At 52.1% G+C, this 67,465-nt stretch overlaps 3 protein-coding genes across 3 annotated transcripts; all 3 read right to left on the bottom strand.

Annotated features, from left to right (window-relative positions):
• Positions 1-11,448: 11,448 nt before the first annotated feature.
• On the bottom strand, positions 11,449-16,992 carry LOC129517398 (keratin, type II cytoskeletal 1). The gene is made up of 9 exons (XM_055337198.1): positions 16,325-16,992; positions 15,094-15,308; positions 14,705-14,765; positions 14,191-14,286; positions 13,857-14,021; positions 13,601-13,726; positions 12,852-13,072; positions 12,360-12,394; positions 11,449-12,268 (listed from the first exon to the last, which is right to left on the bottom strand). Exons 1-9 carry the CDS (start codon positions 16,916-16,918, stop codon positions 11,925-11,927), a joined length of 1,857 nt encoding a protein of 618 aa, XP_055193173.1. The 5' UTR covers positions 16,919-16,992; the 3' UTR covers positions 11,449-11,924.
• Positions 16,993-25,198: 8,206 nt separating this feature from the next.
• On the bottom strand, positions 25,199-40,448 carry LOC129517318 (keratin, type II cytoskeletal 1b-like). The gene is made up of 9 exons (XM_055337063.1): positions 39,789-40,448; positions 34,441-34,655; positions 32,877-32,937; positions 32,279-32,374; positions 31,137-31,301; positions 30,113-30,238; positions 29,807-30,027; positions 29,426-29,460; positions 25,199-26,725 (listed from the first exon to the last, which is right to left on the bottom strand). The coding sequence occupies exons 1-9, from the start codon at positions 40,347-40,349 to the stop codon at positions 26,427-26,429; spliced, it is 1,779 nt and encodes a 592-aa protein (XP_055193038.1). The 5' UTR covers positions 40,350-40,448; the 3' UTR covers positions 25,199-26,426.
• An 8,182-nt stretch (positions 40,449-48,630) lies between these two features.
• LOC129517255 (keratin, type II cytoskeletal 3-like) lies at positions 48,631-56,880 on the bottom strand. The gene is made up of 9 exons (XM_055336928.1): positions 56,155-56,880; positions 54,174-54,394; positions 53,075-53,135; positions 52,348-52,443; positions 51,953-52,117; positions 50,752-50,877; positions 49,891-50,111; positions 49,193-49,227; positions 48,631-48,878 (listed from the first exon to the last, which is right to left on the bottom strand). The coding sequence occupies exons 1-9, from the start codon at positions 56,878-56,880 to the stop codon at positions 48,631-48,633; spliced, it is 1,899 nt and encodes a 632-aa protein (XP_055192903.1).
• Between the last annotated feature and the right edge of the window lie 10,585 nt (positions 56,881-67,465).

Here is a 67,465-nt window from a genome sequence, read left to right on the forward strand (position 1 = left end):
AGCCTGTCCTGCTACTAATCTCAATGCTGTTGAAAGAAGTGCCAGGCTGTCTACACAGTATTTTAATAGCTCCCACACCCTTGGGGTTTGATCTCTTACTCACCAGCCGCCCTCCTCCCATATTTTCCACTTCCCTCTTTCCCTAGAAAAGCAGCTGGGACTTTGGGCTTAGCTTGACCCTCAGGACTACCCTGAACCTTCCTAACCCTTGCTCCTGTTTAAAGTTCCTACATACAGCCCCACTCCCCCCCCCCCCACACACACACCCCAGTGTGGGACTGGTGTCCTGGCTTCCCTAGAAGCAAACTGCTTCCCAGAAGCAACCTGGAGAACATCGTAGTCCAGCTCTCAGCTTGCTCAGATAGTCCTGAAAAGTAGGCTTTCCCTGTGCTCTAAAACCGAGACCACCACCTGCCAGGGGGAGCATCTCCACCAGCCTCTCCTGAGAGCTGGGAGGAGTAACGCCACGCAGGGCAGGGCAGGGGAGGGGTTTAGGTCCTGCTGCCCATGAGGCAGGAGACGTCCTCACTGGGGTTTTAGCAACAGCACTGGGCTCTCTGCCTGGCGTTGGGGAAAGCAGCCTCCCCTCAACCTGGGCAGACCAGGGGCCCTTCGGAGGACTGGGAGGGGGACACCTGGATGACTCGGTCGGGTAAGCATCTGCCTCGGGCTCAAGTCATGATCCCAACGTCCTGGAATTGAACCTGCTTCTCCCTCTCCCTCTGTAGCTCCCCCTGCACACCCACTCTCTCTCTTTCTCTCTCTCTCTCTGATAATAAATAAAATCTTAAAAAAAAAAAAAAAGGACTAGGAAGGCAAGCTCCTTATCAGCCTTTGTGGGGCTCTCGGCGGGGAAACGGCTTGAGAGGGAGCTGAGACTCAGTCAAGGCCAAGCTGCCCTGCTCTCCCTGGGTGGTAGAAACAGGCTTCCAGACCTGGGGGCTCTTCTTGTCCCTTCGGTCTTCTCCTCACCCTCTGTCTCCAGGGAAAAAAATGATCACAGTCTCCCAACAGAAAAGATTCTGAAGGCTTCTGGGTTCAGGGGGGACAAAGCTATGATGACAAATGACCCTCACAAAGCGCCTTGTAATACACAAAGGCCGTGTCGCATGCTGGTTACGGACAGGAAGGTGTGTCACACGCCTGCAGTGACTCCCAGCCCCACTACTTACCAGCTCCATGACTTTAAAAGGGTGACCTGCGCTTTTGAGGCCTCGATTTCCTCATCTGTAAAGTGGGCATGATGCTGCTCTTCACTTCAGAGCGTTGATAGGAAAATAAATGAAACAAGGCATGTGGCACTTAGCGCAGTGTCCAGCAGGAAGCACGTGTGTCTGCTTTCCCATTGTCCACAGCAGTTGCAGACAATGTCTAGAAATGTCAACGTTGCGATAAAATAAAACAAATAAAATAAAAATAACACCACCTCCTTGGCTGCATGTTGCCACCCACCCTACCTTGCACCTCTGCCAGAGGCTCTCAAGCCCACCCCAGTCCCCTGCTCCCTGCAGCTCCCGTCCCTTTCCCAGGCGGGTCCCTGCTGGCTGTCGGGTATGAACCAGCCACTATGAACGATAATGGTTCTAGGATATGAACTGCCTCCATGGACAAATATTTATTTTATTTTTTTTAAGATTTTTATGTATTCATTCACGAGAGACAGAGAGAGAGAGGCAGAGACACAGGCAAAGGGAGAAGCAGGCTCCATGCGGGGATCCTGATGTGGGACTCGATCCCAGGACCCCGGGATCACGCCCTGAGCCAAAGGCAGATGCTCAACCGCTGAGCTACTCAGGTGTCCCAAATATTTATTTTAAAAGGAAGACTCCTGAATGTTCCAAAACCCACAAGAATGAAGCCATGAGGAAGAATGAGGAAAAGGACTGCATCTTGATCCCCAAGGAAGCAGCCTTTTTCCAGGGGCCCTAGCTATGTGGCTGCCCACTGTCCCCACCCCACACTCAAGGGCTTTCTCTAGGAAGAAGGACAGTGGCTGTGACGTGCCCTCCCTGTAACAGTTCTGCCCTCACAGATGTCGCTTCCCTTTCACAATCTCCTTCTGAAGTAAGTAGGGCAGGTGCTATTATGCCCACTTCACACACGAGCAAACTGAGCCTCTAAGGTAGTAAGAGATTTGGCTGAGGTCTCCAGGTGAGTAACGTGGCAGGCTTAGGACTTGTACCAACGTCTTCGGGCTCCGCATCCCCCACCCCATGAGCTCCACGTCTGCTCATCCCCCTTTTGCCTAATGCCTGCTCCCCACGCAGAGATCTGGGGAGAGTGCCCTGACCCTCTGAAAGGCTCCCCGCTCGTTCTAGCATCTGGATTAACAGTTCCGAAACACGTTAGAGACCCCTCCAACTGATGCCTTCATCTGCAAGACGAAAGTGAGTTCGGTGACTTGTCAAGTTTGCGTGACAGAAGAGCCCAGCCCAGCAGCCCTGCCACTGAACCACCTACCCCTGACAGCAAGGAACTTCCAACGAGTAAACCAGCTGTGAGGGCTTGATAGATACCACAATCAACGCTCAATTACCCACAAGGATGGAAAATAGGAAGTAAACAGGAGTTGTGCCCTTTCCAAGCTGTTAAATCTTTCATTGCGACACTTGCCCCAAGGCTGTGAAGGCATCCAACCATGTGCGCCTTCCTATCCACACCTCTGTGGATGGTCCAGGAAGAGGCTAATAGGTTGGATCCAGGGCCAAGATCGTCCAGTCCTCGCTCCATCAGACCTTCAATAACCACAGGCTGGTGATTGTCTGGCCATGGGATGGATTGCATTTCTTGTCCTGGTCCTGCCAGGTGCAGTCCCTCCTGTGGTGGCACATGGCAGGTGACAAGTGCCAGTGAGGTGACATGAGGCTCCTACCACGCTGCCTTGCCTCAAATGCCGATGTCATCACCATGGAAACCTTGTTTATGCATTATCAGGCCAAGGGAGAGGATTACTGAGGAGACAGCAGCCAAAACTGGGCGCTTCCCCTGGAGCCTGGAGGAGTTTCTCCAGCCCTGAGCACACCCTAGCAGCGAGCACACTGTGAGTGAAGGCTCTCAGATGTTAGCCTGCGAATGTTGATCGGGAATGGTTTCAACTGCAGGTGCATCTCAAGCTTTCTTCAGGGACACCGAGGTAGCACACTCTGTTTTCCGCTTGCCCGGAATGTTCTAGTTCTATCAGGTGTAGCACAAAAGGGAATCAACTGTGCTGACAACAGGAGAAATTGAAGACTGGTAATAAAAGGGACCAATCAACTCCCCTGTTGGGTGCAGATAGGAATGAGGAGAATAGAAATGTATAGACTGTTGGTTCCAGAAAGCTAAGCCAGAAACCTGCCCCTCCCCACACCCCTTCTCATCTTCCAAATAGCTGAGGTTAATTAAGGACACTCACATGTAGCTAGAGGAGGAGCAAGATGGCCTCACCTCAGTCCTTGCCTCATGCACATCTGGCCATGAACAACCCATGCTCAAGGATTGACTTCCGGCATTTTCTCAACTGAACAAGCAAAAATGGTCTCCAAATTACCTATCCAATCAGTGTAAACCAAGATCACACTTTTCTACTTTCTTAAATAATGAGATGAAATATTCTGGAAGTTGAGTCTGAGACTTGGGGGAGAAGAATATGGAAGATTGGGGAAGATTATGGGGGAAGGAAGAAGGAAGTCTTAAGGTTGGAAGTGGTTCCATTGACAGTTGAGTCTCTCCTAAAGACCCCGGCCTTGGGAAAGACCAATCTACTCATGTATCTCTGGTGGAGATTAATTTACCACCATCAGACAGCTGGACAGGGGTGAGAGGTCTTCTTCAGAGGGACTCTTGTCACTGCCAAGCAAGAACAAGCCTCACCCTCTTCCTTACAACACTGGTGTGGTCCATCCTCAGTGAAAGTGACCATCGTGCCCACACTTGGTCATCTTTGGTCTCCTTTCAAGTCCTTCCTTTGCCCCAGTTCTTGCCCCTGAGTTCACACTAACTTTCCAAGGGGTCACTCAAACACTCCGAATGCTCAGGATTGAGCTCCATACCCGAAGGGAGATCTTTTCCCCACTCCCAGAGACTCTCTGTATCAAGAAGGATTTAGCTGATTCCTTATGTCTTGATGAATAGCAGAACAGAACCGAGAAAAAAAGTCTTTTTATTACTCCCAAGACTTTCTGAAATACTTAAATTACATGATATTCACCTTCACTACCCCTGGGAATGCTTGACTTCCTTGTGGGGACCAATACAGGTCCCATCACTGTGTAAAGAAGCCTTTGTACCAGCAGAGGACACTCTGTACTGCTTAGACAGAGCTAATAGAGCCTATTGACAGATTGGAAACTGGGCGTGGGCATGAGGGAGGGGTGGGAATAACCCAAAGTGATCTGGGAAGGTCATAAGTTGACTAAGACTGCTCCATTTTTCTGATAATGGATGGCAGGGAGTGTCACATTCCCTCCAGCAGATATGGGAGGGGCAACACAGTGACACAGAGCATCCCAGGGCAGCTTGAGTATCCATTCTTCCAACAATCACCAAAAATTGCTGGCGCCACCCAAATGTCTTGTGGGCATCTTTACCCTCCCTTTCATCTGGCACAAGGCACCAGCAAACTGCAGCTCCGGCAATTTTGTAGACCACTTCTCTGGCCTCCCACTGTAGCTAGCCTATTAGCCACGTCCTCTTCACAAGGGAAGGGGCTGGTGGTGCCCACTTCATCCCTTCCACCTGCCTGAATCCTGACTATATCTCAGGCTCTTCTCAATGTGTAGCTCCTCCAAGAACCTTCCGCTCACGCTTGACTTCTCTTCCTGGCTATTTCTTGGACTGTGCTCCTTCCCTCTTGGTTGCCAGGACATCATATTCCCTCATTTCTCCCATCCTCCATGACTGCTCCTGTACGCTCTACTGATTTCTCTTTCTTTTCCGTCCTGAGGAAGAATGGTCTCAGGAGTCTGTTCTTGATTCTCCTCTATGTTTCCTTTTTTTTTTTAATGGAGTAAGTTTCTTTAATTGCAAATGAAAGAGAAACTAATGGGAACAGTCACACAAATCAGGGGTCCATGTTTGAGATGGAGATACAGCTTTTCCACAACTTCTCCCCCTCCAGGAGCATGCACACATGCACGTGTGCATACGTGCGCCCGCGCGCGCGCACACACACACACAGGGTACAGTTGGAATTATGTACCTATATTCTCCCCTGGATGCTCTAAAATGGCCCAGCCACAAAGTGTCCTAAAGCAACAGTACTGACAGCAGCTCTTTCTTCCCACAGGTCCTGTCCCCCGTGCTTTAATAAAACCACCATTTTACACCAAAAAGAAAGAAAAAAAGAAGAAAGAAAGAAAGAAAGAAAGAAAGAAGAAAGAAAGAAAGAAAGAAAGAAAGAAAGAAAGAAAGAAAGAAAGAGAAAGAAGAAAGAAAGAAAGAAAGAAAGAAAGAAAGAAAGAAAGAAAGAAAGAAAAAGAAAGAAGAGAAAAAGAGAAAGGAAAAAAAAAGCAACAGTATTGCCCAGAAATCTTTTGGCAATCTATGGAGTTGTTTTTTTAGCTTGTCACTGTGATTTGGGGGGCTGCTAGTGACCCTCAGTGAGATTATACTAGACCTCCTGAACAATTTTTGCATTCCCCACTGTTTATAATGACTCAGCCCAGAACTGGACTCCATATCCCATACACACACTAAGTGGTTTTACTCAGCTTTCTGGTCTCAACAACTGGGTTTTTGAGGAATGCAACAGCTGTGTAGATCAAGAGAAGACTGTATTTTCTTTTCATTAGAAAGCTTACAGGAATTTTCACCTTTTCGGAAAATTGTGTTGGTCAATGGCAACGCTGCTCATAGTATTTATCTAGATTGCCAGTGTGGCAGACCTGCATAGGCCTGTATTTGTAGCTGGATGGACACATGGCGATTCCAACTGTCAGCACAAACATCTAATGCTTCGTTATGTTTTCTAATAGAGTCCTGTCTGAGAATTTAAAGTGAAATATAGACGATACGATCACTAGTTTTTTTTTTTCCTTTTTCTGTCTCATTTTTTTTAAAATTTTTTTATTTTTTTATTTATTTATTTATGATAGTCACACACACACAGAGAGAGAGGCAGAGACATAGGCAGAGGGAGAAGCAGGCTCCATGCACCGGGAGCCCGACGTGGGATTCGATCCCGGGTCTCCAGGATCGCGCCCTGGGTCAAAGGCAGGCGCCAAACCGCTGCGCCACCCAGGGATCCCTTCTGTCTCCTTTATATTGCAGTGAGGGCACTGTGCTGATTTCTTTTAATTATATGTAATAGCAAAGTTTACCATCTATGCTTCTCTTTTCCTGACAGTAAAGGGGTGCTATTTTAATTTTTGTTATAAAACTGAAAGCAGTGAGAATGATATCTTTAGAATAAGTGAGCTAAAGAAAGAATATTCCTTTTCAAAGTATACTTTTATCAATGCCCATAAAGCCTGTGTTAAAAATTTCTGTGCATGTTTTTGATAGAACAGAGTAGTTGAATGAGATTTTCTCATAGCCCCTCCAAGGCACCAACAGAAGGTCCCCATTCTGATAAAGACTGTCCGGGGAGGTTATGGTTCCTAAAATTCCATATAAAGCCATAAGCTCTGGATGAAGATCATATTTTGAATTTTCTCTCCCAAGGGTTAGTGAACAGCCCCTGAGACTAGTGAAGACCCTCCCTCAAGGGAGAGAATGGAGATAGAATTGAGCTAAACTGAACTAGGACCTGAGAGGTTGCAGGCAGAGTTCCTGGATTCTGCTGTTTTCCCACGGGCACTAGATGGTTGTCTGAGGCCTGGAATCATAGGGGAAGAGGCACTTGGTGTGTGGGGAGGGGAGAAGGTAGAGGGGCCATTCTTCTTCAGAGTTAGATGAGTCTCAGAACTCTTTTGGGGATGTGGCTGTGTTCAAGCCACACAGTTATGGGAAAAAACTTTGGCCAGTTTAGAACTTTGGAAGACTGGTCACTGAACTGATGGCTGTGACACTGTGACCATTCAAAGTAGAAGAGTGGCCCAAAGGGAGCTCCAGGGGCCAGGGGAAGGATCCTGCCCCTCTGGCTGAAACATTAGGAGTGAGACACATGGATGGAGAGCCAGGGAGAGGAGCTGTATGCAGGCAGGGTACGGGCAAAAGGCTGAACTTGGCTCATAAGCTGTGTCACAGGCAGAAACCACAGCCAGATTCCAAAATGCTTATCTGCTGAAGAACATGCAGTTCGAATCCCAAAGGAGACAGTCAAGTCTGGTGGGGAGTCGGGGGGAAGCCAGGGTGGCAGGATCTCTGAGATAAGAGAATAAATATATAGGTATATTTTTGTTTGCATATGCATATGCACACACCTTTGGAAGGATGCTCAAGAAACTAAGGTGGCCACAGAGAAAGGACTCAGTGGTGGGGATTAGGGGAATTTTTATCATTGGGTTTTACTTATAGATTTCCATCCTTCTGAATATTATTACTTGTATAAGCACCAAGCAATAAATCCACACTGGATGTACCCAAGGATGAAATATGGGAGTGTAAGATTTTGAGAGGTCATCACTAGATCTGGGGCACCCCACTGTCTTGGCTGGAGAGCCCCTGAAGAATTATGTCTGGTCTCATGGCCTTTAAATTTTCTCCTTTTGAGCAAACGCCTCCCATATCTGTTTTACTTTCCTACTCCATGTTCTCAGCAAGTTTCCCTCCACCCTTTCTTCCTGAATTATCTCGTAGTTCAACTTTCAGATTTCATTGAAGTTCAGTTTACGCCTCTAGCTCCAGTGATTACATGGATAGAGTGGAGGCACCTCAAAAGAACTAACTCATCATTTTCCTGCACTAGACCTCTTGCTACATTATCTGTCATTACCCAAGCCAGAAATGTGGAGCCATCCTCAACTCTTCCCTTTGCGCCACCCATCCCCAATCCATCACCAAGTCCTAATGATCTGAATCCTAACTACCGGTGGAATGCAAATCCTCACCCTGATTTCTGGCCACCCACCCACCTCTAAGGACCTGAACTTAAGGTATAAAACTTTATCATCTTTTGTCCTCAGCCTTGCAATTATTCCGTCAAGTCTTCCTACTCCAGTATGGTCCCCTCCAACCTGGCCTGAGTGATTCCTTTAAAATATCCACCTGACCATACAAGGCTCCTATTAAATCCCTTCACTGGCTCCTTCTCACCTATAATAACTATTTCAGACCCTAAGTCCCTGAAAAAAATGGCATTTCCATGAGCAGATCTCCCACAAGCTGACCAGATTTCTCACAGAATACTTAAGTACAAGACAAACTATGGTCCGTGCCCAACTCTTATTCCACCAGCAGTAAAACAACCCCTTCGTCTCCCTCTCTCCCATCTTCCCAGTATATAGTAGGTTGCAATAAGTCCATAGGTCCAAAACCCCATCTGAGAACCTCTGACCCACAGACTAGAGTCCGGACTCCTTTGATGCCTACAAGGAAGGTCCTTTCTGAGTGGATCCAACGAAGCCTTCACCCTTACCTCTTGTCACTAACTTCATGCTCTTCCAGGTGATCACACACTCCATGTAATTTCAGTCTTCCATGTCTTTACCCATATTATTTCTTCTGTCTGGAGTATCCTTCTCTGCCGTCATGTCTTTGCCTGCCTGGTCTGCCCAACAAACTTGTTTATCCTCTAAAACCCTGCCATGCACCCTTCATATGTACCATTTCTACACCTTATATGTGTTTTTATCATCACATGGGTTGGGTGCATTGTATCTGCACATTCGCATACACCCCATTACCCAAGCCTCTGAGCTCTTTGATAGCAAGAGCCATGTGTCATTCATCATAGTATCCCCAAGTGTGTGTCCCTGACACACAGTATGTGTGCGGGAACTGTTTGCTGAACTGAATGGAATCCCAGATCTTTCCTCTGCTATCTCTCTAGTACTAATGCACTTTGGCACTTCATATTATTCAATTTAATTTTTCATTATGTACTGACCTACACGTGGTTTTCATTTAGTCCTGTGACCTGACAGGTTTTGATAAGTTTCACTGTAAATTGTAGGGTCTCTGTTTCATATCTGACCTTACCAAGAAAACCCAAGTCCAAACAAGATGAACAAGAGTATCTTCAATGTAAAACGTAACTAAAGAAAGTTATAATGTAAGAAAGGAGTTAGAAAATGTGTGCCAGAGTACTAGAACATTCTCATGCGTCCATTCACTCAGTAGTATCCCAGGTGTTATATCTGGTGGTCCCAGAAGTCTTCTCTCCCATGGAGGAAAACAAACCATCTCCTTCAAGGCCACTCAACTCCCGTTGTTCTAAAGCGACAAGAACCACGCCACCTGTTCTGACTAACTCAGTTTCCTTGATATCTTAATAACAGGATGGGTAACTCTGGTATTTCAGACACTAAATATGTCACAAACTAATACATGGGCACTATGGTTTACACATCCATCACTTGTGTGTTTGCTTCACAAATATTAGTCCCCAGGAGAAGATTCAAATTGGGTGCATTAACAAAATCAATTCTATGTCACTACAGAGCTGTCCCTGGGCCGCAGTGACCATGCAAAGGCACTTCCCTCCTTGGTGGCCTTGACAGCCAGCTGTCTACTTCTACTTCTTCGTCATTGCCTTTTAATTTCATTTAACTACTTCTGTATAACACATTCACAGTTCACAAAACATTTCACATTGTGTATTTTACCCTTTTGATGTCCAGAAGCAAACAGTCTCACCCCCATTTCACCTACAAGACAAGTGAAACTCAGAATGGCCAAGTGATTTGTCCAAGGATCCACACATCCAGTGGGCTATGGATTATTTTCCTTAGCCTGCCCCTTAAATATTGTGGTGGCTTAAACCCAGTTTCTCTGAATTGAAGTTTGTTCTTTTTACCCACCATAAGGCTTCTCTGACTTTCACATCAGTCCAGACAGGATTTGAGAGGAGAGATACAGTTGACCAAATTGTCAACTTTACATAATACTCTTGTTGATCTACACTTTCTTTATTCTTCTCAGTTTGGGTTGACACTGGAGCTAGGAAGACTTTTCCCAATCGGAAGTTAAGAAAATGGATCTTTAGGAAAGTTGACTTTTTCATGGTCACAGAACACCCTGGAAGCTGATGTTCATTGGTCTTTAGATCAAGTAGCTACTGATCTAGAGGCCAACAAGCAATGTTACCATAGCCAGATCAGCAGCAACAGCCGCATTATTATCAAAGATGGCACTTACCAGGTGCTTACCATGTGCTAAGTCATTCATCATCTCATTCAGTGCTTACAATATTTCCCACAAGGAAGGCATCATCGTCCCCATCTTAGAGATAATAAAACTGAGCTACAGAGGGGTCTGTAACTTGCACATTACCACAGAGCTAGTAAATGGTGGTGGTAAGATACAAACCCAAGCATATCTAAGTCCAGTTGCCCATGCTTTTGATCACTTTATTTTCCTGTTATACTACTTCACAAGTATGAGCTATAGTCGCATGACTGAGCTTTTTAGATTAAACAGATCTCTGGGTAGGGGCCTGAAAGAGGGAAAATGGATATCTAGCTGTTCACTGGGGGTTCTTGAGCTCCCCAGCCAAAGTCTGCATTCTGGCCGTAGCAGCTGCTGACTCTGTGTTACCCAGACCCCTCTCATCACTGATTGTTGCACACAATTACTTTTCCAGGGCCTACTTCCCTCTCTTCTCAATGCCAAACTCCTCCTTCCCAAACTGCTTGCCCTCTGCCCTTTCCAAGAAAGACTTCTCAGATGAATAAAAGCTTCTCAGATGAATATTCAAGTCTCTCCATTTCTTCATGATGTCTGTACCCTTTGGGAAAAAGCGTGTTGTATTTAACTGTCAAATGCTTAATTTTTTTAATAATAAATTTATTTTTTATTGGTGTTCAATTTGCCAACATACAGAATGACACCCAATGCTCATTCTGTCAAGTGCTCACCTCAGTGCCCGCCACCCAGTCACCCCCACCCCCTGCCCTCCTCCCCTTCCACCACCCCTAGTTCGTTTCCCAGAGTTAGGAGTCTTCATGTTCTGTCTCCCTTTCTGATATTTCCTACCCATTTCTTCTCCCTTCCCTTCTATTCCCTTTCACCATTATTTATATTCCCCAAATGAATGGGACCATATAATGTTTGTCCTTCTCCGATTGACTTATTTCACTCAGCATCATACCCTCCAGTTCCATCCACGCTGAAGCAAATGGTGGGTATTTGTCGTTTCTAATGGCTGAGGAATATTCCATTGTATACATAAACCACATCTTCTTTATCCATTCATTCATCAAATGCTTAAAGTCGAATGATGCCTAACCAGCCTCCCCATCTTGCCCATCATTTTCATGTGTACCAACTCCTCCATACGCCATGTGGCTCTGAGGTCTTCTTTCCCTCCCACAAAGCACCCATGCAGGACAGACAGGGCTATGAACAAAGGAGATTGAGACTTAGAGATAATTTCAAATGCAGTTTATTGCAGCAATACAAGGAAGCAGAAGTTTAAGATCTCTCCACAAAAGACAATCAACTTGCTCACACCTTCTGTACAAAACCAAAGCAACACAGAGCTTGCTCCAAGAAACCGGATATGAAGGAGTGTCCAGAGCATGTGCTCCATGCACACAGCAAAGAAACTGTGGTTCTAAACAGCCCTCATCGAACTGACTTAAGGAGGCGCTTTGAAATGTAGTGTGTGTAGCCATGATTGGTGAACTGTTTCTCAGGCAAAGCACAAAGCAGGGTGGTAGCCAGAGAGACTGAGATTGCCACTGATCTAAAAACTTCTTGGGGAAGCAGAGAAGAAAGGAAAGAGCTGGGGAACTCGGGTGATAGCTCTTTTCTCCAGTGAGGCTGGGGCAACTGACCTTGGTCTTGCCAAGCATATTTGGAAGTGATGGAGAGGGAGAGCTAACAGGATAGGGGACACCTCTTTATCTGACTGCTCTGGAATAGCTGGTGGAAACAAACTTCACGCTGGAACTGCCACTAGAGGTCTTGATGCCCCCAGAGCTGGATCCCCGGCCCCCGGAGCTCCCGCCGGACCGGCTGCCCCCTCCAGAGCCGCCTCTGTGGCCCCCGCTGCTGCTACTGGAGCCGTAGCCGCCGCCGCTGCCACCTCCGGAGCCGTAGCTGCCACCACCGCCACCTCCGGAGCCGTAGCTGCCACCTCCAGAGCCATAACTGCCACCGCCGTAGCCGCCGCCACCTCCAGAGCCGAAACCGCCGCCTCCTCGGCCACCGCCTCCACTGATGGTGGTGTGGCTGGTGTTCACAGCTGCAAGGGGACAGTCAGTTATTGTCAACCCAACCCCCTTTCCAACCCAGCAAAACCTGCACGCGGCCCTGAGAAAGCGGTTTGTACTTACACACGCTCACGTTCGGGGCACACTCTCCAGACATCCTGTAGGAGGAAGAAAAGCAAATCCCTCCTGACTCTCCAGCAGCACAAAGCCCCTCAGCCACCTCAGATTTGGGGATCCTCCTACCCACTTGATCCAGTCCACTGGGCCTCCCAAACCTCTGCCATCTTCTCAGAGGGGACACAAACAGGGAGAAATCTCCATAGAAAGCAGACAAGAGTCTTGCAGGGGTGCAGGTTAACTCAACAGGGCCATTGACTTCTAGGCTAGGTGACATCTGAGCCAGCCCAAATGGAGAACAAATTACTGCTTCTCAAAGCACTTGGTAAAGACGCTGTAGCCCTCCAAACTAAGTAGGGTCCCAAAGTGAAACGGAGTCTTTCCTCCTGCTCTATGTACTTTCCCCACACCCAGGACAAGTGGCTGTCCCTCAGTTACATGCTGGACAGTTGGAAGCACCGAGAGAAGTGGCCAAACCGCCCAGGGTTCTGTCCTCACCTGCTTTCCTCTCCTTCCAGAAGGGTTCTGTAGGTGGCAATCTCCATATCCAGGGCCAGTTTGGTGTTCATCAGCTCCTGGTAGTCACGCAGCAGGCGGGCCATGTCCTCCTTGGCCTTCTGCAGGGCATCTTCCAGCTCGGCCAGCTTGCTCTGGGCGTCTTTGAGGGCATTCTCACCACGCTGCTCAGCATCACTGATGGACTGCTGTAGCGCGGAGATCTGAGAGAGAAGAAGCTCACACATTACACACTCTCCTATCACCTAATCCCACCCTGGCCTTCTTATCTCAGAGTCTTCTGTCTACCCCAGTGAGTCCAATAGAATCACCAGCTCATGCCTCTGGATAGCACATCATTGCATTGACTTTCTTTAAAAGTCTTAAATGGAATGCAGCAGCCTCTCCCGGCCCTGACTTGAGGGTTCTCCACCCTTTACAGACCTACATTCTTCTAAATGCCTACCCTGAAACCTCCTGGCTGCCTTTCCTCTCCCTTACCACGTCTTTGCATCATGGCCTTTGCATCTTTGATCACTCATGATCATCACATCCATTTCTCAGCTAGGTCATTTTCACAAGTTTCCCTGAAGAGAACCCAGCATGGCAGCTGAAATGTGGAAACCAGAATAATCACCCAAGACTTGGAGGGGTTTGCCAGATTCAACATTAGGAAGGTGTCCTCCAGTTACCTGAGCCTCCCTCTCCAATGCCATGTAGCTAGCTGAGCAATAGAAGGGGAGAACAAGTACCTGCTTCTTGACACTATCAATTTCAGATCGAAGTCTCTGGGCCACCCGATTCAGCTCTGAAATCTCCATCTTTGTACTTTTCAGATTGTCCCCATGTTTACCAGCGGTTATCTGGAGCTCTTCATACTAAAGATGGGGGATCAAGTCAATTACATATGGCAGCACACCATGGCTCACACATACAAATAGAAGAGAAAACACTGGACAGCAAGACCAGACATTTCAGGAAAACTGGCTAGACATTCAACTCCTTCACCTTGGTCTGGTACAGCGCCTCGGCCTCAGCCTTGCTCTTCTGGGCGATCTCCTCATACTGGGCTTTGACCTCAGAGATGATGCTGTCCAGGTCCAGGCTGCGGTTGTTGTCCATGGACAGGATGACATTGGTTTCGCTGATGTGAGTCTGCATCTGGGACAGTTCCTGCAACACACAATAGGTCAGCAACTCTTACGGTGTTAAAACAAAACACAACTTAGACAGCAGGAGGAGTCAGGAGATGGAAGATGTATCTTTGTTTTTCTGGATAGGGATGGGCGCAGGCTCAAAGGCTGTCCTTTTGGGCAAATGCGGTTGCAAGCAGAAGACTTACTGCCTGGTAGAGTGTTGTGAGGAAGTCAATTTCCTGCTGCAAGTTGTCAACCTTGGCCTGAAGGTCCACCTTGTTCATAAAAGCAGCATCCACATCCTAGAGGAACAATGGACATCATAAAGTCATGTTCTTCCCAGGGCAAGTTCCTCTCCCCAGCTATAAGGGGTTTCTCCAAGTAGAACAAGGTGTTTGGAGTCTCCTCCACACCTTCCTACCCCAAGTGGATCACAAGCTCTAGACTGCCCCATCCCTTAGAATCGCTATCACAGGACAGCTCGCCTGAGTTGCTGAGAACTTGTCTCCTCACCTCCTCCACGAAGGGCTGAGAGAACTGGAGAAGCAGAGGGCCTGGGTAAACCCAGGTCTATGATAATGTAGGGGGAAAACTCTGTTCGGGCTGTTCATCAGGCCCCCCAGCGGATTCTCCACATCATGACTTCCTTCTCCTTAGTAATTGGAGACCTTCTTCCATTCTTTATTTCAGATGTGAAGTCCCCCCTACAGATTTGCTCACCTTCTTGATGGTCACAAATTCATTTTCCGCATTTGTCCGCTTGTTTATCTCATCCTCATACCTGCAAGGAAATCGGAAGGATTTGGGTATTAAGAGAAGGTGAGACCTGAAGTTCAGCGTCCCAGACTGAGATTGGCATCACCTGTCATTGCCTCCTGTTACTAGTCTGAGACAGCTTGGCCACCCCTTCCTTCCAAGCAATAAAACTGCTAAGCTATTTCTAGTTTTTGAGAAGAGGGAGAATTCTGAAAATGCCAAATTGACCTTAGCCTAAGAAAAGATAGTACTAGCTACATACTGTCTCAGCTCAAGGCTTACAGTCTTAGCCTGCCAGTTTCTGGAAATATTTTAGAACAAAAGTCAAGGATTGCCTGGCCAGTCCTCCTTACTTGTTCCGGTAATCTTCCACCAGGTCTTGCATGTTCTTCAATTCCGAATCCATCCGAGACTGGTCACTCTTCAGTTGGTCCACTCTCCTTCTAAGATTGCTGATGTAGTTTTCAAAGTAGGGCTCTAAACTGTGGGTCCGAGTGGAGGTGTCTACCTGCTGCAGCAGCTCCCATTTTGTTTGCAGCACCTGGTTCTGCTGCTCCAGGAACCGCACCTGAGAACACAAGCCCCCATTAACTACTGGCGCAGAGACGGAGAACGCTGGCCACTGAGTGCCATAGACTACCACCCGGTAAGACCCATGCTCACTGGGAAAAGAACTTGTTCTTTCAAGTCCTGTTTTCCTGGCCGTGTTAGAGAAATAGGAAGAAGACAAGTTAGCATCACTTTTCAATAACAAAATCTAACTCACTGTTAATTCACAGAAGCTTTCATTTCCCTGAGAAGAGTAATCATAGTACTGTAGCAGCTGGAAATTTCAAAGGGAGTAACTAAACAAATACCAAACAGCAAAGCCCTATACAAAATTACTGCAATTACACTTGGAATAGATACATGATACTTAAGAGATTTGCCTTTCAAATTTTTTTTAGGTAGATTACCATAAACAGTCGTATGCATTCCCTGAGCATGCACACACTCAGGAGTATGTTGAGGAAATCCAAAATTGAATTTAAAAATCTATTGTGGATAACTTTGAGATGACATTATTGAGGATTAAGCAAAAACTAAGAAATGGTTTGCATGTCTTTCCAGAGCAGATACTCAGAATATAAGTATAAAAAACCTGGTACTGCTGTAAAATTTTCAGAGAGCAGAGCTCCTCTCCTGAAAGCAAAAGATGTTTGGTGCTGACTCACTACATCCTTTCTGCTATAACATCACAGTGCATTCTGCTCACCCTCAGCTCCCTTTTTATGGTTAGGAAGACCTTTCCAGAGCTCTCGTTCGCACCCTAGAAAGCTAGGTTAGCCCCATTTCTATTGCCTTGGTTCGCCACATGTAAGTCCCAAGAGCTGAATGCAAAAACACTTCAAGAGGATAACGCATTGACCCACGCTTACGTAGACCACAGACAGACCTCTTTGTTCAAGAGAGTTTAGTCAATAAAATCATTCACAAGAATACTTCTAACACAACTCCCAAAAGACAACTCCACAAAATACCCAAGTAGAAACTTGAGGCTGAAACCTAAGGAATCTCAAATGGACACTGAGCAGATAAACTCACCTTGTCAATGAAGGAGGCGAATTGGTTGTTGAGTGACTTGATTTGCTCCCTTTCTCGAGTCTTCACTTTTTGGATCTCAGGGTCAATCTCCACATTGAGGGGTTGGAGAAGGCTCTGGTTGATGGTGACTTCCTGTATGCCACCAGGGGGGCAGACAGGCCCAAAACTACCTCCGCCAAAACCACCTCCACCAAAACCACCTCCACCAAAGCCGCCTCCACCAAAACCACCTCCACCAAAACCACCTCCAAGGCCAAAACCTCCAGAGCCACCACCAAAACCACCACCCCCAAAGCCACCGCCACCATAGCCACCACCAAAACCACCACGTCCACCTCCTCCTCCGGCCACACTTATGGAGATGCTTTTACTGCCACCAAGGTTGACAAGACTTCGACTTCCAAACCCACCGCCACCAGCACCCCCTCCGCCACCGCCTCCGCATCTTCCTCCTGAAAATCTCCCGCCACCTCCTCCACCGTGGCGCACAGAGCTGCTAGTGGTCCTGCGCTGGAAGCTGACCACCCCGGCAGAGCCAGAGCTGAAGCCCCCTCCGCTCCGGAACCCAGACCTGGAACTAAAGTGTCGACTCATGCTGCCTTGGAGAGAGTTGGAGCAAAGTCGGGAAAGGAAAGGAGCTCACACTCCTCTACCCCAAGCACAGAGACTGTCCCTTATATACAGAGAGTGCTCTTGGGCTTGGTCCCCGAGTCAGCGGGACGCAGAGCCTGTCAAGGGTTTGGCTTGCCGGCAGCCATACAAGATTTTTACGAGCCTCAACAATACGATAAACACTACACACCTAGCTCCCAGGATAGCTCTCAAAATTGCTGTGCATGCAAGATCGCTCGTGTGGTAATCATTTTATCAGACAGCAATCTCTCTTCAACTGCTTGTGACTTTGGGAAAATAGGACCCTGCATCTGCCACCTGCTGCTTCTCGGTAGGATTTCATAATCTCCTGTCACAGAGATATGTGTGTTCCTATTCTTGCCTTGCCTTAGTAAGCTGCTACTGTCCCCTCAGGCCCTGGCAGGGACCATTCTCCACGCTCAAATCAGAGGAGGAATTCTCCAGCCCATTTCTGAGACTGCTCCCTAGAGCCCAGAGCTCACCAAGTCCTATCTCCTGACCCAGAGTAAGAGCTTTAATAGGTGAAAAATTAAAAGAACTTATTTTTTTTTTACTGCATGTAACCTTGACAAGTGTGTGCGTTAATATTATAGGAAGAAACACTGGTGGAGAACATGGTGGATTGACAGGTGCTCTGGAAGGGCCAGAAGGAAAGACATGTTCTTTTCTCAGTTTGCTAGTGGTTCCTTTTCCTCAAAGACAGGCAGGGGCGGGAGACAGAGACACCAGCAAAAGGAAACTGGTTCAATGCAAGGCATGCAAATGCCAGTGGGGAAAGCCTAGAGCTGGGAGGTAACAGGTCGAACCTAGTCCATACATTTTGTAAAGAAAAGGAGTGGAGGTGAGGCTTCACTGGGGCTTCAGGCCTGACACCAGATGATGTGGAGAAACAGATTGGGAAGGGAGGACAATGGTGCAAGCCTGGAAAGCCTGATCCGAGAGATTAAAACTTTCCCGACAATAGTAATAGTAGTTTGCAATAGGAACAGGCATAACAGCTAAGACGTGTGAAAAACTGGCTCGGTACCAGGCCCTGTTCTGCAGCTGTGTATGTGTCCACCTATCTCATTTTCACAGCAACTCTGAGACAGATGCTATTATGCCGCCCATTTTTTTAAAAGATTTTATTTACTTATTCATGAGAGACACAGGGAGAGAGAGAGAGAGACACGGGCAGAGGGAGAAGCAGGCTCCACGCAGGGAGCCCGATGGGGACTCGATCCCAGGACTCCAGGGTCATGCCCTGAGCCCAAGGCAGACACTCAGCCGCTGAGCCACCCAACATCCCTATGCTGCCCATTTTTAAAACGGGGAAACTGAGGTATCTAAGCTCAAGTTCACAAAGATGGTAAGGGGCATGGTGGGGAGTTGAACTGAGGATGCTGAGTGACAGTGTGCAGGATGCTAACCAGCATGTTGTATGACATCATGGCAATGACTTGGGGTGTGCTGGCCACTGCATGTAAAGCCAGGCACTCAGGCAGCTTCCCCCGCAGACAGCTCCGAAGGCCCAGGCCCGTTCTAACCCCGTGGATCCTTGGTCCTGGGCACATGCAAGCACTTGCAAAGTGCCTCAACTCACTCAAAGAAGGGGAGATTATGGGCACAGAGTTTAGTGGGGAGATTTTGCTTCCCTCCAGGTGCAGGAGTGGCCGAACTGCACAGCGACTGTCCAGGAAGCCCCAGGGGCTCTCCCGGGGAGGGGGGGGGCCCTCCGTGATCAATCTTAATCCACAGAAGTGGTGTTGAGATCTGGAAGGACCTGAAACCCACACAGTCCTCGGTTCCAAGACTCCGTAGAAGCCCGGCCTGCTCCCCGCACTTGCACGTGAACGTAGAATCGAAGACTCAGTGGAAAGCCAGTGCTAGTTCAGCTGCCTCTGCGCAGCTCTGAGTCCTAAATCACAGGCTTGTGGGGAGGTCTCGGCCGTGGGATACAAGACACACAGGGGAAGGGGAGCCTGCGAGCCCCTGCGGGCTGGGCGCCCTGTGCTTCTAAAGCCTCAGAGCTGCGTGTCAGCCCTCCCCAGCCCGGCGTCACCGTGGAGCCTCGCCCCTCCTCTTTTCCCATGGTTTTTGCACACACTCTCCTCCAGAAAGTGCCCCTGACTTCTCTCCTGATCCCCTTCTCGCTCTTCATCTTCGTGACACTATTGTCTGGGACTCTGTCCTAACTCCTATCGCTAACCTCCTTGGGCTGTTAAACCAGCCATTGATACGGGGAATGAGTAATCCAGATCTTGTTCCTAAGTAGGAATGATGGGACCTGGGATGGTCTTGGCATGGTAATGACTGTTGCCTAACCATCTCTGACAGGCAATCAAAATTCTTGTAGTTCAGCATACTCCCTCGTGAGACATGTCACTCTGCACAGTCGATTCCTTCTAGCAGTGTGGAGGGGTGTGCACACGTGTGTGCGTGTGTGTACGTACAGGTGTGTGTTTGCTCTCTTACCTCTGCCAGCCAACCTCAGATCTCTCGGAGACCCGTGTGCCTTCCTCATCCCCAAACTGAGAAACTGACAGAAAAAGCCAAGAGATGGACAGTCAGACAGCTGAGAGACAACTTCCAGAGCTGCAAGGCTTACTGCAGCTGCTACCGCGAAGAGGGGGAGTCACAGGGAAGACAAGACACGAGAAGGCATAAAAATCGCCATCAGCTGGCGTTTGTGCCCTTCGCCTGATTCGCCTGACCGAGCACGGACACGGACACTGTCCCCACGGGAGCCCCAAGAACTAAGCAGTCACACTGTTTCGACCCATTTTACAAAGTGGAAAACTGAGGCTCGGGGAGACGCGGGGACTTGCTTCGACACTCCAGTCAGGAAAACACACATCTGGGACTCGAACCTGAGTTTTCTGGTTTCAGCTCAACGGTTCTTCCTTCTAAGCCTGCAAGGAGGCTCAAGGACAGGCAAGCGGAACTGGCTCTAGATGTGAGTGTCAGATGACCACAGGATATTCCCATCTGCGGGACTCAGAGACCACACCATCCAACCCACTGATCACACAAGGAAGAAGGCAGACCCAAGGAAGTCGAAAAATCCATCCAAGTCGGGCAATCCGTTCCTGGGAACCTTCCAGTTTCTGAATCAAATTCTGTTCCCGGTGCTCGGCTGGCACCCAGCAGGGCCCGAAGCTGTGATGTTGCCGGCCGTTCAGGCTCATCCCTTCTTGCATTGTCCCCAGGACCGTAGTAGTAGTACGTGGTGATATTAAAAAAGCAAATGAGTGGGAAATATCAGAAAGGGAGACAGAACTTGAGAGACTCCTAACTCTGGGAAATGATCTAGGGTGGTGGATGTGGAGGAGGGCGGGGGGTGGGGGTGACTGGGTGACGGGCACTGAGGAGGGCACTTGATGGGATGAGCACTAAGTGTTATATGTTGGCAAATTGAACTCCAATAAAAAATAAATTTATAAAAAAATGTATAAAATTTACTAAAAAATTTATAGAAAAAAAAAAGCAAATGTGGGACAAGGGCATGGGCCACACACCCTCCTTCTGGCTTCCCTGAGGACACTGCACTTGTAAAATAAAGGGAGCCTGAAAGAGGAGAGAGGCATTCACATCCACAGCCCCCCCCCCCCACGTGCTAGGAGCAGCATCTCATCTAAATGTCACCCAAAGTCCACACGTGGTGACAAGGATCAGCCCCGTTTTAAAGAAAAGACAACCAACATAGTCCCCTGGCGGGTAAAAGATGTGCCCCCCGCTGGGAACTGGCAAGCCAAGGCTGTCAAAGCGTGAGAACACGCCTGCCTCCCGCCCAAAGGCCTCCTCTTGTCGTGGGCCTGTCCCCACGGCCTACAGCTTTCCTGCCGTCCACTCGCCACTCACCCAGCCTCGTGCCGTGACCCTTCCACTCCAGTGCTTTGCCCACGATCTCAATTCCTGGGCGTTTGGGTCTGAACCTGGATTTGGTCCCTCAGGCCTTGACAGCAAATGCCCGCATCTCCCCTGCTCCACGAGGGAGTGGACAGGCCCACTCTTCCAGGGAGCTTTCCTTGATTAAAACCCCTTGGCTGCTCCATTGATTTCTTCTCCTTAACTCAGTTGCTGCCAGTTTCAAGTGCTAATCCGCGCGCACGCGCGTGTGTGTGTGTGTGTGTGTGTGTGTGTTTGCTAGTCCCTCAACTGCTCTGTGAGCCCTTTGAAAGCAAAACTAAGTCTTCTGTGTCTTCAGGTGCCCACCTAGCACCCCCACTTTCCCCACTCCCCCACGTAGTCCCCTGCACCTGAAGAGCACCCCCATCGGTGCTGGATGCCAGAGTGCACCTCCAAACCCAGGGAGCCACGCGCACACCCCAGAACTGATCACTGGGATGAAGCTGCCACAGGCAGGCTGTCACCAAGGGCAGGGGCAGGCGTGGTGATGTTTTGAGTTGCGTGTGCGGGATGGGACTGAGAAAGAAGTTGAAGAGAGACGTGCAATGACAAGCCACCCAGCCCTGCGGGACTCCACCAGGGACGTGGGAGAAGGAAACTTCAGGGGAGTGGGGAAAGCTGAAGCCTGGGGGGCATAAGGAGAGTCACAGACAATGGGGAGGCGGGGTGAGATGTGGAAAGCCGGCAGCCAGCAGAGGAGGGGCCGAGGCTTTTTATGCAGGAGGGAGAAGCGCCCAAGTGGGCAGCCTGCCCGGGCAGGACAGCAGGGAAGGAGGCCCCGGTGGCTGCCTAGCGGTGCTGGAGCAGGAGAGAGGCCAGGAAGCAGGAAGCCAGGGAGGGGGGTGGGTTGTCTGAGCCATGGAGTCATCCAGACGCCCGCTCTAGACTGCAAGTTTCTGGCTGGGGGACTCTGGGTAGGTGCCTTACTCTCTCTGAGCCGGAGTTTCCTCAGAGGGACTGCATCACCCTACAGGGAAACTGAAGTGTAGCAGATGCTAGATAGAGGGAGTGGGAAGGGTTCTCTCCCGCCATTGCATTTGGAAGGACCCAGAAGATGATACAGCAATCAGGGAAAGCTTGGGAACAAGCCCCTATTTCACTGGAAACTGAAAAGACCTTGGAGGGCAGCTTACGTTCTCATGATGAGGGCAAAAGCCTAGGGTGGAAGGTGGAGGGGGACATGAATCTAGAACAGGGAAGCTCACCCCCCCCCACACACACAGGAGGGGATGCTGAGTGCACCTGCAGCCAGGGGGACTGGGCTAGCTGGGAATCACTGCCACTGGGGAACACCTGCTGGGCAGGTGGGGACAGATCCCCATGGATGAGCACGCTGGGACAGGTGTGGGAGCCGGAACGCGACCTCGGAGCCCCCGAAGCCCTGCAGGCCGGGCCCTGGGACATTCAGACCCAGTCCTCCATGCTCAAGGACCTCCCGGCATCCCAAGTTCCCAGCTCAGCCCTCAACAGAGTGTTGACCAACCAGAAGACGCAGGCTCCTGGACTGACCAGAAAGCCGATAAAACCAGGGCGCGGGTCCAACCAAAGGATGGGAGTTTCACCGGCTTGAAGAGGGACTATGGGAGCTCATGGCTCACGCTTGCAAGATGCGTCCTGGGCCGGAGGTCCAGTAACCGAGGGTGAAGCAACTTCCTTGACAGGCTTCTTGATATCGAGGACTTTCCCAGCCCAGAGACACACCTTGTCCCAGGTCAGACAGAGTTAGAATTTTATCGAGCCAATGGTTGCTCCTCGTGTCACCATGTTCCTAGATGAAAATCTATGTAGATGAGGAGCTGGTGGAAATGAATTTAGATTCCCAGAGTGCCCTGCCCTGCCCCAGCGTCCCAGAGGGAGGAGCAGCTGGCAGACTCCCTGGGAGTTGCCTCCTGTCCTCCTCCCTGCTCCCTCCTCCCCGCCCCCCTGTGGCTCTGCCCCTGGAAGGCCCACAGGTGTCCCCCCAGGCCTTTCCCAGGGCCCGTGGGAATCACGAGATATTGCAGGTGGATGCGTTTCGTACCTGCTTGGAGGCCTATGGAATTGCTCCTGGTTGTCACTGGGGTGTGCTGAAGTGGGGGGCATCTCACTGTCTCTAACAGGAGTATTGGTTACATCAGGAAGCCTCCTCCGGGACCTTGTGGCGCCAGTCCCCTTGCTCAGGCCCTGGAGTCCCAGACCCTCCTTGGCTGACTAACTCCTCTCCCCTTGCCCTACCTTTGTCACATCCCTGCCCTGTGGAATCTCGGTTCCAATATTCTAGGATTCAGGCACGTGGTTCCCTGCATCTGTCCCCCCGCCCCCCGGTCCTCCATGATTGAGAAGGTCAAGGCTTCTGAAGAGAAAGCCTTTGGGGCTTTGGGGCTTTGGGGGGACAATCCCAATTCCTGCCCAGAAGAAGAAGGATGGGCAAGATGACCTCTAGTCCACCTTGCCCTATGTCTGTATCCAGAGCCAACCTGGATCCCCGAAGAACATCATAAGCAAATGCATGAACCCAGGGATAATCAAACCCACGCCCTGGACTGGGTCTGATGGTATAAGGAAACTTGGGTTCGTTTTATGATCCTTGGCCCCTGTGCCCTTGGCCTCTCCATGACTTGATCCTTCCCGTGGCATCTGACCTTAATTTTCCTAAATATAAAATAAAGAGTAAAACTCCTTGTTTCTCACGCTTCTTCACATGAAGTCTTAGGGCAGCAAAGAGATGAATGGCTGCCATGCACGTATTCCCACATATCCTTCCCCCCTCCCTCAACCTCCTGCCAGATAGTTAGCCAACCTCTGCTGGAAATGTGCCAACTCCTCACGCCTCTCCCGTCTCAGGATTAATAAAAAGTTGCTTCTTATACTGAGCCAAACCTGCTGCCGTTCCCACCTGCCCATCTGGGCCATTGGCTCAGATGGGTCAACCCCCCTTTGCCAGGGGAAGCTCTTCAAATCTTTGCAGTCCACAGTCACATCTCCCCCCCCCCACACCCCCGCAAAGACTTCCAGGACCTTCCCCTGTACGCCTGCGGCCAGGTTTTGGATTGCCCACGACCGCCGTCCCGGCCACTGTCCTCTGCCTGGACCTCTATTTAGTAATGTCCTTGGAGCGGTCAGATTACAGAAGAGCCGAAGTGGATTCAGCACACTGCTCTCCTCCTGGTCCCCCCGCCCGTCCCCAGGGGCCACCAACCGCTGTCGGCTCATGTGCTGTCACTGTCGACAGCTGAACTAAGTCATGTTTATACCCACTGCTGTTTTCTCACTTCCCGTCCCTGCCCTGTGCTTTCGTTTTTTTCCTTCAAGTGTGACATAGCGTCTGTCTACGGCCTCCCTCCCTCCTGTCCAGCAGCCCCTCTGCCCACCTCCCCTTTGCCAGCCTAGTCCCCCGCCAGTCTGCTGCCCAGGTGAGCGAGGAGACACTTCTCGGAGAGAAGGTAAGGGTTCGCGTGGGAACACGCTGTCTTATCAGTATGGGCTGCAGTCATATTTGAATGAATCCCATATCCAGCTGCCATCTGTACTCCTTCGGGGAAGGAGAAAGTAGGTCACATGTGTTATGTGACTCCTTTACGCAGACTCAGAAATATCACATAGACTAAGATGGTAGCGTCACTTGCTCCATTCTTGAGTTTCCACATCTATGCTTCCCCCCAGAGGCATGGATTCAAGATGCCCCGGCCCAGGACCCCCGCTGGGTGAATGGGCTCAGTCTCTGGTCTCCCCAGCTCATTTCTCCCGGGAGGCTGTCCCCTCGCACTCACACACATTCACTCTCTCTTATCTTTGAGTCTCTGGCAGACTAGTCCCCCGTCCACACCTACTTCCACTCTGTTCCCCAGTCCTGTTCCACTTCCCAGCCCTCTAGGAGGGCCAAGCTTTGGGGCCAACCTTCCCTTCCCTGATCTTGGCACCCACTGCAGATCCCACTGCTCCTGCAGTGGAGGGTCTGCTTGTGTCCACAGGACAGGCCTTGCTTTCATCCTCAGGCTAGAAGGTCCACAGGAGCACACACTCTGGTTTGTCCTCCCTCTAAACGTTCCCTTCCCCTATAATCTATCATTTGGGTTGTGAGCGCCTTACGATTCAGAAACATGTTCATTCAACACTGTATTCCCAGGGCCGAGGCCACCGCCTGGCACACAGCAGGAGCTAACTGAATGTCTGCTGAACAAATGTGCAAACTGACCTCGGAATGGTCACCACTTTCAACACTAGTAAGACCATGTCTGCAAGGTCCTTTAAGATCACGTGTCACTCATGCAATACAAATTAATAAAAATAATGAACTTTACTTCCCAGATGTGAATAATTTCAGAGACCTGCAGAAATTTAAGAGGAAATCACTTATCTGACCACACAGCAGTCTGAGATCACAGAAAATTTTATTGTAGAAATACCAGAAACGTCAAGCCTTTCAAGGTACAACCTTCAACCAGGAAATGATGAAGTCACAGCACCGTGGAGCCCATCCGATACCCCAAGAGAATCGTGGACCTGGCGGTTGCGTTAGGACTTACCAAGCAAGCGAAGGGGACTCTCGATCTTAGAAGCAACGCCACCTTCCCCCTCTCAAGGCCTGCTCCTTGGCAGACAGCTTCCCCTTCCTGTCCCCTCCAGCACATCTCCAGCGCCTTGTGTGAGGCCCGAAACAAAGGGTCAGACTTGCAGGAAGTGCTCAGTCACAGAGAACACGAGGCAGAGGGAGTCAGGAAAGGGCACTAAGCTTCCTTACAAGTAACAGGCAGCTTCCGGACCGGTCAGGATTGAGCCCTCCCGAGACCCACGCCTGATCCTCCAACACTTCAGGGCCCGACACCTGGACACGACAGTGCCGGGCTGCACGAGCTCAGCCACCTGGACAATTCTCAGGAGGGCCATTATGGAGCAGAGTCCAGGAAGGCCCAGGCTGCCAAAGAGTGGAGGAGGCACAGGAGACACCAGAACTCGATGGCTTGCCCGCTGACTCCTCTATTCACGGATAATTAGTCCTCCCGGTGGACAAGGCCGCTCACACTCTGAAATACTCTGCTAACCCAGAGGACAATGCTTCTTAAGACAGAGAATCAGAATCACGACCACGACTCAGAGGTGTCTGACGAGGACAGCAAATCCATAGGATCCACTGGCAGGAAAGTGTGAGGCTAACAGACCAACAGCAGGAACGGGTCCACGGCACAGGGGCTCCTCTCCCCAAGCTACTGGGCCCAAGGCCTCACTGTTGGTTCCCTACGGGATGGATTGTTGTCCACCGGGCAGCCCAGGTGCAAGAAAGGGAGCCTGGGGGTGAGAAATCTGGTGTCCTTAACATTTACTCCCCGCCATCTGCTTTCTAGATACTCTACAGGCTTTTCTCTCCATCGCTAAACTGGGCCCCGGGGTGTCCCCAGGGGCAGGAGCGGGCCCAGAGGAGTGGTCTGGCTGTGACTCCAGCGCCCTGGGAAGACAGAGCTGCTGGTGGGGGTTATGCACCTGCTTCCCCCTGCCCCCCGCCCCAGCTTGGACTGTGTGGGCAAAGCTGCGGAGACCCAGGAGGGAAAGGGGAGAGGGGCTCAGGGAGGGCGCGGGGCGGGGACAGGAGGGGGCGGGGGTCCCTCTACTCCAGGATTCGCCTGTGGGAGGTGTTGGTGGAGGTCTGGACGATCTGCACGCGGGAGGAGCCGCCGCCGTACTTGCTGCTGCCCCGGCCGCTCCCTCCGTAGCTGCCTCCGCCCGCGTAACCTCCTCCGCCGCCCCCGCGGGAGCCGCCGCCGCCGGCTGCGTAACCTCCGCTGCCCCCGCGGGAGCCGCCGCCGGAACCGCCTCCGGAGCCGCCCCCGTAGCCTCCGGAGCCTCGGGCCCCGCCGCCGCCGCCGCCGCCGCCGCCGCTGACGGTCGTCTGGCTGCTGTGCACAGCTGGGGGAGAGGGCGGGTGTCTGGCTGCTGTGCACAGCTGGGGGAGAGGGCGGGTATCTGGCTGCTGTGCACAGCTGGGGGAGAGGGCGGGTGTCTGGCTGCCGTGCACAGCTGCGGGGAGAGTGCAGGTGTCTGGCTGCTGTGCACAGCTGGGGGGAGAGGGCAGGTGTCTGGCTGCTGTGCACAGCTGGGGGGAGAGGGCGGGTGTCTGGCTGCCGTGCACAGCTGCGGGGAGAGTGCAGGTGTCTGGCTGCTGTGCACAGCTGGGGGGAGAGTGCAGGTGTCTGGCTGCTGTGCACAGCTGGGGGGAGAGGGCGGGTGTCTGGCTGCTGTGCACAGCTGGGGGAGAGGGCGGGTGTCTGGCTGCTGTGCACAGCTGGGGGGAGAGGGCGGGTGTCTGGCTGCCGTGCACAGCTGGGGGAGAAGGCGGGTGTCTGGCTGCTGTGCACAGCTGGGGGGAGAGGGCGGGTGTCTGGCTGCTGTGCACAGCTGGGGGAGAGGGCGGGTGTCTGGCTGCTGTGCACAGCTGGGGGAGAGGGCGGGTGTCTGGCTGCTGTGCACAGCTGGGGGAGAGGGCGGGTATCTGGCTGCTGTGCACAGCTGGGGGAGAGGGCGGGTGTCTGGCTGCCGTGCACAGCTGGGGGAGAGGGCGGGTATCTGGCTGCTGTGCACAGCTGGGGGAGAGGGCGGGTGTCTGGCTGCTGTGCACAGCTGGGGGAGAGGGCGGGTGTCTGGCTGCTGTGCACAGCTGGGGGGAGAGGGCGGGTGTCTGGCTGCTGTGCACAGCTGGGGGGAGAGGGCGGGTGTCTGGCTGCCGTGCACAGCTGGGGGAGAAGGCGGGTGTCTGGCTGCTGTGCACAGCTGGGGGGAGAGGGCGGGTGTCTGGCTGCCGTGCACAGCTGCGGGGAGAGTGCAGGTGTCTGGCTGCTGTGCACAGCTGGGGGGAGAGTGCAGGTGTCTGGCTGCTGTGCACAGCTGGGGGGAGAGGGCGGGTGTCTGGCTGCTGTGCACAGCTGGGGGAGAGGGCGGGTGTCTGGCTGCCGTGCACAGCTGGGGGGAGAGGGCGGGTGTCTGGCTGCCGTGCACAGCTGGGGGAGAAGGCGGGTGTCTGGCTGCTGTGCACAGCTGGGGGGAGAGGGCGGGTGTCTGGCTGCTGTGCACAGCTGGGGGAGAGGGCGGGTGTCTGGCTGCTGTGCACAGCTGGGGGAGAGGGCGGGTGTCTGGCTGCTGTGCACAGCTGGGGGAGAGGGCGGGTATCTGGCTGCTGTGCACAGCTGGGGGAGAGGGCGGGTGTCTGGCTGCTGTGCACAGCTGGGGGAGAGGGCGGGTATCTGGCTGCTGTGCACAGCTGGGGGAGAGGGCGGGTGTCTGGCTGCTGTGCACAGCTGGGGGAGAGGGCGGGTGTCTGGCTGCTGTGCACAGCTGGGGGGAGAGGGCGGGTGTCTGGCTGCCGTGCACAGCTGGGGGGAGAGGGCGGGTGTCTGGCTGCCGTGCACAGCTGGGGGAGAAGGCGGGTGTCTGGCTGCTGTGCACAGCTGGGGGGAGAGGGCGGGTGTCTGGCTGCTGTGCACAGCTGGGGGAGAGGGCGGGTGTCTGGCTGCTGTGCACAGCTGGGGGAGAGGGCGGGTGTCTGGCTGCTGTGCACAGCTGGGGGAGAGGGCGGGTATCTGGCTGCTGTGCACAGCTGGGGGAGAGGGCGGGTGTCTGGCTGCTGTGCACAGCTGGGGGAGAGGGCGGGTGTCTGGCTGCCGTGCACAGCTGGGGGAGAAGGCGGGTGTCTGGCTGCTGTGCATAGCTGGGGGGAGAGGGCGGGTGTCTGGCTGCCGTGCACAGCTGCGGGGAGAGTGCAGGTGTCTGGCTGCTGTGCACAGCTGGGGGGAGAGGGCGGGTGTCTGGCTGCCGTGCACAGCTGGGGGAGAGGGCGGGTGTCTGGCTGCTGTGCACAGCTGGGGGGAGAGGGCGGGTGTCTGGCTGCTGTGCACAGCTGGGGGGAGAGGGCGGGTGTCTGGCTGCTGTGCACAGCTGGGGGGAGAGGGCGGGTGTCTGGCTGCCGTGCACAGCTGCGGGGAGAGTGCAGGTGTCTGGCTGCTGTGCACAGCTGGGGGAGAATGCAGGTGTCTGGCTGCTGTGCACAGCTGGGGGAGAGTGCAGGTGTCTGGCTGCTGTGCACAGCTGGGGGAGAGGGCGGGTGTCTGGCTGCTATGCACAGCTGGGGGAGAGGGCAGCCTGAGCATGGGTAGGAGAGCAGGGCCCCACCTGCGCCCCCTGCACCTGGCCTCTGTCCCGCTGCCTCCTGCATCCTTAGCCCCCCTCCTCCCACCCCCCATCCCTCCCACCACCCCACCATCCCCACAGCATCGTATCGGACTTGCAAAAAGACACTGGAGGAAAGGATTCCCGTTTTCCAAGCAGTCTTCATAGGACAAAGCAATGTCAGGACCCGTTTTCATGATCCATAAACCCTGATGAGTTCTAAGCTGCTACTGATTAGCAAGTCTCATAAAAATTAAGATAAATAAGAGCTAAAATCATAATAATTGATTTCAGCACATTTCTCCAGGCTTTTGTGGTCAGTTTGCTCACTGCGGGTCATTGTGCAGGCCTGGAACCTAAAATGCTGACTGTGGTCCCGCTGGCCAAGCCTCCCGGGCCCCGCCTCCGCCAGCCCCCCCAACCCGGGGCCTGGACCCTGCTACTTACAGATGCTCACGTGGCTCTGCAACTCCCCTGACATCCTGTAAAACCAAAGCACACGCATCAGCCAGACCCGCAAAGGCAGAGGGAAGGCGCTTAACAGCCTGGAGACGCGAGCAGCAGAGATACTCGCGTGAAGTGAAAACTGCCTCCAACCCTTAGGGAAAGCTGGGGGCACAGGCCAAGCCGTCAGGGAGTGTGGGGCGACACGGGGTTTTAAGCACTTTTCCGAAGCCTTTTGGCACTGGCTGCCGTGGCTTAGGTTGGGGCACAGGGACATTCTCAGCCTGGGCCACCAAGCTTTGCAGAAAAGGAGAATTGTTTTCTCTAGGAGTAGCCCCACTGCTCTGGCTGCCCCCTGCGCTGGGCCCCCGGAGCACCCCCCACCTGCACTCCTCGCCCTCCAGCAGCTTGCGGTAGGTGGCGATCTCCACGTCCAGCGACAGCTTGGCCCCCAGCAGCGCCTGATAGTCGCGCAGCAGCCGGGCCAGCTCCTCCTTGGCCTGGTGCAGGGCCTCCTCCAGGTCCCCAAGCTTCTGCCGCGCATCCTGAAGGGCCTGCTCTCCTCTCTCCTCCGCGTCCGAGATGGCCACGTGCATCTGCTCGATCTGCGCGGAGACGGGCTTGAGGTCCAGGAGCCCCATCCCCCGGCCGCGGGGCGCTGTGTGGGCGCAGCCGGGGCGCCCTTCTCACCTGCTTCCTCACGCTGCTGATCTCTGCCTGCAGCCTCTGGATGGTGCGGTTGAGCTCCGTGATCTCCAACTTGCTGTTCTTCAGCTCGTCTCCGTGCCTGCCCGCCGACACCTGCAGCTCCTGGTACTGTGGTCGCAGGCAGCGTGGCCGTCAGCCTGCTGCTCACCGCCAGGCTCTCGCGGCGGAGGGGGCCCCCCCAGCTGCTCTCCCCGGGATGGTTCCCAGGGTTGTGCCCTGCCCCCACTGGGGCTGTGATACCTGAATACACCTCACTTCCCTACTGAACCCCCCTCATCTGAGCTGCGACACCACACACACACACACACACACACACACACACACACACACACACACACGGTCCTGGTCAAGCCTCCCTCCTCTCACCAGCCTCTGGGCCAGACCTGCATCCCAGACAGATGCAGCTGCTCCTGGCCACCCTTTGTGACCTGCCTGTTCCGTCACCTAAGCCTTACTCCTGGCCGTACCCACACTGGGACCCCTTCACTTTTGCCACCACACCGCATCCTTTCCACCCTTTTCCAGGATGGTTTCCCTGGCAGCCAGGACCCCGTTTCCCCAGAGGCCCTCAGCATGCCCTGTGATTACTCCCAGTCTCCTCTCTCTGTCCTTTCTGTATCTACACGGGCCCAGCAGTACGAGCCACGGGCAGGGCTCTGGAGGAAGCACGGGGGGGGGGGGGTGCTCAAGGGAAGCTTTGCCTTCTGATGCTTTCACTGTTGACCATCTGCCTCCCCAGTCGGAGGCGGAAATCCACGCACTCAGAACGCCTGCCTGCAGGGCAGCGGGACAGAGGCCAGCCAGGAGTGGAGCTGAGAAAGCACATCTCAAGGCTAGACGTTCCTAATGTCGGGACTGACCTTTGACCCTTAACTACAGTGATGATAGATAGGTGATAGATGATTGATAGATAGATAGATCTTCCAAAGTAAGAGAAAGATGATGGAAGTTCTGGGAGTATGTGGTCTGGGGTACCGAGTCTAGGTGGAGGAGCAGCAGTGCTCACCTTAGTCTGGTACAGTGCCTCGGCCTCGTCCTTGCTCTTCTGTGCGATCAGCTCATACTGGGTCCTCACCGCATCGATGATGCTGTCCAGGTCCAGGAAGCGGTTATTGTCCATAGACAAGATGACATTGGTGTCGCTGATGTGGGTTTGCATCTGGGACAGTTCCTGTAAGGTGTGGACCACAGGGTGACTCCTTCCACTCTTCTCCTGGGGCCTCAGTTTCCCTCTACCATCCTCTCAAGGCTCTCTGAAGAAGCCAGAAGCCTGGGCCAGATGCAAGTCTTGGGGAGGGTCCTTTGAATAGTTGTTGCACCCCAAGAAGTACCTTAACTAAAGGTAAAGGCCCCCAGACCCAGTCTCTGGCGAGAAGAAAGGAGCATGAATTCAGAGCCCCTGTAGGCACCACCTGCCCGTTATGCCTCCCCTGTGCCCTCTCTCCAGGCCTTACTTGGCTTGGCCGCCGTCTTGGGTTGGGCCCTCTGACAGGCAGACTTGCTCCTTGAGAAATACATGAACTCTCAGGGCAAGGATAGGACTCTCCTTGTGCAGCCGCTCACTTACTCTCGAGCCTGAGCTCTACCACTGACTAGCTGAGTGACCGAGCTAGTGACTGAGTTTCTCAGCTCTCTCATCTCCAGAATGGAAACCAAGACGTGGCAAAGCTCCTAGCACAGCATCTGGCCCAGGGTGGACATGAACGACAGTAGGGTAGGGCCAGGGGTGGTAGGAGCATATTGTCCCTCACCACGGCAGGCCTCATCCTTGTTCTCTCTAGGATCCACACTGTCCTGTCCTAGAGGATTCCCCAATAGCCCCAGCCCTTCCCAGCACTGATGAAGAATTCTGGTCAGTTTTATCCCTGTATGTCCCAGGGATTAACCTCATTTCCAGGTAGAATCAAGGGCTGCTCCCTCATCTCCTCCCTCAGGACCCTCTCTACCTCCCACCTCGAGCACCCGCACCCAGGAATCCGAGCACCGGGGGTGGGGAGGCTGTCCCCAGTCCCACAGAGTTGAGATGACTGAGGAGCAGAGTCCCTAGTGGGTCATGCTGGGTTGCAGGCCTCCCCCTCCAGCCGCCCATACCCCTTGTGACCTGTGAGGAAAGAGAAATGTTTCTCGCAAGGACTGAACTGAACTCACCGTCTCAAATAAATATTTCAGGAAATTGATCTCCCCGAACAGAACATTCACTTTGGACTCCAGGTCTACCTTGCTCATGTAAGCAGCATCCACGTCCTGAACAGCAAGCAGAAACAGTCTGATTTACTGCCTAGGCATCGCCTGCCACCAGCTCACTGGGTGACCTGGGCAAGTGGCAAAGCCTCTCTGGGTTTATTTCTTCATCTCACTCAAGTGAGGGACCTGCAAAAACCCTGGCTTTCCTGGCCAGAAGGAAATGTGACACCAAGCCCCTCAACCCAATCAGTGACACACAGCACCCCGCGTCCCTCCTCGGGCCCCCAAGGCTGCGCATAATTCACACTCAAAAGGCATCAGTTGATTGAACTTCATATTCGGGACTGTGGAGAGAGAAGCACGCAAGGAAGCCTCAAGACTCAACGTCGCTTTCAGCCTTAACCCCTCCAGTGCAAGGGCCCAGCATTCAGGCCACACCCTCCACAAGCTGCTGCCAGCGGTCCCCTGTCCACCCCTTGGTCACACAGCATCCCCCAGGAGTTGCTCACTCTGCTCAGCCCCTGTGCCCCACAGCACCCCTGGGACCACCCCCACCCTTCACCTTCTTCAGGACGACAAAGTCATTTTCAGTGTTGGCCCTCCGGTTGATTTCTTCCTCGTACCTGTGGGGGGAGGTAAGAAGCACAGGTGGGCTGCAGAGGCTGACCTTGGCTCCTTGGGATTTCTCCCCACAGCAGGAGGCTTGAATGTCCCTGACTTTGGCTCTCCCCTGCCAGGGCCTGCCACTCCCACAAACCAGCCCGCTGGAGCCAGCTGCTGGCCTCCCAGGTCAATAGAGGTACAACAACCCAACGTGGAAAATGCAGAGCCACATCGGACACTCCCAAAAGGTCCATTTTTCTTTTGATGTTTTACCTTTGTAAATTCGTTGCACTCATTTTTAACAATTGAGAACATAAATAGCCACTTATACTAAATTGTTGGTTTGTTTGTTTTTAATTTAAGAGAGAGAAAGCGAGCAGGAGCAGGGGGAGAGGCAGAGGGAGAAGCAGGCTCCCCATTGGGCAGGGAGCCCGATGCAGGGCTCCATCCCAGGACCCTGGGACCATGACCTGAGCCGAAGGCAGATGCTTAACCAACTAAGCCACCCGGGTGCCCCTACTAAATTGCTTTATTTTTTTTTAAGATTGTATTTATTTATTTATGAGAGACACACAGAGAGAGGTGGAGACACAGGCAGAGGGAGAAGCAGGCTCCCTGTGGGGAGCCCAATGTGGGACTCGATCCCAGGACCCCGGGATCACGCCCTGAGCTGAAGGCTGACGCTCAACCTCTGAGCCAGCCAGGCATCTGCCTAAATTGCTTTAGAGAAGAAAAAGGTCACCTATAATTTTGCCCCCCAACACCTTCTGGTGATTGAAAGAATTTCATCTTTCCCTTTTTTGAGTCACACACTCTTGACTCTCTGGCGCGTCAGAGTGATGGCAAGAGTAGCACCCTGTACCCCTCGCGGTGGAGGGAGAAGCCGCTCAGCTGCCGGCACGGTTCAGGAGCAGCCGATCTGGAATTAGACGAGTCTTGCCATCCCCACCCCTACGATTAACAACAGCTAGTGCTTAGTCTTTGCAGGCACAGGCTGGAAACTTATTAAGCAGGATGTCATCTAAACAAGCGGTTCTCAAAGTGCGGTCCCCCGGCCACCGGCATCAGCATCCCGCAGAAGCCTACCAGAATGCAAACACTCTAGTCCGATTCTAGGCCTGCCCAACTAGCCTGCTGCACCCCAAAGTCTCCAAGCCCGGATCTGCCAGTCAAGCAGCCCAACAGGGAGGGAGGGTGCCTACCAACCCCACTCTACTAAGGTGAAAACTAAAGACTTAGAAGGACGGGCTTGCAAGCGGCTAGAAAGTGGCAAAACCCACTGGAACTTGGCTCCTCTGGCTCCAGCATCGTGAGGACAGTCTGCCCTTCTCCACCTACTATAGCTGAGAGCTGACTGGCCCCACCATCCTAGCAAAGCTGCCACATGCAAGACGGTGCCCCCTGCGGTTGCACTGGGGGACCCTGGGCACCCCTCCCAGTGAACACTGGAGCAGAACATCTTCCCCTCAAGCGTTTCCCTGCCGTGCTTCTCCCCGACCCCTTTGCCCTGCCCGGGGCCTCACTTGCTCTTGTAGTCCTCCACGACGTCCTGCATGTTCTTGACGTCTGTGTTCTGGCGCATTTGCTCGGCATTGAGAAAATCCACCTGCCTCCGCAGCTCACTGATGTAGTTCTCCAAGACGGGCTCCAGGTTATTGGTCCGAGTAGAGGTGTTTACTTGTTGCAGCAGCTCCCACTTTGTTTGCAGCACCTGGTTCTGCTGCTCCAGGAATCGCACCTACGAGCAAGAGACTTCCAAGTTCGCCCCCGGCTGTGGATCCCAGAAGCACCCCCACGTGTAGGAAGATGGGCAACCACACAGCATTTCTGGGCCCGGAGAATAGAGGTGGCCCCTCTGGGGATCAGCGGGCTTCCCTTTCTGTGGGACCAGGACACACAGAACACAACTGATGGTTGACCAAGGGCCCTAAGGTCAACTTGCCTAAAATCACCCCTAATTTACTAAGCTAACTCTGGATTTGAAGGCAAACCACCTCCAGTGAGGTGCCCTCTCTCCTTCATCTACAGCCACGTACACCATGGAGCTGTCTCTCCCACACTCAGCTTATCCGTGCCAACGTGAGGCAATGGCGATGCAGAGCATCTGAAACACTCACACATCCAAGGCTTCTTTCTCTTTGTGGCTGAAATGCTTTATGTGATTGAGGAGAGGAGAAAATAAGAGGGAAGAAGGTATTTGATTTAGAATATTAAACTGATTTCGGAGCAAACCAGCCTGGGTGGCCCCATCCTGCAGGCGCCACCACCTCCACCGCCTGCCAGTGTGTGTTTCAGGAAGGTCCCCCCGCCCCCCCCCCCACTTAAATGCTGACTCGGCATTTTAAAAATAAATGTTCCCACTTTTTATTATTTTTTTAAGATTTTATTTATTCATTTGAGAGACAGAGAGGATGGGGGTGCAAAGGGAGAGGAGATTTTATTTATTTATTAAAGAGAGAGAGCACAGGTAGGCAGAGCAGCAAGCAGAGAGAGCGGGAGAAGCGGACTCCCTGCTGAGCTAGGAGCCCGAAGTGGGGCTCAATCCCAGGACCCTGAGATCATGACCTGAGCCAAAGTCAGATGCTTAACCAACTGAGCCACCCCGGTGCCCCTGTTCCCAGTTCTTAAAAATGTTATATGATGCCTGCCCATGCCCCCAAAGAAAGGACTTCGGGGATGTCCAGTGTTTGGGAAATACTCACAGTGCTATTCCCTTCATCAACATTCAATGACAGAAAATGGAGGGAGGACATCATCCTATAGCCTCACTCTCTCTTCTCCTGAAACTGGGCACAAAGGTCAGGGACAGGGTCCAGAGAGCTTGGCTGGCTGTGCAGACCAAGTGCATGATCATGATCATCCCTTACCTTCCCTCTGCAGGTTGCCCTCGAATGGAGCCTCCCTTCCCATGCCTTAGGTGAAGATAAAGGAGGCCTCTATGCTTTGCTCAGGTGCAGACACACACACACACTCCAGGATCCTCCTGGGACTTGTGTATGGGGACAAACCCAATGCTTTGTGCAGTCCAAACAGAACCCTGAAGACATTCCCCTACAACGTGGCACCAAGGAAGCTGCCCCAAACCCGTGGCCCTAGGACTGCCCTGCCAAGGGGCCAGCCCTTATTAACCTCCTTGGGATTCTGACTCTAGGCTTGGAGATGTGCCCGGTGAACACTATTCCCCATGGCTCATTTTTCGTTCACTTCATCAAAGCAAGAGCTAAGGCCGGCGGCCCTCACAGGTTATCTCAGCTTGGAACACTCCAGTGGGAAACCCCTTCCGCCTGGCTGAGTTTTGCTCTGGCGACACTGCCAGAAGGTGGACACATCAAATGGACACGGGGTCTCAGCTCTGTGCTCACTGCTGTGGGAACTGAAGGAAAAAGATCTCATGGGCCCACGAGGAATCGCCACATTGAACAATGAGGGGCAGGTTAACCAGAGCACCTGTCCCTGTCCCCCCACGCACACGGCACCTCAGAGCACATCGGCAAAAGAAACCTTGGTTCTTGTCAGGCCACCCAAACTGCAAAGGCAGAGACTGGCTGCAGGGAGTGTCAGGGAAATTCAATGGGATTTAATCTCTAGAAAAATCACTGAAAGCTGTTTGTGATTTTTTTTTCCTGGGGCCCCCAAACACTCCTGGGCTGTGTCCCATCAGCACAGATGAAACTTAGCATCATGCTGAGCTCACCTTACTGGGAAAAGCACACCCCTCCTCGGCCCCTCTCTCTCTTGCTCATGACACTTCAGCCCCCTGGACCTCCTGCTCCTCCAGCAGCCCAGATCTTCCCAACTTTTTTGCCTGGCTAAGCCCTATTTCCCTTTTCCATCTCAACTAAAATGGCACCATCTCCCTGGTGTCTTGCCTTCATAGCCCGAGGTCCTTGCCCTGGAGCATCTAGTGTGATTTGTTGTCACTTGGTGCTGTTTGAGCACATCTGTCCGCTCCTGGGGGGAGCCTCAAGAAGGCAGAGCCATGTCAGCTTCATTCTCCTGTGGACACAAGGCGCTCAGACCCATGGACACACAGTGCCCAACAAAGAGAAGGCAGTTCATAAGTATCATGGACTAACGCGAAGGGATTTGGAATTGCCTCCGAGTGTAGACAACTATCTCTCTGAATACAATGGAAACTCCTGGAAAGCAGGGATTTTGTCTGTGTTGTTCATAATTGAATCCCCAACACCTAGAATGGTCCCTGCACGTGATAATTGCTCAGTTAATACATGGTGAACAACAAATTGAGGTATCGGGCTTGGACACTTAGACAATAGAAATGGATGCAAAGGCCTTTGTAGAACCAAAGACAAGGAAAAGGGACCTCAGGAAGGAAAGGGATGGGGTCTATCTCTTCCCATGGGGACATCTTCCTGGCTTTGTCAGCTGAGCTTGAATGCCCTGTGCCGGGGGGTGAGTGGCCTGGATACTCTACACTTGGAGGCATGTAAAATATATAGTGTGTGTCAAACGGCCTTAGGGACAATGGAGAGAAGTAATACAGGGTTGGTGGATATGGATGTTGATGTGGGGGTGCTAGTTCAAAAAGGAAGATCAGAGAAGGCCCCATAAGATAGCAGCATCAGAAAAGATCTGAAGGAGATGAGGGAGCAAGCCAGACCATTCTTGGGAAGGAGGAATTCAAAGCAGAAGGATTGGCAAGAGCAAAGGCCCTGAGGCAGGCATGGGGTGCTGGAGGATGCAAGGATGCAATAGTGTGCTGATAAGCAAGAGAGAAACAGGAGAGGAGGCCCCGGGGGGGAGTGTAGGGTCACTGCAGACAGACTTTGCACCCTGGGGAGCTAAACCCCAGCTCTCAGTCTGTTCACTAAACCTTCCAGCTTGAGAGCTATTCCACCCAGTGGTGGCAATGGTGCCTAGTTCTCACAAATGCAAGCCAGGGGTGAGCAGCAGCTGTGGGGCAGAGGCCAAATCACACAGGGCCTTTTAGAATCTTGGCTTTTATTCCAAATGAGATGAGCAGCCAATGGAAGATTCAAACAGAGAAGTGATGTGATGTTTTTAAAGGATGGCTCTCGTGTGGTTCTGAGAATGGACTATATGGGGTTGAGGGTGAAAGCAGAAAACCAGATCAGAAACTAGAGTCAGAATCCACTGCAGTAGAAGCCTTCTCCCTTCCAGCCAGGCCAGAGTCCTCCTGGATGAGGGTGTTTTCCTCATGGTCATGACAAGCCATCTCCTTGGGGAGGGACAGGTTGCCACAGTCTCCTGCAGCTTGGCCTCTGCCCACAGGCCATGCCATAAGATGCAACAAATGTCTGATATTAATGGTGGGAACCACAATCAAATGAGTCCCGGGAGATTGGCTGTCAATAGCCCTTGGCCATTTCACTGACCTCAAGCCCTCCTGTCTCTCAGCTCCTCCTTAAGCTAAGTCTTGGCCTCCAGTGGAGTCTCTTTCACCTGGCACCCCCTTTCTCCAGTAAAGCCCTCCCAGCCCCTGCCCATGCCTGAGGTATGATGATGTTCAGCCAAATTTCCCATCCAAGGTGATCAGAAGTAGCCAGAAGCAGTTGTTCTATTGAACTCCTGTTTGGCTCTCTTTTGACCTCAACACTCTTACCCCTCCTCCTCCGGCTCACACACTCTGTCCTCTCCCAGCGTCTGCCCAGATATCAGAGACTGGGTATACAGCCCGGTGGTGGGTTCCAGCCCTGGTTGATCTGCTGTCAGACCACAGGTCAAGGTCTAGCCTCAACACTGAATTCCTGTAGGTCTGAAGGATGGTCACTTAGTATCCAAGGGCCTTTATGCCCCAGGGTGCTTCCTACTACATCCCTAGGAGCAAAGAACTTCCTGGGAAGCCTACAGGGGCTACTGTGCCTCCACCTCTAGACAAAAGGAAATGCTGGAGGAAGGTCTTTACCATAGTTCTTTACCATCTAGAAGCCTCTGCTTGCTGATTTGGCTCTGGACTGGCTCTAATCTGAGGTTTAATTAGGGAACTAGGGAGAGTGGCTACAATGTCCCCATCTGATCCATTCTTGGCCTTGAATGAACTAAAACAAGAAACTCTGATAGAATCCTACTGAGTATGCAATTCACTTTAGCCCTCAGTGATACGCTCAGGGCATTCGCCTAGGCTGTGCCATGGCTCCTTGAGGACAGGACTTGTGTTCTAGTCACCCTGTCATACCTGGCACTCTATCTGACATATAGTAGATGCTTATTAAATGTTTGTGGGATGGATGGATGGATGGATGGATGGATGGATGGATGGATGAAAGAGTGGATAGATGGGTGGATGGATGAGTGGGTAGATGGATGGATGGATGAGAGGGTAGATGGGTGGATGGATGAGGGGGTAGATGGGTGGATGGATGAGTGGATGGATGGATGGATGGATGGAAGAGTGGATAGATGGGTGGATGGATGAGTGGGTAGATGGATGGGTGAATGGATGGATGGATGGATGGATGGATGGATGGATGGATGGATGGATGAGTGGGTAGATGGATAGATGGATGAGTGGGTAGATGGGTGGATGGATGAGTGGGTGGATGAATGGATGGATGGATGGATAGATGGATGGATGAGTGGGTAGACAGAAAGTGAATAATGATAAGTGAGAATGAAGTCACTACACCATGTATTTTGTTTTTCTGTGGGGTATTTTCACATTTCTTACCTGGTTTCCTGCCAAAAGGAAAAGATAAAAATAAATCCCCTCAATAAGTCAAACTGAGGCCTAATGAGATGAATGCTTTCTCAAGGCCCCAGAACACATACTTGTGGAGGTGATTGTCAGCCCCAGACTGAGACAGCACCAGGTGGTAAGAGGTGGCAAAGCACAAGGCCCTCTCGGGTATTTGATCGGGGGCCAGAGACCCACCTGCCTTGAGGTACTCACCTTGTCAATGAAGGAGGCAAACTTGTTGTTGAGGACCATGATCTGCTCCCGCTCCTGGGTCTTGACTCTCTGAATTTCAGGGTCCACCTCCAAGTGAAGTGGCTGTAGGAGGCTCTGGTTAATAGTCACCTCTTGGATACCCCCTGGGGGGCAGGAAGGACCAAAGCCCCCAAGCCCAAAACTGCTACCCCCAAAACCACCTCCTCCAAAGCCACCTCCTCCATAGCCACCGCCTCCAAAACCACCGCCCCCAAAACTTCTGCCCCCGCCTCCAAATTTCCCTCCTGCTCCCCCACCCTGGCAGAAACCACTAGCACTTCTCCCCACTAAGCTAATGGAGATGCTTTTACTGCCTCCCAGGTTGTAGAGGCTCCTAGAACCAAACCCCCTGGCGTGGCTCCCATACCCACCACCACCACCACCACCACCACACCTGCCCCGGACCTGACACACAGACCCCACAGCCCGACTCCCACCACCAGAGCCTGCAGAGGAGCCAATGCTGTAAAACCGCCTGCTCCTAGAGCTAAATGCTGACTGAGAGCTAAATTGGCGGCTCATGGTTGCTAGAGCATCCAGAGAAGTAGCCAAAAGAAAAGTCCCAGCTGGAAGGAGGCAGAGACCCAGGAGGGAAAGAGCTAGGACTCCTTTGACAAGAGATCTGGCTCAGTCCCTATATATACATGTGCTGGCTGGGCTGGGCACTTTCCGAATCCTGGGAGGGGAATATTTATGTTTAGTTGGCCTGCCAGCAGCATCTGTTTAAAACCTCACACCTATGAGTTGCAGAAATTGTACTGTAGATAAACTTCCCCAACTTGATCATTTATCATTCATCTCTTGCCGCTTAGAGATCAGAGTGCAGTGATCTCTCAGGACCGAGCTGCTGGAAACTCCTATAGAGTTTCCCCCAAATCATTAGCTGATACCTTCCTAAGAAACTCCACCATTGAGATGTTTGTCTAGGGGTGTGACCAGGAGATCTGGGGCGATGCTAGGGGTTGTCTAACTGCCTTGTGCTCACAGCTGGGACACAGGTGGAGACACCTACTGCCATAGAATTACCCTGGTCGGATGAAAGTTTTGTTCTGGGCTCCCCTCCCCCTGCTTCTTCGCCCTGTTATTATTTATCACCACTATGCGCACCCCAAGTTTTAATCACATGAAAATATGATATTGTGGTCATTGAGTGCAAGTGAAAGCTAGGGGACTCAGCCCAAGACTGTTCACATTTTGCTGGGTGCATCTTGTGCTGCTCTATGTGCCTCGGGCTCCTCCTCTACAAAGCAGATGAGGACCTGTAGCACTGAAGAGCTGTGGTTTCAGATGCATTGGGCATCCACCAGGACCGAACATAGTCTTCTAGACCAAAAGGCAAACTATCGTAAAATCTCTTTTTTTTTTAATTTCCAATGTATTTTAGACCGATGTTTTTATAAAATATTTTTTTTATGATAGTCACAGAGAGAGAGAGAGAGAGGCAGAGACATAGGCAGAGGGAGAAGCAGGCTCCATTCACCGGGAGCCCGATGTGGGATTCGATCCCGGGTCTCCAGGATCGTGCCCTGGGCCAAAGGCAGGCGCCAAACCGCTGCGCCACCCAGGGATCCCAATAAAATTTTTTTTTTAAGATTTTGCTTATTTATTCGTGAGAGAGACACACACAGAGAGAGAGAGAGAGAGAGGCAGAGACACAGGCAGAGGGAGAAGCAGGCTCCATGGAGGGAGCCCGACGTGGGGCTTGATCCTGGGTCTCCAGGATCAGGCCCTGGGCTGAAGGCAGCGCTAAACCGCTGAGCCGCCTGGGATGCCTGTAAAATAAAAGTTTTAAAAATTTCCCTTAAAAGGAGATTTTTAAAAGATATACAATACACAAGCCTCAATTTTTATTTTTTGATTCAATAGATATAAAATTGTTCTCTTGTTAAAAGGGAAAAAATTAATTACATTTCCAAGTGGTTATTCTCAAATTCTGTATTTATCTCTTCTCAAACCTGTAACAAAGTGCCCATGGACCAGCACAGGTGTATGGACCCACATTCTGGAAAGCATCGCCAGCAAGCATGGAATGAAGCTCATTCGATGCACATCAGCATCAGCCAACAAAAATGTATGTTTCCCTCTGGACTCAAACAGATTGTGGCTTTCACCCAAAACTTAATAATAATAATAATAATTATTATTATTATTATTATCTTAAAATGTGGGGGAAATAGCCTTAAATGTCCAGACTTAGAAAAATGGTAAATGCACCATTTGCTTCGACATGGATGGAACTGGAGGGTATGATGCTGAGTGAAATAAGTCAATCGGAGAACGACAAACATTATATGGTCTCATTCATTGGGGGAATATAAAAAATAGTGAAAGGGAATAAAGGGGAAAGGAGAAAAAATAAGTGGGAACTCTCAGAAAGGGAGACAGAAGATAAAAGACTCCTAACTCTGGGAAACGAACTAGGGGTGGTAGAGAGGGAGGTGGGAGGGAGGTGGGCGGGGGTGGGGGTGACTGGGTGACAGGCATTGAGGGGGGCACTTGAGGGGATGAGCACTGGGTGTTATTCTATATGTTGACAAATTGAACACCAATAAACAATAAATTTATTTAAAAAAAAAGAGAGAAATGGTAAATGCTTGCCTGCCCAGATTCAGTTATTTAAAATTATCTTCAAGGAAAAGATAAAGCATTGGTGAAGGCACTTATGATACAACATTAAATGAAGAAAGCTAAATACACGGGTGTCTGGCCTATGAACTCATGAAAATTAAGAATGCACAGAAGGGAGGCTTAAAAAGTAGCAAAAAACTGCATCAACTTATTAAGGATTACAGGAGGGGGTTTTTCCCTAGCATTTTAAATGTCCTTGTCCTTTGTATTTATGCAATAAGTAAATATTTTTGCAAAAGTTGGAGCTGAAACCACAGCTACCAACAACCGCAGAGGTGGGCAAGGCAGGTGGTGGGAAAGAACAAGAGAGGTGTCGGGGAGCCTCAGTGAGGAGAAGGCCCCGTAGGCTGGGAGGGGCTCCGTGGGCAGCTTCGGGGCCTCCACGCCTTACCTGCTCGGCAACTGTTTCAGTGCACCGTCTCCAGGAGGCCTTGTGAGACAGAGAGTGAGCCTGAAATTCAGTCACAGAAACTGGTTTCAGCTTCCAGCCCTGCTTCTACTAGCCTGTGACCTTAGGCAACTCACTAACTCCAGAGCCTCAGGTCCTTAAAGGAATCAGAGCGATTCTTTCTCGAGGAAACTTCTCGATGCTATAAGGCATGTGAAAAAGCACAGAACACTATAATACACTAAACAAGCATAGATGCAGTTACTCTCGGATCCTGGTAAAATGACCACGGGTTCCACTTTGCCTGGACTTTTAGTGCATGAACCAGGTTAGTCCCAGGTAAGTCAGGACAGTTGCCACCCTAGTTCTGGCATCTCAGAATTAGGTCTACACAGCCCTAGTCCTGACCCTAACCCCCCCACACCCCCGTGGGGGCTCTCGGTAGGAGAGGGAAGCCAAGGCTCAGCCCCTGGCCATGGGAGACATAATGAGAAGACCAGGGGAGTCAGAGGAAGGAAAGGAGAGTGGAACTAGGGATTGGGATGGGCCCGTGTAAGAGGGGTACCTGAAGGCAAGGATTCTGGGTCAGGTAGAGGCAGATAGAAGATGTAGAGAGAACAGAGGGTATATGAAGAAGGGATGGTAGGTCCCAGGCAGGAGGGAGCAGGGGTGTGGGAAAAAGATCCTTGGGTTCAGCTTTGAATCCTGGCTCCACCCTTCCCGGCCCCATGACTTGGACAAGTTCTTAACTCCTTGAACCTCACTTCCCTGGTCTGTAAAAAAAAAAAAAAAAAAAAGGATAATAATACCAGATTCACAGGGTGATTATAATAAGCAGCTAAGATCAAACATAGAAGAGCATGTTGGAAATTCCAAAGAGTCGTGCAGGGAGGGTTCCTCATGCAGCCCTCCCTGAGCACCCCAGAGCCTGTGAGCCCACCCCTCTCTCACCCGCAACAGTGCTCTCTTGCACCGCTCACTTTCAACCCCTGTCGTGAAGATTGCACATAATTAACCCTTCCACATGCGTCTCTCCCACCAACTAAATAAATAGGAAGCTCACCAGGGTTTATATTTACCCTTGTGCTGAATATGGGGAATTATTAAATTATGACAAATTGCTATCCCTAAAGGACACCCCTTAACCAGTTGGTTGGATGACAAAGAGCAGTGGTGGCTGAACTTGCTACACGTTGGGGTTCCCCTGCAGAGCTTCAACGACCACTGTTGCCTGTGCCTCCCCCAGGTCCCCTCACCCTAGACCGGGATTTCACCAGTCTGGAGTGTAGCCTGGGCTCTGGAATTTTTTCAAGGTCCCAGAGGGTTTTAATGAGCAGTTTGGGAATCACTGGCCTGGAGGAAGCAGTAGAACCAATGAAATGGCCTCTTGAGAGTCTATTCAGAACCAAAGAATAATACTGACCATCATCCTAATAGTTAACTGCTAATGGAGCGCTTTCAGTGGGCCGCGCTGCTAGGTTGAGACGTGGAGAGTCTCAACCCAAAAATCAGCCTTTTGAGGAAGTCCTTCTGATAATAACCTGCATTTTACAGGTGGGGTAAAGGAGACTTGGAGAGATCGAGTAACTTGCTCAAGAACACGCAGATGAAAATGCTGGCATGGAGATTTGGACGGCAAGCACCCCCACTCCAGAACCCCCGTGTATTGCAGAAGAGGTGGGGTCTCTGGTGGAAGAGGTGCCCCGTCGTCCCCTCCACACTCCGCCCACCTGCCCCCAGTGCTCTCCTTAAAGGAAAGGGGCAAGTCAGTTGAGGGCTTCACCTTGCCCTGTTTGACTCCCAGGTACTGAAACCCAGAGCTGCCAAGAGGGTGAGGCCCAGCGCACTTATCAGCCACCCGATCACAGTCTCGGGCAGCAGCGGGAGGCAGGGTTCAGGAGGATCAGCTGGTGTGACTGGCAGGAGCAGCCCCTGCAGATCTGCTCCCCATCTCAGCCTGCAGCTCCCAGGCCTGGAGGCGGGTATCAGCAACAGCACAGAAGTACAGCAGGGGTGTGGGGACCGAGAAAGGGAGGCACCAGCCCTGCCAGGAAGGAGTGCAGGTACCCAGGCCCTTAATCTCCCTAAAATGGGATTTGGAACCCCCTGGGCAGCACAGGAAGGCAATGACGGGACAGGGAGCGAAGGCAGGCGCGCAGTGTCCTGGGACTGGATGGAAGCCCCTGGCCTTGGCCTCCACGTCCTCAGATCACTCTTCCCCCTACATGGGAATGTCAGACCCGGATGGGCGACAGAGGCCGCCAGCCAGAGCCTTCATTTTACAAGAAGGAAATGGCTACAAAGACAGCAAGGACTTAGTCAAGGTTACAGGGGAAATTGGGGGTGCAGAGAACCAGAGTTTGGGAGCCCTCCCTCCCAATCCAAGAAGAACATGAGCCTTTGAAGAATTCCCACAGCCTCCGTGCTCCTGCAGCCTGGGGGACAGGGACATAGGGGAGCCCCACCTCACCTCCAAAATCTAGCAGGCCCTGCTTGCAGGGGTGAGAGGTTGGGGCTGCACACAGGACCAGCTCCGAATCCTGGCTCCCCCACTTAATCTCTCCATGCCTCAGTTTCCTTATTTGTAAAGAAGAGATAATAGCACTGCCCACCTCTGTGGAGATTAAATGAGTTCATTTGTAAAAAAAAAACTGCTAGAGGGACGCCCGGGGGTCTCAACGGTTGAGCGTCTGCGTGATCCCCGAGTCCCTAGGGACTCCCGACTTCTGGGTTACGGTGGGCATCTGGGGCAACATCTAAGCCTTCAAGCTTCTCCTCAGGCCCCAGGTCAGCCAGGACCCCCACCTCCGCTATCCCTTTGACTAGAATCCCAGGGCCCCCCTGGAAACTCAGGATCGAGCAGTGTCTCTTTTCCTCGTAAAACCTAACAGGTGCTCCGGGCCCACAAGCCCTCGCGAGGTCTCAGCAGCCCTGCACTTTCTCATGGCCAAGGCCCAGAGATAATATTGTTCCAGGCACATGAAGCTCCTGCTCTTCCATCCGGCACGTTGGAAGTCATGACTATTTGTACAGCCATTCATGAAGCTGCAACTCTCTTGTCTCGGGGGCAAAGGGAGCAGCTGCACGGGTGTAGGCCCAAAGGAAAATAAGGCTGTGGGTGAGACTGGGGTTGACTCCCAAGAGAAACTTGGAGTCCCCAGTAGGGGCCTGGGGTTGTCTGGCAGAGGATCCTTCTACATGCTGGGCTAAAGGGGAAAATGGGAGACACTCAAGGTCATAGGGCTAGGTAGTGGCGCGGTGGGAACCAGAATCACAAATCCATGGGGGATGGGGGGGGGGGGAATGAGACCTGTGGGAAACTCCCAGATCACGTCTCACCTTGCCCGTGGTGGGAGAGACACAAACGGAAGGAATTAACAATCTATCACCATCCCTCCTCCAACGAACAGTGCGCTCCTGAAACGTTGTCCGTAAATAGTAATGGCCCTTTACTGAGCTCTCACAGCATGCCAGGAGTTAAACAGATGACGTCATTCAACCCGAACAAACTCATTTTATTGATGAGACTGAGCGCGGGGGGAGGTGCCAGGCGGCTTGCCAGCAGTGACCTGACTCGCCAGCGGGAAGCCCGGATCACACCAGGCACCAGGGCGGCTGCCTCCAAGCCTGAGAAGTCCCCGCTGTGCTGTGTTACTTCCCGCTTGGCAGAGGGAGTTTCAGGATGCGCTGGAGCTAGGCTGCTGAGCTCGAATCCCGGCTCCCCCACTTACTCGCTCTGTGCCTCAGTTTCCTTATTTGTAAAGTGGAGATAATAACACTGCCCGCCTCTGTGGAGATTAAATGAGTTCATTCGTAAAAAAAACTGCTAGCAGGGATCCCTGGGTGGCTCAGCGGTTGAGCACCTGCCTTCAGCCCAGAGCATGATCCTGGAGTCCTGGGATCGAGTCCCACGTCGGGCTCCCTGCATGGAGCCTGCTTCTCCTTCCTCCTGTGTCTCTGCCTCTCTCTCTCTCTCTGTGTGTCTCTCATGAATAAATAAATAAAATCTTTTTTTAAAAAAAAAGTTGCTAGCAGAGCGCCAGGCAAATCCTAAGAGGCCATCGGTCCTAACCAAGATTCCATAGCTGCACAATATAAGCAAATTTCTATGAACCAAACTGTGTTTTCCACGCAGCTTCCCTTGACCAATCGGAATGGCACCGTGAGCAAGAAAACATGGTCCTGTGATATTTTGTAAGTCATTTGAAAGACGCAGAAAGCTTTCCTCTTTAATCGTCCTATTTAAAGGAACATGGCAATTTTTGCAAGTTTGCAACAAGCCACAAGGCTGAAGGCACGTCTCTCCAGGCCGCTCTCACCGGCCCGTTGCAGGGGGCGGGGGGCCAACAGTGGGTTTGCTTTTGAGAGCTGAGGCTGCAGGCCCATGAGGACGGGCTGCAATGGGACAGGCCCTACAGTTCCCTCTCTGTCTGCTCTGGCTGTTCCAGGCAAACTTTCGCTCTAGATCTAGAACATTCTCTGTCCAAGCTGCAGCTGTGTGTTGTGTTTATCTAGCCTGGTGAGCATTTGGCTCCGTCGCAGTTGTGTGTTTACGTAGCTAAGAGTTTCTGTGATCACTCTAAGGTGTGTCTTCTGTTTATCTGACATCCTTTGTCAGTCCTTTAGGCTAATGAGGACCATGATTTATGAAGAAGGCACGCATGCACGTACGCATATGCTTGTTCACCTTTTATTGTGCTTCTCCCACCTATATGTCCCTGGTTTGAGAGGGGCCGCCCTGGCCCTGCACTAAACCTGTGTTCTATCCAAGTACCCCTGGGTCTGCCTCGAGGGGGCTGCTGTGTCCGGGGCAGGGGTGGGGAGTGACCTGTCATGAGGCCATTCTGAGTTCTTTGTCAGCTCTCATAACTCTTCATATCAGAAGGCTTCACCCTGCATCATATCAAACACGATGAAATATAACCCTCGGCATATATATGAATTTTTGCTATAGAGTATTTGAATTTTTATAATTGCTTTTTGAAAATATTTGTCTCCCAGCAACTCGGTGGATTACAATTAGCTGCAACTAATGGACAATTTCAGACATACTTGGAATGACCGAAAAGCAAGGAAGTCTGGCCTAGAACTTTTTTTCAAACATAATGAAAGTTTTATGAATTCAAATCTTAAAGGAAGTCGATCTGTATCATCCATTCCACCTGGAAGGCCTGCCTCTCTTGCCTGGGAGCCCTGGAAATTCCTCGCTAGAGTCTCCCTCCAGGCTCAGCCCAGAACTCTCTGTGGGAAAGACACAGCCATGACCCACCGGCGTGGACATTAGAAACAGTGACCATGGAATGAATCCAGAATGAAAAATCTACCACCGTGTCTGAAACACAATGCAGTTTATTGAAGATAGAGAACAGAGAGTTCTTCTCTTGGAATCAAAAAGGGACAAGTACCACTCATGGGAAACCCGAGCACCAGAAGGAAGTGAGGGCCGAGGGGTCCCCGACTAAAAGATGGGGAGAGGGGTGCATGCAGGGGCTTTCCCATAAGGCTGTGGGGTGTGGGGCTGGAGCCAGGGCACCTGTGGGGCGAGGTGATGGAGCAGCCTAGCTCCTGAGCCCTGCCCTATCGCCTTGTGGGGACAGATGGCTGTTCAACCCAATTCTCTTCCCAGCAAATTTTGGGCTGCGGCACCAGTCACCTGGAAGGGGGTGGGGCTCCAGGGCACAGATCAGAAGATGTGCTGGGAAAGGGCCCCATGGGGTGTGGAGTAGCACGTGGAGTGGGGGTGTGCGGGCAGGTGAAGGGGTCCTGGGGACACCTGGGGCTCCCCGTTCAGAATTCGTGGTGGGACCGCTGGCTCTGGGAAGAGCTTTGAGAGATGCGGCCTGAGCTGTTGCTGCCGCCGCCGCTGACAGCACATGAGCCCCCAGAACCTGAGAAGCCCCCGCGTACCACCGAGCCCCCCAGGCCCCCGCGGGCCCCAGCTCCTCCCCCCAAGGCGCCCCCTCCCAGGGCGCCGCCCCCCAGGGCTCTGCCGCTGCTGCTGCTGCTGCCGCCACTGCTGCTGTTGTGCACCATCTCTGCAAAGGGCATGTGGGGTCAGGGAGCCTGCGGGGCGGCCTACAGTCCCCGGGGCCACCCCCCTGCCCTCTGGTCTCCCCCGGAGTCCCGCCCAGAGACTCCGCCCAGGGTGGCCCAGGGTGGCCCAGGGTGGTGAGGGCCTGCGGCCTGCAGGGGAAGGAGGTTGGCCGCTCTAGGACTCAGGGCCACTGGGTCACCCAGCTGCCACCCATGAGTCCATCCCAGCCCCGCTAGGATGATCTCACACCAGCGCTGGCCAGTGATTTGAGAAACAGTCTCCAACCCCATCCCAGAGAAAGGCCCCGGTTCTCACCGATGCTCACGGAGCTGGGGCACTCTCCAGACATCCTGCAGGAGGACCAGACCCCAGCGTCAGTGACCTGTACAGCTCCTCCCTTCCCCAGGGGCACTTTGCCAGGTCAGCAGCCACTGACGGTGACAATAAGTAAGGTGGATAGGTGCTCGAAGAATCATGGCGTGCAGTCTTTTTTCTGGGTCAATTCGTGCCTTTCCACTAGCATTCTACAGAGGAACCGCCAAGGAGCACACCCCAGTACCCATCCTCCTACCACTCCTCAGAATCGTCTTGATTCAGTAAATACTATTTGAATTCACGTGGGCCAGGGGCCCGTACCCAGGGGGTACCAGGGGCCAGGCTGCAGGAGCCTACTCTACAGAAACCTGCACTTAGGGCAATGAGAAAGAAATGCCCTAGAAATAAGATTCCTGCCAGGACTGCTCTTTGCAGACATGTGTTTTGCAGCTGAAACACGAGACGAGAAAGGTGGGGAAGCCCGTCCAAGACGAGGCTCTGGTGTGAGGCTGCTGCACAGGAGCGCAGCTCTCCTGCAGGCCTGGCAGCTTGCGGCCTGAAGAGAAAGGGGCTGGGCCTGCCAAGGGCTCACGGCCTCCTCCAGCGCTGAGCACACGCACGCACCCCTTGGCGGCAGGCTCAGGCAGGAAAGCCACCAGGCCTCTGGGCTCTTGGGAACCGCAGGGACTCCCACTAACCTGCACTCCTCGCCCTCCAGGAGGGTCTGGTAGGTGGCGATTTCGATGTCCAGGGCCAACTTGACGTTCATGAGCTCCTGGTACTCGCGCAGCAGCCGGGCCAGGTCCTCCTTGGCCTGCTGCAGGGCGGCCTTAAGGTCCTGAAGCTTGGCATTGGCATCTTTGAGGGTCAGCTCCCCACGCTGCTCTGCATCAGCGATGGCCGTCTGCAGGTTGGCATTCTGGGGGGGCGGGCGGGGAGGGCCAGGAGTCCAATTTAGATTCGTATACTGAGGGCCTGCCCTGTGTGCTTGGTGCCTACATGGCACCTGGGTCACCTGATATGGGGCAAATGAGGAAGCCGCGGCCCACAGAGGCTAAAGCCTGCGCCTCCATCTAGGTCCCAGTACCTGAAGGAGTGGGATTAGCGACACCTGGCCTCAAGGATCTAGCCCAGGCTCATGAGGGGTCAGACTCTTCCTTCACCTTTCTCACCTTTCATGGTGAGAGACTGAGCATCTTCTGAAGACCTCCCTCCTCCAGGAAGTCTTCCTGAATCATCAGGGAAACTTTTCCTCTGCCCTAGCCCATCGACACGTGGGCTTCCTAGGCTACTCTCCCAATTCAGTGTTCACACAATCACCTGCTTTCCCCGACCTCCCTAATCTCGCCGCAGTATTCAGTATTCCTGACCCACGTCAGCCACCAGACTCCCGGGGGGCCAGGACCTGTGCTCAGCGCCCAGCCCAGAACTGCACCTGCTCAATCCTAGCATGCGTGCGTCCAGGACATGATTTCACTGCAGTAAGTGCTGAGCGCTGAGTTTTATGGTGCAGGCGTAAGCCCACGGTCTCAGACACATGCTCTTCCTCCTTTTCCCACCTGCTTCTTGATGCTCTCGATCTCGGCCCGCAGCTTCTGGATCATCCTGTTGAGCTCCGAGATTTCACTCTTGATACTCTTCAGGTCATCCCCGTGTCTGCCGGCCGTGGTCTGCAGCTCCCCCAACTGTGTCCAGGAAAAGAGTCACCCTTCAGAAAGCCAGCGGGGCCTTACGGACCCCCCAACCCAACGCTTCAGGTCACAGATAGAAGCACCAAAACACAGACATGTGACTTGGCCAAGGTCACCAGGTGCTTCCTCCCCTGCATCAGGGGACCTGCCTTCTAGCACGATAGTTGTGTTTGTGCAACAGACACTTTACACCAGGGCCCTGTGCTTTACCTCATTATACTTCACAACCACCTGATGAGAAAGGTATGATTATCTCCATTTGAAGGATGGGAAAACTGAGACACAGACTGCTTACATCCCATGACTAAACTCCTCCAGCTATGGTGTGAAAGTGCTGGAACTTGAATGCAAACATGTCAGATGCTAGAACCATCTTCTTAACCAGCAGGCTGCCCCCTCCTTGGGCAGAAAAGCCGGAAGAGTCAGCAATATATGGCCCAGTGTGTGCCCCATTCAGATTTAGGATGGGAAGAGGGGGACAGAACTCTTGGTGTCTGGGGTTCATTTGCTCAATCTCCTCCTCCCTCCCCCCACTTTTTTCCAGACACTGGCTTCAATCCCTCGGTGTGATCGAATCAGAGCACATAACAAGGTGCAGATTGGTGGAGGAGAAATGGAAGTGGAAATGGAAAGCAATAAAGGGAATGCAGGCAGAGAGGGATTTCTCGACCTTGGTGCTACTGACATTTTGGGCAGGATGATTTTTTGCTGGGCGATGGGGTTGTGCATTATAGGATGTTTAGTGGCATCTCCGGCCTCTACCTGCTAGACTGCAGTAGCACCCCCATCCCCACCCCAGGTGTGACAAACCAAAACTGTCTGCAGACTTTGCCATATGTCTCCTGGGAGAAAATCCTGCCTTCCCCTCCTGTTAAGAAGCACCAAATTAGAGCAAAGTCAGAGCTCACAGGTTAGGAAGGGAGATGCATGTGGGTGAGACCACACCAGTGTGGCAGGGAGGGAACCACCATTCTGGAGATATAGAAGAGAATGACTCAGAGGCAAGGGCCACCCAGATAGCTTGATGGGGGAGCAAGAGTCCCCAGAGTCTCATGATGGTGTCACCCACCTTGGTCTGGTACAGCGCCTCAGCCTCGGCCTTGCTCCTCTGGGCGATCGCCTCATACTGGGCACGGACCTCGGCGATGATGCTGTCCAGGTCCAGGCAGCGGTTGTTGTCCATGGACAGGACCACGGACGTGTCACTGGTGTCTGACTGCATCTGGGACAGCTCCTGCAGTGCCAGGCGGACATGCCCGTTCCTGAGCAGATGCACACCAGAAGATGGGGAGCCACCAGCTCAGGAGGCGTAGGGTTTGACTGAGGGCCCGGTGGGAAGGGGTCACTCTTGTCAGAAGCACAGATGTAACTCAAGTGCCTACTGATGAAGCTCTGGTGAGTGCCTTCCTCCCCAGGGGGTGGAAAGCAGGTGGGTCAGAGGCTTGAGGTGAGGGGAAGACTTACGGCATCGTAGAGGGCCTTCAAAAAGTTGATCTCATCTGTCACACTCTCCACCTTGGCCTCCAGTTCCACTTTGGTCATGTAGGTAGCATCGACATCCTGGGGGATCGCTTCGTCACCATCCCCTCCAACCCGTGGGCTGGCTCAGCCCTGGGTCGGGAACCTGCCCCCCAGGAGTTCCCACTCAAGGGAAATGAGGCAGACATGTCCTAGCAGGACTAAACCACTGTCTGGCAGGCTGGCCTGGCAAGGAGCAAGGCCAGAGAGGAGCATAAGAGGCTAAGGCTGAGAGGGGCAGGGTGAGCGGGGCTGGGACCGCCACCCTGGGCCCACATGAGGAAGGTTTGTGAGGAGGGTCTGAGGGAGAATCTAAATTTGCAACACTCAAAGCTTCTCTTTAAATAGCTCCTGGAACCGTACTCCTGAAGAAACAAAACCCTATTTCTTCTCTTTGTCCATTTTCTAATCAAAACCCAAGTCCTAATCAGCTTCATCAACCCCACGGGCCCACCAGGAAGGGGCACGGCCGAGGTCTGGCAGGCCCTCTAGCCTGCCTCGGGAATCTTCAGGCCCTGCCCGGCGAGCTCCCTCTCTGGCCGCCGCACTCAACCACTAGGCCTACAGGAGACCCTCAGCTTAGCAGGACTAAACTTGCACTTCCCTTCAACCTTCAAACTACTCCTCTTAGTGGGGCTTTGGGCTGGGAGGTGGGGGCGGGGGGGAGCCTCACCTTCTTCAAGAGTACGAAGTCGTTCTCTGCAGCTGTACGCTTATTGATTTCCTCTTCATATCTGGGGGAAAGAGTCCCTCGCTGATCCACCTTCTCTGGGATGTCCCCACGGCCCCCGAGCACTTCTCATAAGTAACATGGACTCAGTTTAGCTTAAAACATGTGTCACGGCAATGCACAGCCTTCTGGGTGAGCCTTCAGGTGAGAGCTCATGTAACGGACTTTACTGAGCATCCACTAGGCACCAGGTACCACTTAGCGATGGCGATGGTAATTACTGGGCACTGGAGTAATGGGTCACTAAGAATGTGCCAGGTCCTAGGGACGCCTGGGTGGCTCAGTCAGTTCAATGTCTACCTTCAGCTCACATCATGATCCTGGGGTCTTGGGATCAAGCCCTAAGTCAGGCTCGGGGGCCTGATTCTCCCTCTCCCCACCGCCTAAATAAAATCAGAAGAAGAAGAAGAAGAAAGAAGAAGAAGAAGAAGAAGAAGAAGAAGAAGAAGAAGAAGAAGAAGAAGAAGAAGAAGAAGAAAGAAGGAGGAGGAGGAGGAGAATGTGCCAGGTCCTGCCTTAGGAATTATACTTGTATTAACTCATTCGATCCTCATTATAGCCAATAGGGTCAGCACCACCACTATCTCCATTTTACAGTGAGGAGACTGAGGCACAGAGAAGCCGAGGTGCTTGCCCAAGATCACAGGGCTCATAAGCAGCAGAATGGGGCTTGACCGAGGCACAGCAAGCTGTTACTCGCTGAGCGGCTTCTTGACAGGGGAAATAAAATTCCTATTTGGAGGGGAACTTGAAGGCAATCTAGGCCAGGAAGGACAGAGGATGTTTCCTGAGTCCGTGAGTTCGTGAATGAGCCTCAGCGTGTGTAGGTTATATTATACGTATGTACCCCTCCATGAAATCCTCAAAAGGGCCTCTGCCTCGAGCAAGCCGTGAGCCTCTCTAGGATGGGATAAATCCCTATTAGCTTCAGCCAGCTGGAACAGAGCTAAGCCAGAGCCCAGGCCCTCTGCCACCTGCCCCTCCCACTCTCTAGCCCTTCCTGCCCACCCCCCAGCCCTGCATCACCCCAGGCAGCACGCACCTCTTCTTGAAGTCTTCCACCGTCTCCTCCATGCCCCTCAGCTCTCCCTGCAGCTTGTCCTTCTCCAGATGGAGCCCATCCAGGAAAGTCTTGAGGCTGCTGATGTAGTTCTCAAAAAAAGGCTCCAAGTTGTGGTTGTTGGTATTAGAACTGGAGCCCTGCTCCTGCAGGAGGCTCCACTTGGTCTCCAGGACCTTGTTCTGCTGCTCCAGGAAGCGCACCTGCAGCCCAATGAGAAGAGCATCGAGGAGCTGTCTGGGGCCAGCCCCAGTCATGGCAGCTCGTGACTTCCCTAAAGAAGGTCCGGGGGGTGGGGGGTTGGTGGTTCCTGGTCTCTCCTGCAGGGCTGCTTTTTGAGTGCTGCAAGAGTTTAGTGTAACCCCCATGTGGACAGTGGGGTTGGCATGATGTGGGGGAGACAGAGCCCAACTGCACCCAGAGATGACCATGGTCACACAAGTCAGTAACAAAACAGGACTGAGGTTTCCTGACACTTACGCTCGATGATCTTCCTGCTATATCATTCATTAATTCATCCATCCATCCCTCCATCATTCATGCCTCAATCATTCAGTATTTAACAAATAGGAGATTCCAACATCCTAGAGTGGACATAGTCCCTGCAAGGAGGTTTGGGGTACAGGTGGGCCCACTGCACGTAGGTGGGAAAGAACAAATACTGCGGAGGAAATGGCATGTAGGCAGCCCCTGACCCAGGAACAGGGTCCAGATGCACCCAGAGTCAGCCAGCCCCCTCTGTCAAGCCTGGTTAAGTGTAGGACTCAGCTGCGTTTACACTGCACCACTAGCTAGACGTGTCTCAAACTTCCATTTGCTACAAAACATTTCTGCACATAAGTTCAAGGCCAACTGCAGAAACATGTGGAACAAATATCAATCAATCAGCCATTCAACAAACACTTGCAGGGCACCTAGCTTGTGCCAGGTCTTATACTGGACACTCAGGACCCAGGATCTAGGACTCCTCCTTGAAGGATGAGGAGAGCTGCTGCTGAGAGCGCCTCCTGGACCCACCTTCTGTGGAGGAACAGCACTGCCACACCCTGTCTACCTTCCTGTGAACACTTTCTCTGGACACCCCGGTTTCTGCTGGGAACAGGCAGGTCGCTTGACTTTGAAGGGTTTCACCTATATAAAGGGCTGGTATTCCAATGTTAAGATGTTTTTCCTCCTTCAGCTTTGCCCAGGACACTTAGGTAGGGTGATGGGACTCCAGAGAAGCCCTACAAATCCTCTCTTTAAGGCCTAATACTGTCCCAGGATCACAAAGAGATTTCCCCACATCCTACTCAACAGTATGGTTGAAACGCTCAATTAGCCGCCACCCAAACCTAATTACCCCCTGGTGACCACAAAAATTATCATAGTGGCCCTTGCATGGAATACCCAAAGCACAGAAATCCCTAGAAAACATCTCAGCCTTGCTTGCACACCTGCACTTGTATACAAGTGTCAAATGGCCTCAACACCCACAGCTCCTCACAATGAAGTCTTCCTATGAGAACCACCAAGGAGGAGGTACCCCTCCCCTCACCCATCCCACCTCCCAAAACCTCCGTGCATCCCTCTCCTTAGGCTGATGGCAGGTGAACTCCTCTCTCAGACAAAACCAGCCTCGGCAGAGTCAGCCTCTCCTTCAAAGGGAAGGAGCTCACGGTTCCCCTGGCATAGAGAGCGACTTCTGGGCTCGGGTGTCAGAGGGCAACAGTGAGGGGACATCCATGGTAGCAACGACCAGTCCCAGCAGTGCCTCTGACGAACCACAGTGATGGGGCATGTGGAGGGGGCAGTAACTCCATCCAATAGGGGACTGAGATATTTCCGTCATCTGCTGTTACACCACCTGCTGACATGCACAGAGGATGAACCCACAAGTTCTTCCTCATCAGATTCACAATGAGAAGACCATCCCAGTTAGGCCAGGTTCGCTAACTGTCCAGCTGTCCCAAGATGGGCTCACCTTGTCAATGAAGGAGGCAAACTTGTTGTTGAGAGTCTTGATCTGCTCCCGTTCCTGGGTCTTTACTTGCCCGATCTGGGGGTCGATCTCCACATTCAGGGGCTGCAGGAGGCTCTGGTTGACAGTCACCTCCTGGATTCCCCCGGGGAAGCCACCAGGACCACCAGGCCCACCAAAACCACCAGGCCCACCAAAGCCACCAGGGCCACCAAAGCCACCAGCTCTTCCACCAAAACCTCCAGCTCCCCCTCCAAAGCCACCAGCTCCTCCACCAAAACCCCCAGCTCCTCCTCCAAAGCCACCAGCTCCTCCACCAAAACCCCCAGCTCCTCCTCCAAAGCCTCTAGCTCCTCCTCCAAAGCCCCCAGCCCTTCCACCAAAGCCCCCACCCATCCCTCTTCTGCCACCTCCAAAATCACTGCCTCCTAAACCTCCCCTGCTGGTGCCCCCAAACCCTCTGGCCTGGGAGCTGCCTCCAGCCACACTGATGGAGATCTTCTTGTTGCCTCCAAGGTTGTAGAGACTCCTGCTACCGAAACCTCCTCCCATCATGGCACAGGCACCAGACCCACCACTGCCCCTGCCTGAGCGGGACGTCGAGGAGGACCTTGTGGAGCCGACCCGGCTCTGACCCGACACCACAGCTGAGCGGCCACTGAAGCCCTGGCGGCCGCCCCCGCTGGAAGATCTGCAAGATTGTTGGCTGTGGCTGGCCTGGCGACTCATGGTGGACAGCAAAGTATTCCAAAGGATGGATGGATGGATGGATGGATGGATGGATGGATGGAAAGGCTAGAGGAAACTCAGATACCTTCTGAAGTTCTGGGCTAGGGATGGCCCTTATATAGGGCCAAGGAGCTTGGCCGGCTTATGGTGCCAAGCAACTAATTGAGGTATTATCAGCTTTCGTTTGCCTGGCAGCAAGAAGTTGAGTCCAAAATTCATAACACACCTTGGTAATCACCCCAAATTTCCAAATTCCTTTGTTTTCCCAGGGTTACTCACCTGAAATAAGCTCAAGTTGGGAGAGGGGCCAGGCTGCAGGGCTGGACACTGCCCCTAATCCCCAAGAAACTTACAGCTCCCCCCACACACACACCCTCGCTGCCCCCGGGTGTGACAGGTCAGCATTTTTCAACCTGTCCTGCGTCCCTGTGGCCACTTTGCCAGCCCATCCAGCCTCAGAAGATTATGGGGATGAGTGCAGGGCCCCAGCGAGGACCTGGAGGGAGGGAGGGGGAGGAGGGGCAGGGAGAAGGGAAGACCAGGAGGAGAAAGACTGAGGAGGTGGAGGGAGATGCAGAAGGCAGGGCAGGGGCAGCAGCTGCCTCTGGGGCTCTTGCCGTCCAGGGAGGAGAGAAGCAGGCATGCGAAGCATACAGAGGGCAAGCTCTTGGCCACGGCCACGAGGGCTTTGGAAGAAGAGCTGGGGTGGGAGGAGAGAAGGGTCAGTCTGAGAAGCACAGGCACGCGCAATGGACGGAGAGGAGAGGGAGGAGCCTGCGGGAGGAGAAAGCTGGACGAAGGTCGATCCAGCCAGGAAGAGGGGTGTAGACCCCCTGGTCCGGGTCCGAGAGACCGCCAGCCTTTCCTCTTCCAGGCTCATGTTAGGAAAATGAGTGCAGGACTCCCAAGGCCTCCTTCCCTCGGCTCACCTGAGAGACACCGCCTTCCCCATCTAGGAAGGTTGGGTTCCTCCGCAGGAAATTTTCAGAAGAATGAGAACATGAGAGACTCCGAACTCTGGGAAACGAACCAGGGGTGATGGAAGGGGAGGAGGGCGGGGGGTGGGGGTGACTGGGTGACGGGCACTGAGGGGGGCACTTGACGGGATGAGCACTGGGTGTTATTCTATATGTTGGCAAATCGAACACCAATAAAAAAATAAATTCATAAAAATAAATAAGTAAGTAAATAAATAAATAAATAAATAAATAAATAAATAAATAAATTTTGGACATTTTGGGGAAAAAAAAAAGAAGAATGAGAAATATAAAAATCACCTCTGTTCTCCAGCCAGGCAGTGGCCACTTAACTCAGACCATATGCAAACGAAGGCTCTTTTCCATCTTGAGTTTTCTGAAGTTCCCATTTCTCACCGTGATGTATTCTCCAGGGCCAGTTACATCGAACACATCATGGCCAAGGAGTAGATCTTTGTCCTAAGACTCTTGACATTTGCTCTTTCTTCCATATGAGAGACAAACGTCTCCGCTGTCTTCGGACTCCGTGTTCCACGAGGTTGGAACACTGCACCGTGTATCTCCCACCAGCCTGTCCTCATCTCTAATCCTTTTTCTAGGACGCCCTGCCTAAAATCTAGAAATTTTACAGAAAGCCCACCAAATCTGCCAGTTTCCCTCTTCTTCTTGACATTAAAGTCTAAAAAAGAAAAAAAAAAGACGAAGGCTGTCCATCCCTCAGGTTGTCGAGAGGATCACGTATGAGTAAAGCTCTCTGTAAATCGTGTGCAGGGCGAATGCAGGTCCCTCTTCTAACACTTGTCTTCGATTTCCCTTCAACAGCAAAGGCCAGTCTTGATGACTCTGCTTCCAGCAGCAAAGCCCGAGGTGCTCTCTGGAAAAGGAGTCTCCACAGACGCCGTCCCCCTTTACCGTGAGCCTCCCCTCTTCTGTTCCCATCTGGCCTCCATGCTCAGGTACAGGCTCCCCCCACCCCGAACCCTTTCTCATCTATCTCAGCCCCTCCTCTTGTTCACCCCCGTTCACCCCTGGCCCTACTCTTAACACCAGGAGTGCGAGGAAACAGCTCCCCTATGAGCTCACTGGGGCGAGGACTGGTTTAAACCAGTGACCGGCCAAAACTTAGAGTGGCTCCAAAACCCTTCAAGCACACATAGTCCGGAAGACCCTCAAGGAAGGCGGACTAAGCAAGTTTGGGCAAGTCGAGGTTCTGACTCATCCAGCCCTCCCACCCTCGGAATTCAGATCCTCAGACCACCAGACTCGAGACCTGCAGAGACAGAGAAGCAAACCCCAGCACGTCTACGTGCATTCCCGCTAACGCACTGTAGGACGGACCCACACAGCCGCACACACTACCGTCCGTGCCCCGCCCCGCGCTCTCTCTCCCTTTAGGACACAGATGGGAACTGCCCTCCTTGCCCCCTTCAAAACCTACGTGCCCCATTCCTCCAACGCCCTGATGCTTGCTCCAAGCATCTCGCTGATCTGAAAAAACCAAGACACCGCAACTGGGTCTGAATAGGGGCACAGGGTTCACTACCCAGGTGCTGTCTCGCCGCAGCCACCACCTGAGCCTTCTTCCTCTGCACAACCAGCACTTCAGACCCCAGCAGGGGGCTCACGTTGGACCTACCAAAGCCCGGGGTTCAAAGGAGGTATGGGCCTGGGAGAAAGGGGCCCCAGTGTCCTAGCCTCGTTGCCTCTGCCACCTCGGCCTGCTGCCATCTGTGATGCTGAAGACAGGGTCAGCCTAGGGAAAGCGGGTGGAGGCTGGGCTGGTGGCCAGGGGTTGTGCGGAGGGGACTTCGTAACCATGTATAAAGCCGCTCTCTTTGAAGGCCTGCGAGGCTGGTCCTGACTCCTAAATCCGAACACTGCTTTTCCATCGCGGCCCATGCCTTCGTCAAAAGACACCCGGGAGAGCAAATGAGGAAATGCCCCACACTGGCTTCCTGCCCCTGCCTGCCAGGTTCTCCAAGCCTTGCTATGAAGGGAAGCACTTCAGAACAATTCAGTGGTTTCCACCCCTTGACAGTTGCCAAGGACCTGGCCCAGTTTGAATATGCTGAGAAGTCAGTTTGCATTTTAAACATCAAGAACAAATTCCAGAGAAATTGGGGAGGAAGTTGGAGGCTCTAATGAGGGCCCATCCCAAATCCCTTCTTCCTGGCAAAGCCACTGCTAATCCCCCACACCTGCGGCCTATAAAGCCTAGCTGCACTCCTCGCTGCGTCTTTGGGAGAGGAAGAGTGTGCTGCTCACAGAACTAGCCCAGCTGGGCCCTTGCAGAGGGGAGGGCACAGGCGCTTCTGGAGACACACAGGGTCCCGCAGCCCTTCCTCTCCTTGGGCGTGGCTATGCCTCGAAGGCTGGTGCCATGACCAAGTCCCCCCTCTTCTCTGGGGAAGCTGGGCCCTCACTGGGGGAATTAGGGGCACAGAGGAGAAATTGCTCCTGACTGCAGGGAGCCCCGGCTTCTCTGGGAAACACGACACTCAGATGCAGGCGTTCAGGGTTAAGGACCAGCTTGGCAACACGTGGCACAGCAGGGGGTGAGTGGAGCTGGTGAGTGCAGCTGAGGAGGTTGAAGCCTGCACGGGCTGCATCAGGAAGGGGGGGGCACTGGCTCAGGAGGCCATGGGGTGGAGGGGGGGGCAATGAGGAACTGAGTGTTCTGGTGTCGGGGACCAACTGCCACCCTGTGTCCTGCAATCAGAGGGACGCCACTCCCTAGGGAACTGCTGTCCAATACCAGGTGAGCTCTGAGCCAAGCGGTGCTGAGGAGGGACCAGCCTTGCTGCATCTAGAACTCGGCAGCTGCAGCCCTGTAGGACAGGGCTCCTGATGCCTGAGGAGGGGCCTCCTCAAAGTGCCCAGACCGTGCCACCACGGGGGCCGTCCAGCAGTGCCGCGGGAAGCACCATGGACAGAAACAGAAAGCCCTGCTCCTGGGCTCCGGAGCCCCTGCCGGGTAGCCAATCACAGTGGAGCCAAGAAAATCCTGCTCCAAGCCTGGAGCAGAGCGCTGGGGGTCGGAGGTGAGGTCAGTGCAACAAAGGGCTTTGTAAACTGAAGAGCAATGTGCTGTGTTAACGGAGGGAGCGTAATCGAGGCAGAAAGGCAAGAAAGGCAAGCCTCGGCATGCTGGCCAAGGGGCGGGCTGTGATTGCCCTTTACAGACCTCTTCCCTTCCATCCGCCCCACATCCTATAGGGAAGGGCCCGTAGCTCCATTTCACAGAAGAGGAAAACTGGGACTCAGCACTTAAATCGCTTGTCCGAGGGCCCACAGACAGTAAGCGGCCCTGGTGCAGCTCTGTCCCAGTCGGGAGCCCATGTCTGGGGAGCAGCCATGCAAGACTCAGGCCTCCGGAAAAGCCTCCCTGTTGGGGACCCCACAGGATGCCCTGTGTTCCCACCCAGAGCCCAGCTCACGGAACAGGCCCTGACTCTGAACAACTGACTCGGACTTGACCAAGTTTGGGAAATGGCAGATGAAACAGAGTGCGGAACGAGGAGAAAAGGCGCAAACAGGACCCTACTCTTGTCTAAGCGTGGTCGCCAGCAAGGGCTTTGGCATGGGTACCCCAGCAGAGGGGAGAGTTTGTGCTCCCCCACCTCCCTTTTTCCTAGTCAGGGTCACACTCCCAATCTGCAAGCCAGTGGTCCACAGGCCAGAGCCACGAACACGAACCACGAACCACGAACCACGAACCACGCTGACACTAAGCAGCTCACAGCTAGTAGCCCCACCTCTAACCGAAGCCCTCACGTGAGGCTTCTCTGCCCTCCCCCTCACCTACTCCCCAGCCACCCTTCCGGAGCACCTTGCCGGGCTGGGGACTGTGTTGACCTCTTCTGAATGGTTCCTCCTCTGTCCTCTGTCCATGAAGGGTCCTCTGACTTAAAACCGCCTCCCCCTTTTCTTTACACCCAAACTGACCCATAATTTCAGAACAAGCAAGCAGCCCAGCCCCACAGCGATGTCTTGTATGAATAGCCTGGCCCCTTGAGCTCTTGTGTCCTTACAGCTCCTGAGACACCGTTGCCCTTACGATGCCCAAAGTCAAATGAGAATGTGTTTCCTCCCCTCAATCAGTGGGAAAGCCCATGGAGGGCAGGCCCTACTCCTGGAACAGTCCGTCTACCCCCAGCAGCCAGCCAGCCTTGTACAACTTGAGAAGCTCTTGTTTCCAAAAAGTGCCAAGCCCCAGCCTCGTAAGCATATGTGCCAACACGTAATAGCATCTGACATTTGTGGAGCGTCTTCAACTTTTTAAAGTCCTTTCACTTATTTGAACTGACAGACAAATGGGCAAACATGCCACACACAGACGCACACCCTCTCATGACTCACAGACGGAATGCTTTCAAACACCCTGTAGCCCCAAATGAAAATGACAAGCGCATTAAGCATGAGGTAGGTTTGAAGACTGATACAGTCAGAAGGCAGGTGCCATCCCAGCCTACCCTCTGACTCTGCTTTCTCCCAAGAGGCTTGAAAAGCGGAGCTGGGAGTGCGGGTCAGGCTCAGTGCTCGGAGAACCCAGACAGAAGTCTCCAGCCCTTATTTCCACTAGGACTTCAACGCCCCTGAGGGATACATCAAGGACCACCATCCCTTTGGTCATCTCTCCAAATGTCCACTCATTCACTCAGCAATCGTTTGTTAAGCACCTACTGTGTCAGGCACCAGGCTACCCAATGGGAACATGATGCTGCACAAGACAGAGTCCATCATCCAGAGAAGCTCACAGTTGTACTGAAGGAGGAGACAGTAATACCAACAACTCTTATATCACACCAGGGTCCGTGTTTTTGACCTCAGTAGTACAGGCATAAGAAGAAGAAAGGCTATGGAAGGCCTCATAGAGGAGGTCATTATGAGTGAAGTATTGAGGGATGAGTAGGAGTGGGCCCAGTGGATGGACCATAAGAGAAAGGCATCCCTGCCAGAGTGGAAAACATTTCAAATACAGGGGAGGGGGAGTGTTGGTGAGAGATCCCGCATGCTTGCAGAGTAGGGAACGTGGCAGAGGAGGACAGTTGATGCAGAAGGAGCTGAAGGTGTCAGTGGAAACTGATCGTGATGGTCGATCTGTGCCAAGCTGCAGAATCGAGAGTCTACTCTGTGGGCAGCGGCCCTCAGTGCTGACTGCACATCAGGACCTCCGGGCAGCTTTTAAGAATCCAGATCCTCAAGCCTCACTTCTGACTTCCTGAATCAGGGTCTTAGAGAATGTGGCCCAGGCACCGGTATTTTTTTAAAGCTCCAGTTTGCTGATTCTAGCATTCTAATTCCTATAACATAAGCAACCACATTAAAAAAGGAAAACTTCTACATCTTTATGAAAGGCTCAGGGAGCAATAAGAGAGTCACCTGTCTTCAGGTGTCCTGAATTCAGATCATATAGAGACTTCTACCTAGTCCAAGAGGCCGGGCCAAGCAGCCAGCCTTTGCCATAGGTGCGAATGCTGAAGAATGTGAGGCATCAACCAGAGTGCAGGGAGCTTCGAAACACATCACTGAGAAAAGGCAAGAAAGGGCAAACCACAGCCTAGGGCATACATGTATCTGATGAACCTCAAAAACATCATGATGAGGGAAAGAAGCCAGACACAGAAAGAGTGTAGTCTGTATGATTTCGTTTATGTGAGTTTCTAGAAGAGGCAAAACTAACCTATAGCGACAGGAAGCAGGGCCCAGCCTGGGCCTGAGGGCTGGCAGGTGATTGACAGCAAAGGGGCGTGGGATAAAATTTTGGAAGATATCCTATATTTTAATTGTGGCTGTATTTACACGGCGATATACCTTTGTCAAAACTCATTGAAATGTGCTCCGGAAATGGCTGCATTGTCATTGTATGCAAATTATACCTCGGTGAAGTTGATTTTTAAAAGGGGACAAGAAGAGGAAAAAGGAAAGACTGAACACTCATGTTGAAAAGAACCTGAGCTCTGAGCTATTCTTTGGAATAGCTATTCCAAGGACCTTTACTGCAATTCTTTGTCACCATATATACCAGACCGCAAGTCCCTTGAGGGGACAACCCTGTTATATTCATCTCTGTGGCCAGCAACTTCAAGGTACATGGACTGAATTGGCACTTGATGAAATTTAAATAAATAGATGAATAGGATGGAAGTAGGCAAACTGACTCTGGAAGACTGTGTAGCCTGAAAAGAAAAGTGGATCGAAGAGGAAACCCAGGGAAATATTAACGCTTAAATATTTTTTCATTTAATTTTTTATTGTAAAATGCTTCAATCACACGGAAAGCAACATAGCAAACAACTGTGTGCTTACCACCAAGATTACCCAGATGGACATCTCTCTTGGTAATTGAATGCTACAGAACCTCCGAACTGATGTATGTATGGGGGGAAAGATACACAAAAGTCAACAGCAGATCTGAACATGAAAGGTAAAACAGGGCAGCCTGGGTGGCTCAGTGGTTTAGCGCCGCCTTCAGCCCAGGGCCTGATCCTAGAGTCCTGGGATCAAGTCCCACATCAGGCTCCCTGCGTGGAGCCTGCTTCTCCCTCTACCTGTGTCTCTGCCTCTGTCTGTCTGTTTCTCTCTCTCTCTCTCTCTCTCTCTCTCTCTCATGAATAAATAAAAATCTTAAAAAAAAAAGAAAGGTAAAACAGCAAGCCTTTTGGAAGATCCCAGAGAATGTCTTCATGACCTTAGAGTACAGAGCTGAATATAAGACATGAAAAGCACCATGCAAATATATATATATATATATATATATATATATATATATATGATGAATTCATAAAATTAAGTGACTCTGTCAAAAAGTTCCATTAAAAAGTGAAAAGGCAACCCACAGAGTGGGAAGAAATCTTCATATATCTGACAAAGGATTCATATCCAGAACATATAAAGAACCCTTACAAATTTTCAAGAAAACTACAGACAACCCACTAAAAAATGGACAGAAGACTGGCATGAAAGAGGGTACTCAAACGACCAGTAAGCATGTGAAAAGAACTCAACCTCCTTAGCCACTAAGGGATGTGCAAATTAAAGCCACAAAGATAGACAACAGTACCCCCCCAAAAAAGGCTAAACTACCAAAGAAAGGAAATATTAAGTACCAAGTGTCATCAGGGATGAGGATGGCTGCTTTGGGAAAGTTTTTGGAGTATCTGGTATACCCCTGAACAACCATACCCTGTGGGCCCAACAATTCCACTGCTAGTTGTACACAAACCATTCAGCGTATTCATGTATTCACCACAAAACGTGTACTAGAATATTCATTGCAGGATTGTGCATAATAGCTGAAAACTAGACACAAACCCCATGTCTGACTGTAGTAAATTATGTAAATACCTGAGTTTAACCACACAGCAGCTCACTAATGAGAACGAAAGATCTGCAACCACCTGGTTGGTTTTGGAGGAATCTCGCTAAATCGTGTTAAGCAAGAGTCCAGACACAAACTGTATGATTCTACTGATATATTCTCATAAAATACAAAAACATTTAAAACTAACCTACGGGAGGGATGGTTGGAAGAGAGAACAGGCTGGGGACTTCTGGGGTAATGAGAATGTCTGTTTCCTGCTTTAGGTGCTGGTTCCATGGATGAATGGAGAAGGTGGAGGTGCTCCGGGCTGAGGGGTAAGAAGTGAGAGGCACACAGGTGTATTAGAGGGTAGGTGGCCATGGCAGGTGGTGAGCAGCTGAGCTCAGCTGTGGCAGAGCTGATGTAAGGAATAACAGCAGATACATTCTTCTTTTCCTCCAGCTCCAAGAGGTGGGAATGTGGGAAACTCAGTAATGCCTTTGTTATATAGAGACCTATTTTCCCTTTGTGAGAGTTTGAATCATTCTGCTTTGTCCTCAGGGAAGTAGTTATGCAATCTCAGGAGCAATATTTAACCCAACCTCAAGGGAAAAGAAATGTGTAAGATATTCACAGATGCACTTAGAGTTGTGACACACCCCAGACATCCTGCTGTAGAAAGGAAAAGAAAAAACAAACATAGAGCCACCTCCTACTCCAAGTGACTTAAGAAATACCCCCAAAGATTAGAGACTTCCAAAGGTCTCTTCGGAAAGATAAGGACCATGAAGATCAAAGACGAGGTGGAACCTGTTCAGTCACACGGTGAGGACAGGTAAACCCCAAATGATCACTCAGCAATAGGTAGGGCTCCTATCCAGTGTTCTCTCCATGGATCAATCACCAAATGTCCAGGCTTCTTTCTCTGGAGCCTCTCATTCAGTCTAGGCCCAGCACCCCGCCACCACACCTGAGGCCCAGCTCTGCTGCTGCTGCTACCTTACAAGGCAGATCTGGTCCCCAGACGGAGGGCTCTATGGGAACAGGGACCATGCACCACCTCCTGAGTCACAGAAGCCCCAATGCCTAGCACAGGGCCAGGCACAGACTAAGCACTTGATATACTTTATCATTATGCACATTTTAGTTAGTATATTATAGTAATAATAAGATAATTATTAGGGGATCCCTGGGTGGCTCAGCGGTTTGGCGCATGCCTTTGGCCCAGGGTGCAATCCTGGAGTCCCAGGATCGAGTCCCACATCGGGCTCCCTGCATGGAGCCTGCTTTTCCCTCTGCCTGTGTCTCTGCCTCTCTCTCTCTATGTCTATCATAAATGAATGAATAAATAAATAAATAAATCTTTAAAAAAATAAGATAATTATTATTAATAATTCTGGTTTCTGGGCCTTTCATCAATATGAATTAATAATAATTCGTTAGAATTCATCAATCCTTTGCCAGACACTGAGCCACCCAGGTGCCTCCTCATCTTGAAGCTCTTTTCGGTAAAGCTACGTAAACACGTGCTATAGCCCTGGTGGAAATTAGTAAGAATGCTTGGGAAGTGGTACAATTTGTCTGTTGTAGGGAATATTTAGTATAACCAAGTAGACTGCCTTCTAGCTCTGCACCAGCCACCAGGATTTGGCATTGACTTTGCAGTGCAGACTACTACTCCCTAATCGTGTCGCATCTCCGAAGAACAAGGTTATGTTGTATCGTGATCAATAAAGAAGTCCATCTCATGTCCTTTTCAATTAGTTCACTATTGGATAGTGGAGGGTGGGGTGGGGGGAGAAGATGCAGAAGGTGAGATGCAGCCTCGTCCACTGAGAGCTCCCCATCTTGACGAAGGGAATGGGAAGCACACCTCGGACGTTGAGAGACACAGACCCTGGTGTGAAAGCAGAGATGGGAGCCTCAGGATACGAGATCAAGATACATTTGGGGAGATCTTCACACACACACACACACACCATGAGACCTCAGGGCCAGCAAGTCTTTACTGACACATTATGATGGACTAACTTTATCTCATTTCCATAGGAGCAGCTTACCCCAAAGGCAAGAGGATGCTTTGGGGTAGGGAAACAGGGTCTCAGAAAGATGTCAACTGGGTTGTTCATAAAACAGATGGAAAAATACCTGGAGGGAACATAGCACCAGTGACACATCCATGCCCAGCTGAATCCCATTCTCTGATCTACACAGTGCCCCCTAAAGGGATGCTCCATCCTCAGCCCTCATTCATTTACCTAGTGTCTGCTCTGGGTCCAGGACTGCCATGTGCCACAGTCACAAA

The sequence above is a fragment of the Nyctereutes procyonoides genome, unplaced genomic scaffold (assembly GCF_905146905.1).
Source record: "Nyctereutes procyonoides isolate TBG_1078 unplaced genomic scaffold, NYPRO_anot_genome, whole genome shotgun sequence".
In the NCBI taxonomy this organism is placed as follows: Eukaryota; Metazoa; Chordata; class Mammalia; order Carnivora; family Canidae; genus Nyctereutes; species Nyctereutes procyonoides.

Bases quoted from the DNA above. Each gene is read 5' to 3' on its own strand.
- LOC129517398 (XM_055337198.1), bottom strand. From the start codon at position 16,918: ATGAGTCGACACTTTAGTTCCAGGTCTGGGTTCCGGAGCGGAGGGGGC. The intron at 15,309-16,324 runs GTGAGTTTATCT...TTGTGTTCTCAG, and splicing joins TCGCCTCCTTCATTGACAAG to GTGCGGTTCCTGGAGCAGCA. The intron at 13,073-13,600 runs GTACTTGTTCTC...CTTCTCTCTCAG, and splicing joins TTGATAGTGTCAAGAAGCAG to ATCTCCGCGCTACAGCAGTC.
- LOC129517318 (XM_055337063.1), bottom strand. From the start codon at position 40,349: ATGAGCCGCCAATTTAGCTCTCAGTCAGCATTTAGCTCTAGGAGCAGG. The intron at 32,938-34,440 runs GTGAGGCCCCGG...CTCCCCCCACAG, and splicing joins GTGGAGGACTACAAGAGCAA to GTACGAGGAAGAAATCAACC. The intron at 30,028-30,112 runs GTGAGAAGGGCG...GTCTCCGCGCAG, and splicing joins TCAGCAGCGTGAGGAAGCAG to ATCGAGCAGATGCACGTGGC.
- LOC129517255 (XM_055336928.1), bottom strand. From the start codon at position 56,880: ATGAGTCGCCAGGCCAGCCACAGCCAACAATCTTGCAGATCTTCCAGC. The intron at 50,878-51,952 runs GTGGGTGACACC...TCCTGGACACAG, and splicing joins AGGCGCTGTACCAGACCAAG to TTGGGGGAGCTGCAGACCAC. The intron at 50,112-50,751 runs GTGGGAAAAGGA...CCGCCCCCCCAG, and splicing joins TCGAGAGCATCAAGAAGCAG to AATGCCAACCTGCAGACGGC.